Source organism: Canis lupus, chromosome 25 (genome assembly GCF_048164855.1).
Source record: "Canis lupus baileyi chromosome 25, mCanLup2.hap1, whole genome shotgun sequence".
NCBI classification, from domain to species: Eukaryota; Metazoa; Chordata; class Mammalia; order Carnivora; family Canidae; genus Canis; species Canis lupus.
The window spans coordinates 37010137-37074989 of NC_132862.1; the positions used below are offsets into that span (position 1 = coordinate 37010137).

General features: G+C 38.2%; 1 protein-coding gene across 1 annotated transcript; it reads left to right on the forward strand.

The window, feature by feature from the left end:
* Positions 1–873: 873 nt before the first annotated feature.
* On the forward strand, positions 874–42558 carry LOC140617525 (alpha-2-macroglobulin-like). The gene is made up of 36 exons (XM_072799097.1): positions 874–1075; positions 3470–3653; positions 4411–4570; positions 4733–4785; positions 7061–7081; positions 7360–7528; positions 8158–8242; positions 9846–9966; positions 10718–10832; positions 10993–11102; positions 13120–13281; positions 14707–14934; positions 15183–15246; positions 17043–17185; positions 17807–17956; positions 20293–20460; positions 20899–21007; positions 22558–22678; positions 23364–23592; positions 24540–24660; positions 25212–25333; positions 25694–25745; positions 29648–29731; positions 30002–30178; positions 30498–30585; positions 32171–32327; positions 32672–32746; positions 33166–33346; positions 35741–35964; positions 37493–37711; positions 37874–38001; positions 38914–39004; positions 40217–40285; positions 41472–41574; positions 42058–42099; positions 42440–42558. Exons 1-36 carry the CDS (start codon positions 990–992, stop codon positions 42454–42456), a joined length of 4428 nt encoding a protein of 1475 aa, XP_072655198.1. The 5' UTR covers positions 874–989; the 3' UTR covers positions 42457–42558.
* The last annotated feature ends 22295 nt before the right edge of the window (positions 42559–64853 follow it).

Genomic DNA, 64853 nt, shown 5'->3' on the forward strand with positions numbered 1-64853 from the left:
CATAGAACTTAAGACCTTTCAGTGCCTATCTGTTTCTACATATGTGACCATTCCACTCCATAATTTTGCATTATACATAGTCTTAGTAGGCTCAATAAATACTTACAAAACAACCAGATGGATAGATGGGTGGGTGTAATAGTTGATTTGATTACAGGTTGTTGAGGAGTAGCATATTTAGAAAGCAGTAACAAAATTTGTTTGTATAGTTGATGATAAATTGGGTTCTTTGTTATCACAGTAAATCAAAGCTTCTTTTTTTTTTTTTTTTTTTTTAGGTTCTGCTACTTCTCTTTTCATCTTTCCACTTTCTTAATTCAGGAAAATATTTTCTATTATCATTCTTCCAGGGTCTGGCTTTTCATCCTCAATTCGGTACTACCCCTAAGGTCAAAAACCTATTAGCTGAATCCAACACCATTCCCATAGGGAACTACTGAATTCTGAATGTGCTTCAACATTTAAGTAGGCATATCTAATGGAGGCCTCGCAGGCACACTGACTTCTGAAGTGAAATTGCTATTTTGAGCCTGGACAGTGTTGCTTAAACTGTAGCTTCCCTTGCCAACTATTCAGGCAAGAGACGTGAGGAAAGCCATAAAAGGAGCTGCGGGGAAGTGGAACGAGGGAGTGAGAGAAGGGGTTGAAAGGCCGGGGGTAAAAAAAGAAAAGAAAAGCCGATTAGCTGCTTTACAGTAAAACCCAGAGAAAGTGAGCACTGATGGAAATGTGGATTTTATCCCTCCAGGAATTCTAGTCAGCCCACCCGGAAATAACCTTGGCTGTAATTAGGCCCCTGAGAGCAATGACCCTTTCACAGAAGTTCAGAGACCTCTGCTTTGTTTAGACACCAAGTGTGGGTGGAACTTCCTGTTTGCACCAGGAGCTGCATAAAGCCTAGTTGCCCTGGGGAATGTTTGGGATCAAACCAGTTGCAGGGAGCCGGGTACAATACAGTCTGGTCTCCTCAGGGCCCTTCTTCCTGCAGCATGAGGAAAAACAAACTCCTTCATCCCAATTTTATTCTCCTCCTTCTGGTCTTCCTGCCTGCAGATGCCTCAGTCTCTGGAAAACCGTGAGTTTCACAGAGAACGTAAAGAATCCTTTCCTTTAAAGAGAATCCTTTCTGATTCTCATTTAGATGATTCATTTGTCTTTCTCACAAAACTGTCACCTTCTTAGCTTTAAGATCTCTTCCAGTTATCAGAGTTCATAAATTTGGTTTGTTCATTCTTTCCTTATTCTTAACTAGTTTTCTCCAACTCTTTCGATCTCTCACTTTCTAAATTTTCTAGGGATATACAAAGACTTTCTAAGGGGCATTTGCAATTGATACTTTTAAAGAATCAATTTTTAGATCCTCACATTCAGATTGATTTTCTCAAGACCATGCTGTTTATCCTTTCTTACTTCTCCTTTTTAATTGCCCATCTCACAATTTATGAGACAAACCTCTCCCTCAGTGCTCTATATTACCATGGAGCATTGTCCTGGAGTATAAAAATCTGTAGGGCAGAAATATTTGAAATACTGTTAAAGGAACAATTTGAAATACTGATATTGATGTTGAGAAAGCAAAGGATTCTAACAGTGAGGAAGAAAATTCATTTGCAGATTATGTGGTAATGAATTATTTGTTTAACAAAGTTGAAACACCGGCTGATAGGTGATTAGAAGCAATTCTTGATAATAGGTACTGGGTGATTTTTGGTACCTAATGCAGGAGTTGCAAGAACTGATGACAATGATATAATTGTTTTATCTGTATTTTATTTACCTTTAAACAATGTCTCATGGCACTCATGTCCATACAAACTAAAAATAGCAACAGAATTAATGTTAAGCCTCATTCAGTTCCTGCAGTTAAAAAATATCCATCTAATGGAGAAGAAATGTGTGGGAAATATCAGAAAGGGAGACAGAACATAAAGACTCCTAACTCTGGGAAACGAACTAGAGGTGGTGGAAGGGGAGGAGGGCGGGGGTGTGGGGGTTAATGGGTGATGGGCACTGAGGGGGGGCACTTGACGGGATGAGCACTGGGTGTTATTCTGTATGTTGGTAAATCCATCCATGGATACACAAAACAGCTCATTGTTCTTATTCAAGATGTGTTTCAAAAATATTTTGATTTTATATCTAAAACTAAAAATAGCTGAAACATAATTTGTAATATGTTTATTTTGTTTTGATCAGTTGCATACTAGTAAGACTTGAAAATAATTCAATCCAGAAGAAAATGTTTAACATGTACAGCTTTATGAATTAAAGTTAAATTAAGCACCCATACATAATATTATATATGTATGAGTTCATGTACATATATATACATATATATAGCCCATATATGTATAGTTAATAAAGAAGCAAGAGTTATCCATAAAAATATTTGGAAGCATAAAAATCTGAAGATAAACTTCTAAATAGTAAGTGGCATGATAATTCAAGTTTAAGGAGGGAAAAAAAGGAAAGATGTTAAATTTCTGATCATCACAAAAAGAATCTTTTGATGTATTTTTTTAAGTAGATAATAGTAACTTATCACTATATTTTAGAACCCATTGAAAACTATAGAAGACTAATGTAAGTTTTAACTTAAAATGTCATCCAAAATAATATCTTTTGGTACTATGCGTGATAAAAATATAGATGTTTACTTGGAAACATGTAAGGAATACATAGTGTCTAAAAATTATTTTAGGAATTCTGTGAGCAAAAATGTTTGAAAACTACATAGTCAATAAAATCATATATGAGGGTATTGGCAAAGTTTCTGTTCTGCTCATGAGTAACCAAGACCCCAAATTTCATCACTAGAAGGCCATTTTTGGGTGGATCCATTGTCTAGCTATGAGTTGAAAGGCAAATATTTAAAATGCAAACAGTCAGGGTTAGATAATATGAATATTTCATTAGTTACTTACCACAACTGAGACTTTAAACTAATGACTCACTTTCCTCAGATTCCCTCTGTAAAGTGGAAGCAAGTATGTGCCGTACCATTTTCACAGGGTTGTTGAATATATATACTTTTGTTACCCAACGGAAGTACTATTTATTGATTGATTTTTGTAGTGTCTCTCCTGAGGCTTTGCTTGCTTTTTACTGCATTCCTAGTGTAGAATTGATTTACCGCATGAAGAAATATAATTCACATATTTTCATTTGAATTTAGATGATCACATATTGTGTTCCTTCAAGTTCCTTCAAGGTATCCTAGCAGATTTTAATCTACTTCAAGCTCACTTCAAGCAAAATGTTCACTGCCATGGCAATGATGATGGAATGAGAAATCATTTTCATGCATGCCATTCAACAGCAGTGATCAATGTCATATTTATCAATCAATATGTCTTATCAATTGGTATAGAACTAATGAGAGTAATAATCATTGTGATGGAAAATAGTGCTGGTGATAACAATACCTCTCCTCCTTCACTCTCCTCTAATTGGATTCCCCCATTCCCAGGCAGTACATGGTCCTAGTCCCCTCCCTGCTCCACTCTGAAATCCCTGAGAAGGGCTGCCTCATTCTGAGCTACCTGAATGAGACGGTGACTGTAAGTGCTACCTTGGAGTCCGTCAGGGAGAATAGGAGCCTCTTCACTGACCTGGTGGGGGAAAAGGACTTATTCAGCTGTATCTCCTTCACTGTGAGTATGCCTGTTTGACTTCACATACTTGATTCTATTGGTTAGGGTCATAGGCATCTAGAATTCAGTCAAGATACAGCTTTGAGAGCCTGGCAAAAACTCCAAGAAGAAATCTGCAGGAGGTAAATATTTATAGGCATATTAAAGATCAACTTAATGATCAAAGAAAAATTTCTATTAGCCAGGGTGGGGGGGGAAGCAGTATGCACTAGACAAAAGGAAAATGTGACTTCTTAAAATTAAAATGGAGAAATGTTAATAAGGCAAATTAGATCAACCCACCACATAAACGCAGTGGTGGTCTGACAAGAACACAAGAATCAGCCCATATTAAAGAGGGAAAATTGTAAAATTACCATAAGCAAATATCCAATAATCTCTTCAGCATTGCCCGTATGTAAAATGTTTACAGCCTATAGCCAATAAAATATGGTAGCCTTATTTCCCATATGCTTCTACCATGCCCTGTTAGCGCATAGCATCAACTTGGTAAAGTTCATTATATAATTGAATCAAGACTCTATTAGCTGATCTACAAGGAGATGTGAATCTCACTTATGACCTCTTTTCCTCCATCTTCTGTTCTGTTTTCCCATTTGTAAAATGACAGAAGTAATTCCTGTCCATGCCAGCTTCCCCTGATGAAAATGAAGGGGGTGCAGTGAAGGGGCCAGATCTCCAGGGAGGAGAGGAACAGGGAGTGAAGGAAGAAACTTGCAAGACTGACTGGGTTCTGGGGGTCTGTCCTATATTTCAGGTGCCAAGATCTCCATCCAATGAAGAGGTCATGTTCCTCACTATCCAAGTGAAAGGACCAACACAAGAATTCAAGAGACGGACCACAGTGGTGGTTAAAAACCAAGAGAGTCTGGTCTTTGTCCAGACAGACAAACCCATCTACAAACCAGACCAGACAGGTACAAAAAGGCCCTACAGTCAGAACAACTCCAAAAAGGGAAGGCCTTCTGGCCCTGCATTTTCCCCAAAGGCTCTGTAGTCCTGGTTCTTTGGGTTTGATTTACAGGCTACTAATCCTGATTTAAAGTTTCTAGGACTCACAGAAAATGTTTCTGTTTCAGTGAAGTTTCGTGTTGTCTCATTGGATGAAAATTTTCACCCCCTAAATGAGTTGGTGAGTCTCTAAATATCTATATAGAATCACTGTTATCTGTGTAAACAATCTGAGAGTGTATTTTTGGTGCTGGGGAGGACCAGAGAGAGGAAGAATCTGGTATCACTAGCAGTGATTTCTGGCATTACAATCCTGCAAGATCCTCATTTAAACCAGAATCCCACGGGATGCCTGGGTGGCTCAGTGGTTGAGCGTCTTTGGCTCGGGGAGTGATCCTGGTCCGGAGATAGAGTACCACATCAGGCTCCTCGCATCTATCTCCCTGCTTCTCTCTGTGTGTTTCTAATAAATAAATAAATAAATAAATAAATAAATAAATAAAATCTTTTTAAAAAAATAATAAAAGATTTAAAAATAAACAAAATAGACCAGAATCCCAGGTTAAGAAAGTAGCTAATTCTTTCCATCTTAGTACTGGTAATCAGTCAGTTGTCACACAATTAAACTTACTCTTTATAAAGTTTTCAATTAAGCAAATTAGAAAAGTATGTTAAATTAGGCAAATTAAAAACACATACTACATCATCAAATAACTTAAATTCAAATAACTTCTCAAAGATTTAGAATTTTTCTAAACACACCTACCAAAACCTCTTCTATAAAGGAAGAATGTAATCAGTGTTTGTTGAGACTAACACCTGATATTTATAAGGAACAACTTTTTCAACTTTAATGCAAACATCAAATCAGAAAGTCCTCATTTTTCTCTCCAAATCTACTGCTCCACCACATCTTATTTCAGAGGCCATTCTTTTCTTCTAATTCCTAAAACAAAAGCCTATCATGGGGCACCTGGGTGGCTCAGTTGGTTAACTGACCTGCTCTTGATTTCAGCTCAGGTCATGATCTCAGGGTCCTGGGATGGAACCTGGTGTCAGGCTCTGTGCTTCAGTTCAGCAGGAGTCTGATTGAGATTCTCTCTCTCCCTCTGTCCCTTCTCCCACTCTTGCTCTCTAAAATAAATAAATCTTTTTTAAAAAAGATTATTGTATAATCCATTTCTCTCTTTCTCCCATACCTACATCCACTTTATCAGAAAATCATGTTAATTTGAAATATATCCAGACTATTTCTATTTATTACAACCTAATTGCTAATCTCATCCTGGCCAATATCACCTCTAAACAAGACTGTTGCAGTAGCCTTGAAGCTGGTCTTCTAGTTTCTACTTTCATTCTTCTATCTAAAATAAACACTTCATCCATCACTGTAGCAGCCTTACCATTTTTTCTTCTCAGCATCTAACTACCTGATGTAAATCAGGTGTGTGTGTGTGTGTGTGTGTATTTATCACATATTGTCACCTTTGAGATATATATCATTGATATATTGATATACATATGTAAAATGAATGCTGAATCAATGAATCATTGATATATATCTCAAATGAATGCTGAATATGAAAGTGAATATCAACTTATGAATATATGTCTGTATTTACATATGATTTACATATTATAAATATGTAAATGTTAAGTATATAAAATATTTATCTCCCAAATATATATATATGCGTGTGTGTTTCTTTTTTTTTAAGATTTTATTTATTTATTCATGAGAGACACAGAGAGAGAGAGAGGCGGTGGGGGTGAGGGGGAGCAGAGGCAGAGGGAGAAGCAGGCCCCACGCAGGGAACCAGATGCAGGACCGATCCTGGGACTCCAGGATCATGCTCTGGGCCGAAGGCAGGTGCTAAACCACTGAACCACATAGGGATCCCCTGCATGTGTGTTTCTTATATATCCAACCCTCCTAGAATCAGATATATTGTTCTTTTGTGCCTTTCTGTACTCCCAGCACCTAGAATGATGTATAGCACTTGGTGAGCACTTAATAAATATTACTTTTTTAAAAATGACTGAATATTGATAGTAGAGGAGCTATTCCTCCTCTTTATTCTTAGGAGTGAGAATTCTGTGACACATCTCAATATTTGGATCTGAGTGTGGTTCTTATAGTTAGTGTTCATTTTTTAATCTGTAAAGTTTCATAAGAAAGGAGTATTTCTCACTGGAATTTAAGTAATATTAGTAAATTCCATTCCTAATGAGTGGGTGTGCACATGGATATTTGTTGCTGATAGCCTAATAGATTCTTAATATTATTTATTAATTGCTTAAAATAGAATAATTAAAACTTTTATAAAATTTAACCTGGATTTCCTTTCTACTTTACTACAGAGAGCTATTCTACATAAAGCTGTTTTGCTTATAAATCAGAATTGAGAATAGTTGAGAATAATTCTACATTCCTTTATTTCTCTTTTGTCTTTCAGATTCCACTAGTATATATTCAGGTAAGCAACATGAAACATTCCATAATCAGAATTAAAGTAATAAATGTAGAGAAAGTGTTGATATTTGAGAGGTTTTTACAATATACCAGAAACTTGACATTAAGGCTGAAACCTTCGAGCTCATATAGTGCTAGATGGTTCTGACTCATCTGCCCTCCCCACCCCTCACCAGCACCCCATTGGTTCTCTTTGTGGATAACATGGGAGTTTCTGTAGATGTCTTTTATTGTCTCTAATGCTCTAGGCTCTGTTGTAAGTTCCAATTACTGTATCCATAGGACCCAAAAGGAAATCGCATCACACAATGGCAGAAACTCAGATTAGAGAATGGTCTCAAGCAATTGAGCTTTCCCCTCTCATCTGAGCCCTTTCAGGGCTCCTATAAGGTGGTGGTGCAGAAGGAATCAGGTGAAAGGACAGAGCACCCCTTCACCGTGGAAGAATTTGGTATGGATTATGAAAAGTCATGGAGCATTTTTCTTCATATCTAAACTTCTGGGCCCAGAATTTGAGCTTATTTAGAGTCCTTCCATTTCCTATGTGTGAGGTTGGGCTTTGACTAGAGTCATTTATATCTCACTCCAATGAGATTATCAATGATTTGTGAAGAGAACTTCATATACCTTGGTTATTTTTTGTAATAATTTTTAATCTCAAAGAAATGTAAAACATCTTTGTTTTAGAGAAGTCTTCCATAATTCATTAAGGCTTCAGTGATCTGTCAGAGTCCTTCAATCAGAATATCCATTTGAGGGGTGCCTGGGTGGCTCAGTGGTTAAGCATCAGCCTTTGGCTCAGGTCATGATGGGGTGTGTGGATTCCTGCTCATTGGGGAGTCTGCTTATCCTTTTCCCTCTCCCTCTGCTCCTCCCACTGCTTGTGCACTCTCTCTCTCTCTCTAATAATTAAATAAAATCTTTTAAAAAAGAATATCCATTTGATAGTAAGGTGGTTGTATTGGAGAGTATAGCTACCTTTTCAGAACCCTAAAATATTTTTAGGGAATTGTTACTGAAAATACTAATTCCCCAAAAGTTGAAAAATAATCACTAACTTCCTCTATCATCAATGAACAGTGCTTCCCAAGTTTGAAGTGAAAGTAACAATGCCAAGGATAATCACTATCTTGGAAGAAGAAGTGAATGTTTCAGTGTGTGGCCTGTAAGTTACATATTTTTTAATCTTTTGAAAAAATATTTAAAGGAGACTCACCATTTGTGATATTTTGACTCATTTCTTTAGGAACAGTGGGAGCACAAATACTTAAAGAACATGGGATCATCCCATCTCTGGAACCTTCCTCACCTGTTGCTTCTCTATTTTTCCCTCTTATTTTCTTTCTTGTCCTTATCAACATTATTATAACTATCATGGGACAAGCAACTGTTCCTAGGGAAGCTGTCTACTAGGATTGATTCTGAAAGTGACAAAGCTACACACACACACACACACACACACACACATAGGCAAATGGGACAGTGTTAAAGGGTATAATCACTTTCCCCTCCCCAGGTTGTAAAGGAAATTCTTGTCATCAACAGATCATTTACCGGACCTTGCATACATAGTGGGAAAACAGCTTAGATTCAGAATTTTTAAAGATAGGCATATTACCAAAATCTCAGCTGACCCATTGGTCTACCTAAGGCTTGTCACATACCTCTCAACACTGCCATTTTTTTAAAAGCATTTATTTATTTATTTGAGAAAAAGAGAGCACATGAATAGGGGAGGAGCAGAGGGAGATCCAGAAGCAGACTCTCCACTGAGCAGGGAGTCCAAAACGGAGCTTGATTCTAAAACCCTGAGATCACGACCTGAGCCTAAGGCAGATGCTTAACCAACTGAGCCACCCAGGCTCCTTGTCAGCACTGTCGTTTTTACTGATGAGACTGGACCTTTGGTCCAGTTTGGTCCTTTTCAACTTAAAAATTCATGTTTCCAAAATCTTATGCTCTCATCCCAGTAGTCCAGTGGTAGCACTAGCAGATAGAGCACACAGAGTGAAGAATCCAGCCCTGCCTAAGGGCCACACATGTAAGGCATCCATGATTTAGCTGAGTCCCTGCTCCAGCACTGTCTCAGAGTAATTGCCACCGAGTTCCTGATCCCATATAACTGGTGAGCCAATACCCTTGCAAATAAAGATACAAAGGATATTTTTAGGTAGAGAAGGAAACAAATACCCTTGAAAACACATCAACCATCAATGACAAATAGATAGATAGATAGATAGATAGATAGATAGATAGATAGATAGATAAGATAGATAGATATACACATATATGTGTGTGTGTAATCATAACCCCATTTTTGTAAAAAGTAGACAAGTTAAAAGTCATATAAATAGAGCTACACATCGGAAGAGGCTAATAGAAGGAAACATCATTGTATTAATAGTTTGTATTCCTAGATAGAATTGAGGGCATTTTCTCTCTCATTTTCATTTTGTTGGTGCTGGGTTTTCTTTTTCTTTTAAGAATAGATGTAGCTTTGGTAATAAATCTATCTTTTTAAAGATGAAATTAAAAATAAAAATTATAGGAAAAAAGATATCAAAGAAGACTATAGTCAATTTCAGCATGTGGCACTGGAGATTTTTTTAAAAAGGTCATAACTTAGCCCACTTGCTTCGACACTGTGAGAGCCCTTCAGAGATTAGAGAGAAATACAGAGTAAACATGCTAAAGGGGAAATAGAAATAGGTAGAAAATGGGGATGTTCGATGTCTGCTTTGATTCATTTGGCAATGTTCTTATGGCAGATACACATATGGGAAGCCCGTCCCAGGACATATAACTATGAGAGTGTGCAGAAAGTACAGTAACCCTTCTAACTGCTATAGTGGAGAGTCACAGGCTGTCTGTGAGAAATTCAGTCATCAGGTAGGTAGAAGACTGTTCCTTCTACGGTCTAACAATGGAGACATTGTTGATAAGCAGTGAACTACAACCTGGTACTAACTCAGGAAGAGAGCAAGCTAGAAGAGAGCAATCTAGAAGGTATATTGTACTAATTTTTTATATAGTGACTTAGCACAATGGGAATTATTTATTTCTCGTAATTGTCCACAGTGGGTGTCCTTGGTTCATCAAGCCCCCAGAATAATGGAAGTTGATCAATCTCTAATACTTGGCATCCAAAGCTGCCTTGGGCATCCACTTGTATGAAGGAAGAAGAAAAAGCATTACACCTGTTAATCACTTTGGCTGGGAAGGGCATAGGTTTTGCCTTCTTTCCATGAGTGAGAATTTGTCATATAGCACCCCGTCCCAAGGTGTCAAGGAGGTAGGAAACACAGTCTCCAGATGGGCAGCCCTTCCCAGCAGCAGGTGTATGCTATGGAAGGGGAGTCCGACTTTGGTGAAAAGTTAGCTCCCTGCTACAGCAGGATTACCCACAAATTGTTAAGACATTTTTATCTCATTAACTCTAGGGAATATCAGATATTAAGAAATACATCTGATAAACCAGATACAATTGTGAAATACAGTCATAATTAATTCCTAGAGAATATTTAGTGTTCTTATCATAGAAAATCCCTAGGTTATATTGTGCCCCCCAAATCCTACCAGATTAAAAGACCACTGATCTGTCCATTATTATGTTTTTGTATTTTATTTTATCCCCTCCTAGCTAAACAGCCAGGGCTGCTTCTCTCAGCAAATAAAAACCAAGATCTTCCAGATGAAAAGACAAGGATATGAAATGAAACTTGAAGTGGAGGCCAAGATCCAAGAAGAAGGAACAGGTTTGTGTACCTCGTGGGTGTGGAAGAAAAAACAATGTATATTGATTTATTTCCTTTCCTGAACTATGAACTGAAAGGGAAATAGTAGTATAAGAAGTTCAGGGATATCATCCTTCCAAAAAAAAAAAAAAAACTCATATTTTCTTTTTCTTTTTTCCAGAGGTAGAATTAACTGGAAAAGGATCCACTGAAATTACAAGAACCATAACCAAACTCTCATTCGTGAAAGTGGACCCATATTTTAGACAAGGGATCCCCTTCTTTGGGCAGGTGGAGTATTTTCTAAATCACAAATCAAATTGTGTATTATCACCTAATAAGCACATCATATTATGCTAAAACCAGACCTGGTTTATTATCTATTGATTAATATAACCAAAAGCATAAAACCACATAAAAATAAACCTGTCCCTCTGTAAATTTATAAATGAAATCTACAAAATCATTCTAAAGCACCATCAAAATTAGAAGTATTTTTTTTCACCTTTGAAACAGCATTGTTGTGATATCACTCAATCTTTCTTGGTTTACTGGTAGTCTCAGATTTTTATTTTTTCTCACACAAATCTCAAAATTCATAGTGGCCACTTGTGTTAGCCTTCTAACACTAACTTTGTATGGAAATGAGTGGGTAGGTAGCTTTAATTTTTATTTTGAACTATAAAAGAATCTACTGGACCTAATGTTCCTTTCATTGTTATTATATTTACATTATTTTCTCTATAATAACCAGAATATATTTTTTAAAAACAGTACACATAAGGGTAAAATACTGCTATTTAAGACTTCCAGATTTTAAAAATATAAATTCTCTCATGTATCTACAAAATATCTTGTATTGTTATTTTTTCTATTATAAGCAGATGTGTAAATGGATCTCTCTGACTCCAGAAGTCTGAGATGGCAATTGTATGTCTGTCAATGTATCATTACTGTGCATCATATTCTTAATGGAAATGTTATGAGGTATTAGGTGTGGAAACTGAGAAACAGGGAGGGACTAGACCCCACTAAGGAAGGGTGGAGTATGTTTTAGAATGTTTTGATTATGTTATGACAGAAAACTATTTGAGAAACTTTAGTCACTTCCTAAAATGAATAGTCCCTTTATTTTTAATTTCTCAGAGTATACTGATATTTCAATATTCAGTATTTCTCAGACTACTTTTTTTGAGATTTCATTCCTGCTAAATAATTACCCTATGAGTTGTAAGACTCTCTCATCAAAAAAGAATCAGAATTTTGTACCTGTCTTTATCATTGTATATGCAGCCAATATTTCATTGGCAAACTCAGATTTTATTAATCAATTACAAATACTGATCCAAGTCTTCCAGTTGTGTTTCTTTCTACCAAAAGTAGCCTCTACTGAAAAAGAACCATCATCTTTGCAATCTAAATCGGACTACTCACCTACTGAGTGCAATATTAGCAGTAATTTGACCTTAGGCCCTTATGTAATACTGTATGATTCTCCTCAATTTTGCATTTTTCACATAGGAAGTGCCCAATAATATCTGCCTACCTTCCAAAAGTTTGAAAATCTACATTGAGAAGCAGATATATTAAAAAAAAAAAACAACTAGAAAAGTACACAGGGCAATGCATTAGCAATTGCTAACTTGTGCACTTATTATACTTTAGAATACTAATCCATAGAAAGTTAAGGGTTGGCCACAAAATAAGTGTTTGGGGCTCAATTAAATTTGGCTCAGGGGTTAAAAATTTTCATTACATCTGATGTTTGTGCTCTGTGACTCTCCAAGAGTTCTATATAGTACATGGCATTTCCAAAATATCCACAGAATACATTTTTTAGGTCACTCTTTTCTCATTAGCTCCAAGATTCTCCATTCCTTCACACTTCTTTATCTTATATTATTTTTTTGGAGGAGAGGGGCCAAGGGAGAGGGAGAGAGAGAATCCTAAGCAGGCTCCACACTAGGTGTGGAATCAGATATGGTGCTGGATCTCACAATCCCAAGATCATGACCTAAGCCAAAATCAAGGGTCCGACACTTAACCAACTGAGCCACCACCCAGGTGCCCCCACAATGCTTTATTTTTCATCTTAGGGCTGATTACTAACAAATAAATATATATCATTTATGCATTTATTTAACATCTGTCTCTTTTCTGTGATAGCAGGAACTTTGTTCACTGCTGCCACCTCAATGCCCAGAGCTATGTCCAACATATAGGACATAATAAGTATTTGACATAAAATGAATGTTTGGTAACTACTGGGTATTAACTATATAACTGATCCACAGATTTTAATCTTCAGGTGCAACTCATGGATGGGAAAGGTGTCCCCATGCCAAATGAACTCATCTTCATCACAGCAAATGAAGCTAATTATAATTCCAATGCTACCACTGATGAGCATGGCCTGGTTCAGTTCTCTATCAATACCACCAACATTATGGGTACCTCTCTCACTGTCAGGGTAAGTTTGACAAGAAGTTACCAACAACATGAAGTAGACTTGGAAATAAGGTTGCAACCTAAAAGCGATGAAATTTCCAAGTAGTATTTAGTCCTATGGAAATGGAAATGGAAAATAAGTAAATAAGTAAATAAATATAATATCATTTAATTTTCAGGGTGGTGGAATTAAATGTGTTTAATTTCTTTTTTAACAGTTGATGTGTTATTTTGAAATAAAAGTAAATTAAAATTTATGAAAAAAGAATACATATTACAGCACTTAGTAAGCCCCCTTTAGCTTGAATATTATTATTGTAAAAGTCCAGTTTAACATCCTTAGCATTTAGTTTCAAGTATATATCCTCTATAAATTGTTGTTCTTACTTTATTTTGGTCCTGCTATTCTAATTTTCTCCAGATTTTTGTTATATCCACATAACTTGCTTGGTATAGCATAGAGTTCTCTATTCATCAGTGGAGATGAAGATACACATCTAGAGATACACAGATACACAATATACATTACATAATAACAATGATAAATGAGATAAATGATATATTTTATTGATTACACTTTAAATAGAAGGCATGAAAGCCCAAACCTCCTAGTAATTAAAAATTGAGCTTTCTTTCATTTATTCAATCAAGAAATGTCTTGAGTGTTTTCTATGTGCTAGGCAATGTCTTCATCTTGAGAATAAAAATATTATTTTCAAATAATATGTATCATTTACCAATTATCACTAGAACATATATTAAAATATAAATTAAGTGTTTTGCTGACACAAGGATTCATTCATTCCACTTGGCAGGTGAGGATGAGGCTAAGGAAGCCGGAAAGAATAAGGAAAAACTTCCACATGGAGAAAAGTTAAACTACAACTCAAATAGAGCCTATGAACCTTAAGAGTCAGGAACCACAAAAAGCATTAAAAATAATCAACCTAAGACATCCCAGGAGAGATCGATTTTACCTAATTCACCAACTCAACTTTTGAACCAAAGCTGTTGGCAGCAAGTGTTCTCTGACCTCTACGGTAGCAATATCACATTTATTCATAATACCTATTTGGAACCCATCATAAATAGGCTTCTGAAATGTAGTTCTTCAGTTTCTGGAGAGTATTTAGTCTCCTCAATTAGGTTTTATAGCTCCAGTGTCTCTGTCTGCGTAAGTAAAGTGGCTCAAAAAAATGTTGAACAAATTAAACAGAGCAAAAGATGCCTCTGTGTATGCTCTTCAGAAATTTACATACCAACCCAAGGAGCCTCTGCAGTGTTAAGGTCTGCAATACAGATAAACACTCTCTCACTTGTTACTGTGGAGCAAAAGCGTTCTAGGTACTAGTTAAGGTAGGACAGTGAACTAATGCAGCTTTGTGAGAACATTGATTCTCTATGACATGTGATCTAAAAAATAATATCATTTTTTTAAATTCTTTAGGTCAGACACAAGGATTCTCGTTCCTGTTATGGTTACCAGTGGCTGTCAATAGAACACAAAGAAGCTGATCACACTGCTAATCTTGTGTTCTCCCTAAGCAAGAGTTTTGTCCACCTAGAGCCCATGCCTCGTGAACTGCCCTGTGGCCAAACTCAGACAATCCAAGCACATTATATTCTGAATGGACAGGTCCTGCAGGAGCTGAAGGAGCTCGTGTTCTATTATCTGGTGAGAAGGAAGGCCACTCCATTGACTTATCCGTAGACAAAAGCCCTCTGTGGGGCAAGGAATTATGAAGTTCTTTAGACATCACTACTTTGAATTACCCATGTTCCTCCTGAAAGTTTGACTTCTCTTAGGGCTAATTATTGCCAGCTGGAACTCAATAAAACAAGCATAACACGTGAAGGGCAAGACATGGGGTATGAGATTTCTGTCAGGCAAGTCATATTCCTTTTCCTTTCCTTTTTCGGCAGATAATGGCAAAGGGAGGCATTGTCCGGAAAGGGACACATGTGCTGCCTGTGGAACAGGGAGAAAGTGAGTATTTCCACAATTCCACATTTCTGCCCCGACTCCAACATATTCAGCCTTATGTTGCAGAAATACCAGAAATAGTTTCAAATAAAGAGAGATGATTTCCATCTGACTCCAATAAATGAGAAGGGAAAGAATTGGTCTTTGTTTGTTTGGGTTTTTTGCCCTTTATCAAATATTTATTTTCTTTTCCTTCAGTGTCTTCTGTTTAGATTACTTAAAATGTTGATGCTGTTGTTTTAGAATCTATGCTTATTCCAAATTTTCAAAATTTTCAAGCCATAAATATTCATGGAGCTTCTTCACACAATGGCATTTTAGGATTGTTTTAGTTATCGCTTCATGGCCTTTTGGCTAAAATCAAGTGTAGAATTATTTTAGGAAACAGAGAAGGTAAAATTTTGGAATGCTTCCTATATACTAGGTCTTTTGCTGAGTCATTTATATCTTTACATAATATTTCCTTTTTGAAGATCATTCTGATTGATGAAAAGTTAAATTGGGTACTTCCACCATTGAATTGGATGCTCACTATGAACAAACATGGAACAATATAAACCTCTGAAGTTTTCTGCTCTTCTAAGAAAGTTTTTTTTAAAGATTTTATTTATTCATGAGAGACACAGAGAGAGAGGCAGAGACACAAGCAGAGGGAGAAGCAGGCTCCATGCAGGGAGCCTGATGTGGGACTCGATCCCGAGTCTCCAGGATCATGCCCTGAGCCAAAGGCAGATGCTCAACCACTGAGCCACCCAGGTACCCCCCTCTAAGGAAGTTTCAAAGATTGCTTACAAGAAAACTATCAGTGAGCTAGTCTTTTAATAGTCTTCATAGCAATGAAAAGGCACCATCGTAGATTTACTTACAGAAGCTTAATGCAACTTATAAAACACCTATGTGGGCATCAAAAAACAACTATCAAAGGAGCACAGTACTCCTCTTTAAAAAAATACAAAATTTGGTTCATAGAAAGTTAAATAAAATATAAGGATAAATACAATGTGTTAGTGGGGGATCCCTGGGTGGCTCAGTGGTTTAGCGCTTGCCTTCAGCCCAAGGCATGATCCTGGAGTCCTGGGACCAAGTCCCACATCAGGCTCCTGCATGGAGCCTGCTTCTCCCTCTGCCTGTGTCTCTGCCTCTCTCTCTCTCTCTGTCCCTCATGAATAAATAAATAAATAAATAATCTTTAAAAAAATACAATGTGTTAAACTCTTACTATTACATCACATACCTTCAGGTTCTATTTCCCTTCTCTAGTGTGAAATCTAGATCAAATAGTAGCCAACTGGATGTCTCCATACCCTCAGATAGCATCAGAACTTTATATAGATGAGCTAAAGTTGAAAATTGGTGTGAAACCGTTATATGATTTGTAAGAGAAGAAAGCCCTTCAATAAAGTTTTTTCTAAAGCTAGAATTCTGGGGGCACTTGGGTGGCTCAATGGTTGAGCATCTGCTTTTGGTTCAGGTTGTGATCCTGGGGTCCTGGAATCAAGTCCCACATCAGGCTCCCTGCAGGGAGCCTGCTTTGCCCTCCACCTCTCTCTCTGTGCCCCTCATGAATAAATAAAATCCTTTTTAAAAATAAAGCCAGAATTCTTAGAGGTGTAGAATTCTTAGAGGTAAACATTTACTTATTGCATCTACATTTTCTTATACCTGTTATACCAATTAGTAGAAACAGTCATTAAGCAGACCAGGCTCCTAAAAGTGGCTCTGTGCAACAGGGAAATTTCATGTCAGTCCTGGGGAGTTGTCTAACCCATAATCACTTCGTCATTCTCTCTGTGCTCCAGTGAAAGGCCATTTTTCCATGTCAGTCCCCGTGGAGTCAGACATTGCTCCCGTTGCTCGATTACTCATCTATGCCATTTTACCTGATGGGGAAGTAGTTGGGGATTCTGCAAAATATAAGGTTGAAAACTGTCTAGCCAACAAGGTAGGTTTTTTTATCATAAAATTTTCAACATTTAAAACTAAAAGTTGCTATTATTATCAATTATTTTCTGTATGTGAACATTGGGGCCAGAGGGGTTAAATGAATTTTCCAGAAATTTTCAGCAAGGTAAGGGCAGAGTCCCACTAAGAAGCCATATCATTTGACTCCTAGTTCAAAATTCCCATACATTGTCTCTTACTATATGATACAGTTCAGAGTACCTTGCTCCCCCACTATGAAATGTTGGAAAACCTGTAAGCAAGTTTTTAAGACTACTAAAGAGCCCAAAGAAAAATGCAAGAGCATCTAGAACCATTTACATTCCACCTGTACTTGATAAACACCTTCCCATGTGCCAAAGGTAAAAAAAAAAAAAAGGCATCTCAAATTTAATAACTTATAAGAATAATTAGATATCATTATAATGGTTCAACTACTACTTGAGAATCAGAGTGAAGTGTAGGGGACAAAAAGCCTCAAGGCTCACATAGCGCCAACCACCACCAAGTTAAACAAAGTGAATGTGCATTGAACGTGAGGAACACTCAGGAAATGCTTGCTTGTGAATGCACAGTTAAATCAGGACTTTTGTTTTTTCCACCACCCTCCCCAATTCCACAGGTGGACTTGAGCTTCCGGCCAACACAAAGTCTCCCGGCCTCACAAGCCCACCTGCAAATTTCAGCATCTCCTCAGTCCCTGTGCGCGCTCCGAGCTGTGGACCAAAGTGTGCTGCTTGCTAAGCCAGAAGCTGAGCTGTCCGCTGCCTCGGTGAGTTCCCCGCAGCTCCCCTGAGTTAGGAGAGGCTGCACAAAGAGCTCAGAACGAGGAGAAATGCTTACCTGAGTAAGATAGGATCTATTAAAATTATCTTTCTCTAGTTTAGAGTTTTGATCTCCTTCATGGGCACTTTTTTTATGAGAAATATATTACATATGAATACAAGATTTATATGTATTTACATAATTTATATGCCTATACACATATATATGTATATGTGTGTTTATATATGAATATCAATCAGTCATGCACCATTCAAAGCCCCTGAAATCCTTGAGCTCTAGGAAACTAGTAATAGGTATTTTCAAACTAGTTGCAATATTTGAAAAAGCCTAACAAAAGTGGTGCACTTACCTGCACTAAAACGGATATGAAATATCAAATTTCTGTTTTTATAAGAATTATATCAAACGCCGTATGTCCCAAGATGAACACAATTTCTGAAGGAAGATATACATTGTCTGATGAATAAAAATTTGGAAAAATAAATTACGATATGATAAATTATATTGATGAGTGAAATCTTTTAAAAGGTTGGGTGAGTAGAAGAAATAGCACAAGCATATGCTCAAGTGGAATGAGGAGAAACAACAACACATACTAATAACAGTTTGAATGTATCTTCAAATTTTCAATATGCAGCCAACTGAAATAACCTCTTACTTACAGGATTTATTTTTTTCAGTCTCAAAATTTTACAAAGGGAAATTTATATTTTACTCCCTAAAAAAGGAAGTTATAAGAAAATACTTTTAACTTTTTGGTCCTTCCAAATGGAATTTAATTGAAAATATTAGAATTCTTCTCAAGAGGGACTCCTGGGTGGCTCAGTGGTTGAGCGTCTGCCTTTGGTTCAGGATATGATCCCAGGATCCTGGGATCTAGTCCCACATCAGACTCCCCACAGAGGGCCTACTTCCCCCTCTGCCTATGTCTCTGCCTCTCTCTCTGTATCTCTCATGAATAAATAAATAAAATCTTTTTTTAAAAAAGAAGTCTTCTAAAAGAAATATTAAATACAATTCAATAGTGGGAACAAAAGGGATACATGGAAAAATAACATTTTATGTTTATACAACATAATTTGATAGTTCTCAGGGAGGTTCTAAATTATAAGGATAGATGAGATAGACTTATTCATTTGTCAATAAAAAAGCAGAAGTTTTCGGGTAATTAGTAGTAGGCCTGGGGTAGGAGACTAGCCCAATCCACCCAAGTCTTGAGAGTATTTTACTAATGAAACACTTTGCTCTCAATAACATAAGTCATCCATTCAACACATTTTTAGTGCCTGCTGTGCTCTAGGTGTGCCCACTGTTTGTTGAACTGCTGGGGATCTAGCAGTGAACTACTCAAAAGACAAAAAGCCATGATCTCATGGAACTTATATTTCCATAGATGATATAAACAATAATACATAATATGCTTTGGAGAAAAAAACATACAGGGGAGATAGAGAATAGTAAGAAGGAACTACTTTTGAGAAAAAGCATTTAATTTCATTATACTACTTACTTGGCCAAGCAGTTTTGAATTTCTCTGAATATAATTTCTCTGTGCTCTATCAGCATTTTTACATCTGTCTTACTCTTCCCCTTCAAATTAATTTGAAAGCATCATTTTGCTCTATTTTATGTACTGGGTGAAGCTCTGGAGCATTTTGTTCGCATGAATAATACCTAAGAAAATACTGTCCTGTCCTATATAGAGGATATATACTTATTGATGTGCCAATTTAGAACAAGTATTCAATAACTCTGGTACACATTGGGTCAGCTGCTAACCACAAGGAGAGACAAAACTATCATTGTATTCTATCATCCTAAAGTTTTATACCATGTCTTAACTATAGCAGGCATCAACATATCTCAAGAGAGTTTTAGTTTTAGTCTAGTGTTTGCCTTGAACTGTGTAACAAACTGTCGTGATGTTTGGGTACAAAGATGGGAATGTTTTAATTGTCTTTTCCCTCTAAAACTGTTCAAAAGAAACAGGTTCAAAGTCATCTCTGTAGGAGCGCCTGGGTGACTCAGTGGTTGAGCATCTACCTTGGCTCAGGTCATGATCCCAGGGTCCTGGGATCAAGTCCCATATGAGGCTCCCTGCAGGGAGCCTTCTTCTCCTTCTGCCTATGTCTCCACCTCTCTCTGTGTGTCTCTCATGAATGAATAAGAGAAATCTTAAAAAAAAAATCATCTCTATAAATTACTGAAGCAATAATGGTGCTCAGACAAAGACTGGTTGTGATTATTTTTTTCTTTTCTCTTTGCCCTTAAGAAGAATAAGCCACAAATAGATTTGTCTTTTTGTCATTTGCATTTGTACAGGTTTATAACCTGCTACCAGTGAAGGACCTCAGCGGTTTCCCTGGGAGCTTAAATCAACAGGAGGAAGATGATAGAGACTGTGTCCATCACCATAATATCTATATCAATGGAGTCAAGTATTCCCCTGTATCAAATACAAATGAAAAAGATATGTATAGCTTCCTAAAGGTAAATTCCTTATATTAGAGATGTCTGTTCTAAAGATTTACAAATATTATATATAAAAAAGTATTTTAATGCCTTCATGCCATAATTGAGAGTAATGGGACATAGAGAGGTCAAGTGACTTCAAGGTCACTAATAGTAGCAGATCTACTAATAGCAACACAGCCAGGGGTAGAACTTTTTGGACTATTAAGGTTTTTTTTTTTCCTGAAATTCATTGCCTTGTGTCATTTATAAATATCACATATATAAAATATTACTGTTAAAAGAGTTTTAACATCAGAATAAAATTACCTCCGCAAGTATACCAATATCACTTCTACAGATATGAACACTAAAAGTTCCACATTAAGCTAATTGGATTGTGAAATTCAATGAAGTCTGTGCTTATATAGATTTTATAATAATTATGTACTGATTAGGTAATAATTTCCTTTGCAGGATATGGGCTTAAAGGTATTCACCAACACAAAGATTCATAAACCCAAAGTATGTGAACAGCCTGAACACATGGTAGCGCACTCATCTCGAAGACTATTTGCTTCTCCAGGTAAAAAACTAATAAAAGTTAATATACTGAATCAAATAAAAGAACTTTTTGAAAGATAAAATGTGATAAAATTAACAAAAACGGCCCTGTGATTCAGATATAGTAAGGTTCTTTCTCAAGATCATAAAGCAATACAAACCCCAAAACTCTGATTGTGTCAAGCCCCCATATAAGCAACACTGAAAAGAATAAAAGGCCAGCTATGGAAAATTTTCTGAGAAGTATAGTAATGTTGTGTGTCAACTGTATTTCCCGTTTAAAAAAGGAGGGCGGTGCCTGGGTTTAATCTGTCAGGCATTTGCCTTTGGCACAGGTCATGACCCTGGGGTCCTGGGATTGAACCCCGAGTCAGGCCCCCTAATTAGCGGGGAGTCTGCTTCTCCCTCTCCCTCTCCCTTTGATCCTCTCCCTGCTCATGCTCTCTCTCTCTCTCTCAAATAAATAAAAATCTTTTTTTAAAAAGAGAGAGATGCAGTATAAAAGAAAGGATTAATTCTGATTGAGCAACCAGGAAAGTCATTCATAAAGAATCTGCCTCTGGTAAATGGAGATGTGTGACTATGTAAGATTGAGAAGGAAAGATCATGTCCAGGCAGAGGATCAATATAAACCAAAACAGAAATGTTCACAAGTTGGCACTACATTCTCACCAGTTAGGTAAGGAAACTCTTTAACATCCGCAAATTATCAGCCAATATTCATGTCAAAGTCACATCCATTTGTCAGTGAAATGGCTGCTTTACTGGTGAATCAGATTGTAACCAAACATTATTTCTAGTCTGATATTGTCAAATCATGGTGGAATATAGATTGAGTACAAACTAAAATTTGTCAAATATCAGGAAAACATTCAATGAAAATTAACTGATGATGTGGAATTTAAATATTATTATATATTTTTTATTATGTATAAATTAAAGTCTATCACCTTTACAGTAGAATTTATAGAAAACTTGTGTATATACAAGTATATATATATATGCACAAATTTTTTTCAGAGAGCCGGCTATTGAATATTTACTGGCATGCCATTAACAGAAGGTAAATAGGCGAGAGAACCTGACTGAACTTTTGGCACATTGTGGAAATAAAGAATTTTTTTATCCTTGATCCTTCACTCCTATTAACTTTCTGAGACCCATTGTCATCATGTCCGAATACGGTGTTTCTTTGATCTCACAGAGGAACACACCAAAAGGACACTGACTCCTGCCCTCCTCCCAACCCACGTCCTATCTCTCTTCTCTTGAGATAATGCACAGTAACCACAGAGGATACCTTTTCTACTCCCCAGGCAATCCCAACTCTTCCTGCCTCTAGGTGTCTGCTCTCTGCTTGTGATTCTCTTCCCACAGCTCACTTAGAACTTAATCGAAGAATACAGAATTCACCTAAAATATCACCTCCTCAAAGAAGCTTTGCCTGAACACCGAAGCATCCTCTCCGGGTTCCTGTCTATTCCATTACCCTGTCTATATATTTTGTAAAATCTATTACAATCTCTTTATCTTTATATTCATTATTTCTGTCTCCTCTCTTACCCACCACAGTAGTGTCTGAATTGCAAAGATCCCATGAGCTTACAGACATGGTCCATTTTTCCGAGCCTCTCACCGAAACTGTGCGAAAGTACTTCCCTGAGACGTGGATCTGGGATTTGGTGGTGGTAGAGTAAGCAACTTTCTTTATATGTAAAAGGCAACAATATAGACTTCTCACCATTTTCCATTTTTAGCTAATTTTTCAATATCCAAGTATTTCTTTTAGATATATTGCTGTTTTCAGGAAGGGTTTAACATAAACACTTCTGCTATGAGAGTCTCACTATTCTATTTATATCAGAGCTAAGAAATTGTGTATACATTTAATCAAAGACTTCCAGAAAATGGGAATAAAGACTACATATGACCAGTCACTACACAGACTAACACCTATAAGAGATCCTTCCCTGGCCAACAATTTTGAGTTAAATACAGAATCAGTCAGGCCAACTACACACCGTAGTAGTAGAATTAAAGCTTAAAAGTCTGCTCTCATTGGAAAAGTATTTCAAAGAGCAAAATTTAAGAGTAATCTCAGATTACATATTTAGTTCATAATGATATTGTCTACAATAGATAATGCTATAATTATATGTCAAAACAGAATTTCGATACTAACTAGAATTGAAAACAGAATTGGAAGGAAAGGACTCCTTATATTTTCCAACTTTAAGCCTTGATTATACTCTCCTTCATTGCTATTTCTACTAAGTGCATTTAAGTCATGACCATAGAATTATTTATAGGGATTCTCTTCCTGGAAAGGATTTATTTAACTGTTTATGTTCTATTCTTCGCATCTCTATCCTCCCCAGCTCATCAGGGGTGGCTGAAGTGGAAGTGACAGTCCCTGATACCATCACGGAGTGGAAGGCAGGGGCGCTCTGTCTGTCCAACGACACTGGACTTGGTCTCTCTCTTCCCACCTCCCTCCAAGCCTTCCAGCCCTTCTTTGTGGAGCTCACAATGCCCTACTCTGTGATCCGTGGAGAAGCCTTCAACCTCAAGGCCACGGTCCTCAACTACCTTTCCAAATGCATCCGGGTAAATAGCTCTCTGTCGTACATTGAACACAAAGTGTAACAGCCAAGTAAATTTAAAATTGCATTTTTTGAAATACAAGTGTAAGATGTGCTCACCCGAGGAGTAATGCTCTCAAAGATATTCATATGTTATAGAAGCTATGGTTGATAATATTTCCATATACTTGCAACTTAAAACAAACTTCTGACCCTTACCCCAACCCCATAAGGTTAGGAAGCTTATGCGATGAAGATTTCTGACACAGTGATAAAAAATCAGCGCGCTTCATTCTCATGTCTTAGATCCCCCAAGCTTTTAAAAAACTTCTACATTTGGGATCCCTGGGTGGCGCAGCGGTTTGGCGCCTGCCTTTGGCCCAGGGCGCGATCCTGGAGACCCGGGATCGAATCCCACATCAGGCTCCCAGTGCATGGAGCCTGCTTCTCCCTCTGCCTGTGTCTCTGCCTCTCTCTCTCTCTGTGACTATCATAAATAAATAAATAAAAATTAAAAAAAAAACTTCTACATTTCACATATTTAACTTTCATATATCATATAGCATTAATTATAGTAAGCCTTACTTTAAAAGTTATGTGTAAGAAAAAAAAAAAGTTATGTGTAAGTATTTGATCTCCACCGAAACTATAACCATTTGTAAATCTTATATACTCTCCTGGGAGACCTGAGGGAATAGTCAAGATCCCAGGCCAGAGAAGTACAGCCCTCACAGGCAACATGCCATCATGACTTTTCCTCATCTCTTGTCTCACCCCATGAAAGAGTAGTTATCCAAAAATACAAAGATTTTGATGTCAGATCCACTGTAAGGTAGTTGCTCTCCATTTGAATCATCTGAAGTATTAGGCAACCTAAAATCTAATCAATCCCCCAATATACATTATTTCAAACCATTCTCCCTTTGGTCACCTTCTCCCTGTGATCTGTCTCTGTCTCACATGTGGTTTCAGGTTAGTGTGCAGCTAGACCCAAATCCTGCATTCCTAGTACAGGAGAAGGAACAAGAGTCTCATTGCATCTGTGGGAATGGCCGGCAAACCGTGTCCTGGGCAGTAACGCCAAAGGCATTAGGTAAGGGACAGTCTCCTAGGGACAATTCTTTACTCAAGGATTATATATATCAGGGCAGGTCGGTGGCTCAGTGGTTTAACGCCGCCTTCAGCCCAGGGTGTGATCCTGGAGACCCGGGATCGAGTCCCACGTCGGGCTCCCTGCATGGAGCCTGCTTCTCCCTCTGCCTGTGTCTCTGCCTCTATGTCTCTCATGCATAAGTAAATAAAATCTTTAAAAAAAAAAAAAAAGGATTGTATATAGCAGTAGAATCCTTATATCTAGTGCTAATTCCCTCAAAGACACACACACACACACACACACACCATGGTAGAGTGTTTTGTCCTTTGTCTTTTATTCTAGGATGTCTAGACTACCCTCACTTCCTTTACCTCCATCTATCGCCACCTTGGATTTCTAGGGTCACTAGCCTCTAGTTGATGCTCCTCCCATTCCTGTTCCTCTGGTTTTATAAAAAAAAAGAAGTTACAAAGCATTGAACACTTACAAATCTTGAGGTTTGGAGACATGGAGAAAGGAGATAGTGCTCATCTATACTGACCATTTTTTAGGAAATGTGAATTTCACCGTGAGTGCAGAGGCACTGGAGTCGCAAGAGCTATGTGGGACTGAGGTGACAGTGGTCCCTGAATATGGAAAGAAAGACACCATCATTAAATCCCTGCTGGTTGAAGTAAGTAAGCCTACCCATTTGATAGATCATGGTGAGCCAATAAAAACAACGGTGAGTCAAGGTTCCAAGTTTTAGGTAAGAAGGGCTAAATAATCACAGAATTTTTCACAATATTTTCTCCTCTCTCTTTCTCTATCTGTTATCTCTTTCTCCATTTTTCTCTCTTGATATTTACGTAATTTTTCCTCACTTTCTCATCTATCAACCTGTCTCCTTCATATTGCTTATACTTATAGATTTGTTTATGTAATGCATTTGGAAGTCAGCTCCAATTCTTCTCTTCACTATTAAGAAATTTTGGTTCTGCTATCAATATACCATGTCTGTTCTCATCTCTGCCTTTTCTTTCTTTCCCTAAAGCCTGAAGGACTAGAGACGGAAACAACATTCAACTCCCTGCTCTGTGCATCAGGTAAGAGTCATTCATCTCAATTAAAATAGTATTGTCTAAACTTTCTGTAACATTTTAAGTTCAAAGAATTTTGTATCTTATTCCCACACTTCCCTATGACTTAAGACCCAAAGAACCATCAAACCATTTGATAAACAAGGCACCTGGTTCTTAGAGAAGCCACATAATTTGATCAGGAGACTATCCCTAGACTATCCCTATTTGTTTGATTCTACCCTAGCCCATGCTTCTGAGTCTTTATCAATTATAGCACCTGTGTAAACACCCAAATATCTTTCTGACCAGTATATGATGTGGTTATGTAGAAAGTAAGTAGAATCAATGAATATTGCCAAAGGGAATGTTTCCTTGAATATTTAGTATTACAATATATGAGTAGCTGAATTCAAGCCACCCCAACATTCAGTTTTGCATAGCTAACAGCATTTGATAACAGGACCATGCTATGTCCTGAAGAAAGAATTGACTTAGTCTGTACTATTATTGTAGTATCAATACTTGTTTGATTCTACCATGCTCTATCAGTCATTTGAGAAGAAACTAAAGAAATTCACAGCAGAAGATATAACTTTATCCTGATGGAGAATTTTCTAGTCTAAACAAAAACACAGAAACTTACTACACTAAGAAAGTTAACAACACACACACACACAAATAAAATTAAATAATAAATACTTAACAACACAATGTATCCTCAACTCAAACAATGTCAAATCAACATCATACATGTGTTTCTTGCCTTTCTGTCTACCTCCTAATTTATGTTTATTATGCTTATTGTACTGTCAAGATTTCAAATATATAAAATGTGTTCTAAAACCTTAATTGCCTGGTTGTTTAGCCTTATTTCAACATTCGAGTGAATTTGCCACCAAATCCTTTTATCATGGCTTCTCTTCTATTCCTAACTTCTTCATTTTGATTTATTTCTTATGTATCTAGAGCATTATAATCATTAAGTAGTTCTATTAAAATTAATTTAATTGCCCATGTACTACAAAAATACATTCTCCTTTGCAAAACAAAACAAAACTTCACACTAATGGCAATCTTTTTCTTTTCTTTTTTTTTTTTTGGCAATCTTTTTCAATACTTTAATGATCATCTATATATGTTTAGAAATAATATGCACAGGTGAATTTGTTTATATACATGTGATTTATGTAAATGTTATAAGTTTCATTCTATAACTTCTATAACTAAGTAACATTTTAGAACTTGCTACTTGGCAACCTGACTTAGAAATCTAACCATGTTAAATTATAGAACTAGGTAATCCCTTTAAGTCCCTTTTTATGCCATACTACCAATATATCACAGTTCTGATTGTTTTTTTTGGCTATTCCTCTATTTTTTTAAGTATTTGCCAGACTGAATGATTGAATACCTCCTTATCTACAGATGCAAGTATATTTAAGGTAGATACCAAATGTGAAATTCATAATTAAGAGGGGACATGTAGGGATCCCTGGGTGGCGCAGCGGTTTAGCGCCTGCCTTTGGCCCAGGGGGCGATCCTGGAGACCCAGGATCGAATCCCACATCGGGCTCCCGGTGCATGGAGCCTGCTTCTCCCTCTGCCTGTGTCTCTGCCTCTCTCTCTGTGTGACTATCATAAATAAATAAAAATTAAAAAAAAAAGAGGGGACATGTATATTAAGTTTTAATAAATCTTTAAAGACCTTTTTTATTACCTAATACATTAATATTCCCACCAGTTTATATTTCCCTGCATCATCCTCACCATCTTTAACCATCAAAGTTTTAAATTTTCCTTGAAAAATTTGGATGAAATATATATTGTTGTTTTTTCAATCTAATCACAAGTGAGGATGAGCTTATTTTTACTATTTATGAATATCGTCATATTCTTTGACCATTCAGGTTTTAGTGGTTTGTCTTTTTTCTGATTCATCTGTATGACACTGATTCTTTATCTATTGAATAAGTTGTAATTTTTTTTCACTTGGTAATTTGTCTTTTACCTCTGTGGCATCTGTTTTCTTACAAAAGTTTTTTTGAGGTAATGTAAGAGAGTTTTTTAACATACAAATAATATATGCGTAATTATATTATGTATTTAATTGTGTGGTTAAATTTAAATACACATTGCATATATTAACATAATAACATAATGCATACAATTTGATGAGTTTGGAAATAAGTGTACATCTAAGACTCTTTCCATAATCCATACTATAAACCTATCCATCACCTCCAAAAGTTTCCTCTTACTCTCTTATTATCATATTTTTTTGTGTGATGAGACGACTTAATACGAAATCTATCCTATTGGCAAGTGCTTAGGTGTACAATATGGTTAATAGTAGACACTGTTCTGGAATGCAAGGTGGTGCAGTGACTCTGGAAAACAGTATAGAGGTTCATTATGACCCAGCAATTGCACTACTGGGTATTTACTCAAAAGATACAAATGTAGCAATCCAAAGGGACACCTGCACCCCACTGTTTATAGTAACAATGTCCACAATAGCCAAACAGTAGAAAGAGCCCAGATGTCCTCGACAGATAAATGGATAAAGAAAATGTGGTGTATACATATATGAATATTACTCAGCCATCAGAAATATGAAATCTTAACCATTTTGCAACAGCGTGGGTGGACTAGAGGATATTATGCTAAGAAATAATCAGAGAAAGACAATTATCATATCATTTCACTTGTGTGGAATTTAAGAAACAAAACAGAGGGGACACCTGACTGGCTCAGTCAATTAAGCATCTGCCTTTGGTTCAGGTCATGATTCCAGGGTCCTGGGATGAAGCCCCATGTGGGGCTCCCTGCTCAGTGGGGAGCCTGATTCTCCCTCTCCCTTTGCTGCTCCTTCTGCTTGGGCCTGCTCTTTCTCTCTTAAAAAAAAAATGTTTTTAATCTTAAAAAAAAACAACACAGGATCATAGGGGAAGGGAGGGAAAAATAAAATGAGATGAAATCAGAGAGGGAGACAAACCATAAGAGACTCTTAACTATGGGAAACAAACTGAGGGTTGCTGGAAGGGAGAGGGTTGGGGGATGGAATAGCTGAGTGACAGGCATTAAAGAGGGCACGTGATGTAATGAGCACTGGGTGTTATATACAACTGATGAATCACTAAACTCTGCCTCTGAAACTAATAATATACTATATGTTAATTAATTGAATTATAATTAAGTCAATAGTAGGCATTGTTCTATAAAAGAGATCTCTACAACATAATCCTCCGACATAATTGAAATTTTGTACCCTCTGGCAAAAATATCAATATTAATTTCATGAGCAAGGGGATGCAGCATGAAAATACTACATTTTTCTTTCATTGTCCTGAAATTTACCAATACTAAAATAACAGTAAATGTTTGCCTATTAGCAGCAATTTTTTTTATTTTCAGTAAGTCAAACACTGTTCATCTTCACCCCCACTCCATGTCTAGGGCTTCCATAGAAATACTACCTTCATAGCTGGTGAAATTTGATGGCAGTAAGGCAGAGCATTATTATAAAATTCAGGAAATTTCAGAGATTTTTCCTTTGCCTATGTATACATTAGGAGTTTTTTCATAAAACTTTTGAGTAAGGAGGTTAGGGATAGACACTAAACAGATCACCTTACATCTCCTGCCAGTCACAGGATGACTACAGCAGAGGCAACCTCGTGGGCACTTTGTAGCCTTATGGAATGCACTCTACATGCAGGGGAAAAGAGGGATGAGGAAGGAGAATTTCTGGAAATCTCAGAATCCTGTCGGTACACATTTAAGATACATATATTTTTGAAAGCAGGAATATTGTAAGGAGGACAACTTTTCAGAAGTCTAAGTGTAAGTAAGATACAGTTCTGGATTCTTGGTTTGGAGCTCTTCAGGAAGATATATGGTGGAAATAATTTTCATTATTCCTCTAGATGCTGAGGTGTCTGAACAATTATCTTTAAAGTTGCCAAAGAATGTAGTAGAAGAATCTGCTCGAGCCTCCATCTCAGTATTGGGTAAGCTCTGGCCCTAGTGAATTATTCTACTACATTGATAGTTTTTACTATATTTCTTTTCCATAAATACTTGAAATCCCAACTATAATGTCAACTTGATTCTCCCCTCCTGCTTTGGATTGCTCCCAATCATACTTCTGTCCCTGGACAACTCACACTTCCTAAAAATCTTCATTTTTCAATCTTCCTAAAGTGATTCATTTCTTCTTAATGATTCTGATAGATTATAATATATAAGCCTTATGACCTCCCATCTCTCCAATTCCCTAGGAGACATACTGGGATCTGCCATGCAAAACATACAGAATCTCCTCCGAATGCCTTATGGCTGTGGAGAACAGAACATGGTCCTCTTTGCTCCCAACATCTATGTCTTGAATTATCTAAATAAAACACACCAGCTGACTCCAGAAGTCATGTCCAAGGCCATTGGTTACCTCAATACTGGTGAGTGATTAAATGAGTGAGTGAAGACTTCTCGGTGTTATTTTAACAATAGATTGGATTTCCCAAAAGACTTGAATTACTTAATAATTCTATGATATGTTAGCTTATCAGAGGACCATAGTTACTATGATAAGAATGCTATAATAATTAATTTTGTGGTTATTATCCAGTGTCCAGTCTCTAATAAAGGTTTAAGAACCTTGTAACATAGGACAGCAAAATTTAAGAACTATCATAAGAGAGACCAAGGCATTTTAGTAATTTCTCTGGCCACAATGCATACAACCTATCATATTGTTTCATTAACCTTCCATTTTAGGTTACCAGAGACAGCTGAAGTACAAACACCGTGATGGCTCCTATAGCACCTTTGGAGAGCAATATGGCAAGAATAAGGGCAATACTTGGTAAGGAACAGACAGTTTTTTTGAGGTCCTATTTTTGTACTAGCTCTTTCACAATTATATTCCTAGTAACCTTGTCAGATATGTATTATTAAACCTATAGCTGGTTATAATAAATAATATACCAAGAGTAGCAAGGTAACAAACAGAGAAGCTGACATTTAAATACACGTATGTTAGATTGGTCCCCAAAATTCATCTTGTTAATAAAAGGTATTCTTTCTAAATAGTTTTTTTTTTTTTGAGAGAGAGAAAGGGTGCACACGAGCAGGAAGAGGGGCAGAGGGAGAGAGAGAATCTTAAACAGGCTCCATGTTTAGTGCAGAGCTTGACTTGGGGTTCAATCTCATGACCCTGAGATCATGACCTAAGCCAAAATCAAGGGCCGTACACTTAATTTCAGGTGATTAACTGACTGAGCCACCCACATACCCAGAAATAGCTATCTTTTTAATCGTCATTTTTTTCTAAAATAGCTCCCAGTTTTTTAATATATGGCCAGTGACTGTATCATATAACTTCTAGGTAAACCATGTTAGCTTAGCTTTTAATATGTTTTTAGATCATACTCACCTTGACTACAAATAACTTCAGTAATTTATTCCTTTTTTCTGAAAGAAATGAAGAGGACCCAGTGACATGAAACATTGCTTTAAAATCCCTAAGGCAGGGCAGCCTGGGTGGCTCAGCGGTTTAGTGCTGCCTTCGGCTCAGGGCATGATCCTGGAGACCCGGGATCGAGTCCCACATCAGGCTCCCTGCATGGAGCCTGCTTCTCCCTCTGCCTGTGTCTCTGCCTCTCTCTATATATATATCTGTGTCTCTCATGAATAAATAAATTAAATCTTTAAAAATAAATAAATAAATAAAAAATAAAATCCCTAAGGCAGGGACGCCTGGGTGGCCCAGTGGTTGAGTATCTGCCTTCAGCTCAGGTCGAGATCCCAGGGTCTTGGGATTGAGTCCTTAAACACGCTCCTCTTAGGGAGCCTGCCTCTCCCTCTGCCTATGTCTCTGCCTCTCTCCCTGTCTCTCATGAATAAATAAATTAAATATTTTTAAAAAATAAAATAAAATCCCTAAGGCATGGGGCACCTGGGTGGCTCACTCAATTAAGCACCTGACTCTTGATCTCAGCTCAGGTCCTGATCTCAGGGTCATGAGTTCAAGCCCCTTGTTGGGCTCCACGATGGGTGTGGAGCCTACTTAAAAATACATGAATAAATTAAATCGCTAAGGCAAAGCAAAGCGGTTCACAGTTACTCAGTTTTCAATATAAGAAGATTCTGTCGTCTACAGATGGAAATCTCTAGAGAAGAAAAATGGCAAACCTTACTCAGATAAGTAAAACTAAGTAACATCAGAAGTACTTAGACTCTCTGTAGCAATGGGAAAATGAGTTAGCAAGGAAATACTAGATCTAGCAGATTAACCAAGCAGTCTAAAGGAGATAGGAGTTCCAAACACACAGGAATGCCTGTCAGGTGACTCACATCAATATAAACATGTCACACGAAGCCTTTACTGTGCCATAGTTATAAAACTATTGTAACAACATAGATATCATCATCTCCTTCCCCCTGCTCAGGCTCACTGCCTTTGTACTGAAGACTTTTGCCCAAGCTCGAACCCATATCTTCATTGATGAAGCACACATCACCCAAGCCCTCATGTGGCTCTCCCAAAAGCAGAAGGACAATGGCTGTTTCAGGAGTTCCGGGTCTCTGCTCAACAATGCCATTAAGGTGGGGTGTTCTCAGAGTTAGTTTCGATTTGTCCATTTACGATGTCTACAGGGATGAGAAGAAGTAATAATGTAGGAATTCCTTAGGAAAGGTAACTAACTAACATAATTAATTAGTTAACTAATTAACTAATTAATTGCTTAACTAATTAATTGATTAATTTTAAAAGCCTGGATAGTACCAAGAAAGAGGGGATAGAACTTAGGTTGATTGGGATCATTTGTCCCCTGGGGATGAATATGAGTAAGGATAAATTCCAGGACACAGTAGAATGCAAAGAGCCAATCAAGAGCATTCTCAGAAGTTAAATTACTCAAATCCCTCTCTCTTGTTCACCGTTACAGGGTGGAGTGGAAGACGAAGTGACCCTCTCTGCCTACGTCACCATTGCCCTTCTGGAGATCCCTCTCTCAACCACTGTATGTACCACCTCATTCCCTCGCTGAGCCATCATTCTGGATGCAATGAAACTGCTGCCCTGCTCAGAACAATCACCCTACTGAAAATCATGTCCCTTTATGCCACGCTGGTGTTTCCCAGGTCAACTGAAAATTTGGCCAATCCATTAAGAAAGATTTACACTATCCCAGTGAAGCCTCTAAGCTATTTTTCCCCTAAGACCTCCCACTACTGCCATATACACATGCAAAATGAATTCTAAAAATATGGCCTGTGTGTCCACCCTATGAATGTAATAATAGCATAAAAATATTTTTCTCTCTATCCAAAAGAATGAGAACAGATGGACACATGCATTTGAAAAATGATCTGTGTTTACCTAGGAATGTTAGCATCCCTATTCACATAGCTTGGTTGCCTCCTTGTTCTCTTTCCTCAGCACCCTGTTGTCCGCAGTGCTCTGTTCTGCCTGGAGTCAGCCTGGAAGTCAGCAAAGGAAGGACCCCATGGAAAGCATGTCTACACCAAGGCACTGTTGGCCTACGCTTTTGCCCTGGCAGGTAACCAGGAAAAGAGGAGAGAGATACTCACCTTACTTAATGAGGAAGCTGTGAAGGAAGGTGAGTACACATCTGAGATCCTCTCCCATCCCCCATTCTCTATATCCTCCCACACCTACCTCCTGTGATTCCTTGCACCCCCTCTTCTTTTGTCTATATCATTAGAAAATCGGGGATTTCTCTTTTTTTTAAGATTTTATTTATTCATGAGAGACACAGAGAGAGGCAGAGACATAGGCAGAGGGAGAAGAAGGCTCCCTGCGAGGAGCCTGATGTGGGACTTGATCCCAGGACCCCGGGATCACAACCTGAGCTGAAGGCAGATGCTCAACCACTGAGCAACCCAGGTGTCCTGAAAATCGGTGATTTCTTAAGCAAGTCACACATCAGAAGATAAGAGGCAGTATACTCTAATAGTGAGAAGCTCAGCCTCTGGAGACTAGCTCCAAAACGTTTTACCTATGGGACTTTGGGCAAGTCACTTAACTTATTTGTGTCTCAATTCCCTCATCAGTAAAGTGAGGATAATAATAGTATTTACCTCACAGGGTTGTGTCAATATTAAGTAAATTAATACACGCGAAGCACTTAGTAGACTATATAATGGTACATAGTAAGTGCTATAGAAGTATTACCCATTATGATTACAATAGCTGTTCTTTTTTTTCTTTAAAGATTTATTTATTTATTTATGATAGACAGACAGAGAGAGAGAGAGAGAGAGAGAGGCAGAGACAAAGGCAGAGGGAGAAGCAGGCTCCATGCAGGGAGCCCAATGTGGGACTCAATTCCGGGACTCCAGGATCACACCCTAGGCCGAAGGCAGGCGCTAAACCCCTGAGCCACCCAGGGATCCCCCACAATAGCTGTTCTTAATATTCGCCCAATCCTTACCTGGTGCATCATATCATCTTAAACATAAGAAAGGGCTGAAGGAAGTCACTCACAAATAAATTCTGGTATTTTATGTTCATATCACAAGTCTGATCATGTTGACGAATCTATTTGTATTCACACAATAGTTCTATGTATACACTGATCACAGATGGATCAAAGAAATAGAAAATAAAATGCAAATGATAATATTTTATCCAAATAAATCATATTCTACCTTTCTCCCCTGGCAGTGCCATTAATTGCTCATTTTTAGGGATCCCTGGGTGGCTCAGCGGTTTAGCACCTGCCTTCGGCCCAGGGGGCGTGATCCTGGAGTCCTGGGATCGAGTCCCACGTCGGGCTCCCTGCATGGAGCCTGCTTCTCCCTCTGCCTGTGTCTCTGCCTCTCTCTCTCTCTCTCTGTCTCTCATGAATAAATACATAAAATCTTTTTTAAAAATTGCTCATTTTTAAAATGTACTGAGAATATTTCAGATATACAAAAAGGCTCAAAGAATCATTAGCAAACCACTTTATACTTTCCCCCCAGCTGACGAAATACAAAATTACCAGTACAGGAAAAATTCCGTGTGTACCACGCCCACCCCCAGAGGTAACCATTACCTGGAATCTAGCGTTACAATTTCCATGGATTTCTTTATTTTTACTGCATATGCATTTCTAGACAACATTCAGAATTTTTACGTGTTCTTCATCTTTAGATAACCAGTATTACACCTTTCAGTATTTCTGCATCTTGTTTCCTTGTTCGCCTTTTCTTTTTTAAATTCAACATTGTACTAATAGGAGTCCCCTCTATGAGTGCCTGTAGTTCATTACGTTCACTGCCACATGATATATTGCAATATACACATAGGCCATAATTTATATTAAGGAGTCTCCCCGCCTGGATCTTTTCTTCTTTCTTATTTGTCCCTCCTGCAAACCATGCAGCAGTGAACACCCATAGACATGTCTCCTTGAGCCTATGTGTGAGTTTCTCTAAACTATCCTTCGAGAAGTGAATTGCTGATTAGTAGGCTAAGCACATCTTGCCCTTTGCTGGATATTCCCCGCTAGCTCTCCCACAGCAGTGTGAATCAGTTCCCATTATTTCACACCTTTGTCAGCCTTTGGTATCTTAAGGATTAGTTATTTTTTCTGGCCTAAGGAGGATGAACTCTACTACCTCGGGTCATCTGTGATCATCACAAGAAACCGCTATAGAAAAAATTATAGAAAATTTAGCAAAGCCCAGATAAGGTCTGGCTAACATCAGACAGAGGAAATCACCACAATCGGTGAGGGCACTTGCTCTGCTCTTTCTCTGCAACAACCCAACCATAGCAACCATTTGAAAACTTGGACGACTGTGGGCTTCGGACTCTGGCAAATCATCTGCCTTAGGCTGGCTGAGACCAACCAAGTCCAGATTTACACAGAAGAAAAAGCATCTAGATCGGGTTCAAGAGAATATGATTGCAACGTATCCCTCACTTCAGCTCTGGTTTAGGTACTTTCACCTTAAATTAAATAAGAATATGTAGTCACTCATACATCTCTTTTTCTCATCTCCAGAGAGTTCCGTCCACTGGGAGCGACCTCAGAAACCCAGGGCACCAGTGGAGCGTTTTTACCAACCCCGGGCTCCCTCAGCTGAGGTGGAGATGACGTCCTATGTGCTCCTGGCTTACCTCGTGGCCCAGCCTGCCCCGACCTCAGAGGAGCTGACTTCTGCCTCTCGCATCGTGAAGTGGATCACAAAGCAACAGAATTCCCAGGGGGGCTTCTCCTCCACCCAGGTCTGTGTTTACCGGAACCTTTTACTTCACCTTTAGGTAACAAAGTTTTGAACAAGATGTAAAGACATGCAAGAAGAAAACCTGAAGTTGAGAATTACATGAAATGAAAATATTATTAGTATTCAGGGATGGTGAGAAATAAGGAAGAATGCCTGCAGTTCTGGCACCCTATCCCTGTTATCATCATGGCCCCCTCTTCCCAACAAGAACTTTATCTTTCTAAAGAAACAGGACCCTGTATGCAATGGTCAGAGCAGAATGAACTAAAAAAAAAAAAAAAAAAAGAATCTACCTTCTGGAATCTTCTGGAAGTTCTAAGAGTGCCTTCCAAACTGTTCCCAGGAACGCTACTCGAAACCCACTAATCTCTCCTTGCAAATGTCTCTATTTGTAGGTCCCCTTTAACTGGCTTGTTGTAAAGCTGACACATTTTATGCTTCCACTAGTTACCTCTTACTATACAAACATCTGTTCACCAGGAGCATGAAGAACTTTCTTTATTTGTACCAACATCCTAAGCCTAACTATATAATCTTATATATAAAAAAATTTGTTAGTATGTACACAGCAGGAAGTTTCTTCTTCAGAGAATTTAGAGGTTAGCCTATAGGGTAAACCTCAAAGCGAAAGAGAATATGACAAAATGGCATCTCATCTTTTGTCCATAGTACTTAATCTCTTATTTTTCTATATGAATGGAAAAAACTGAATACTTTTATTAAAAGCTATTCTTTCTTAGAAATCTATTATTTAAAGACTGTCATTCAGATTTGAATGCTGACGAGAATTGAGAATATGGCATGCAGGGATGGGGGGAATCCAGACTTCCAATAAAAAAGAGAGCCAAGGACACCTGGCTGGCTCAGTGGCTGAGCATCTGCCTCTGGCTCAGATTGTGATCCCGGGGTCCTGGGATCGAGTCCTACATCAGGCTCCCCACAGGGAGCCTGCTTCTCCCTCTGCCTATGTCTCTGCCTCTCTATCTCTCTCATGAATAAATAAATAAAATCTTTTTTTAAAAAAGAAAGAGAGCCAAAAAATTCCATAAATCAAGAAAATACTTATAATTAAGCATGACCCCGATGATGACTGCAAAGGGCCTTAGATTTTCTCAGGCGCTGACCTCAGCAGCAGAGTAGAGTTTAATCTGGAATGAGAGCCAGACTGAACTGTGGTTGGGTGGTGGCAGATATGACCATGATTATCAAGTGACACTTCTTAGGCAAATAGCTAATGCCAGTAAATGATTCCCATTCACATATATTTTCCACATTCCATATCCCACAATATTTATAAATAAAGATCAATTTTCTGAGAAATAAAGTAAGCTTCCAAAGCATACAGTCCAAGGCACACATGTGAATGTTGTGGGTCTGCTATCTATCTAAGGAATATAACCAATCTTGAAATTAGAACTCCAATATTTAAGTAGTGAGGGAAGCAGGGAAGAGGAAATCAGCTAACATGGGCCTTTGGGCCCTCAGTAGGTTACCATGACGATGCAGGTTCTCTCACTCGTCTCTTCCAGGACACAGTGGTGGCTCTCCAGTCCTTGTCCAGATACGGAGCAGCCACTTTCACCAGGACTGGGAAGCCAACCCAGGTGACCATCCAATATTCAGGGACATTTTTCACAAAATTCCAAGTGGACGATGACAACCGCCTGTTACTACAGCAGACCTCATTGCCAAAGGTGCCTGAGGAATACACCATGACGGTGACAGGAGGAGGGTGTGTCTACCTCCAGGTGAGACTCTTGGGGACATGGGGCAGTGTCCACATAACTGTTCTCACCGAAAACTCCTCTAACTCAGCAAATGATAGGGCAAATCAGAGAAAAGAGTTGAGGAAGTTGGGAGGGGTGCCGGTGAAGAGAGAAACACAGATTTTTGTCTCTGATGTTCCACAGACATCCTTGAAGTACAATATTCTTCCAGAAAGGGAAGAGTCCCCATTCGCTTTGGAGGTACAGACTCTGCCCCAAACTTGTGACAGACCCAAAGCCCACACCAGCTTCCATATCTTGCTGAATGTCAGGTGAGACTTCTGAATTAATCATCTCATAGATATAACAACGAGTCCTCTTACTGGAACTCCTCCCAAAGCTGAGCAGTGTGGCAATAAATGGTTGCACTACATTTATTGAGAAAGCAATGCGTCCTCATGCTCATACAGAACTTCTCCATGGTGGGGTTTATATACATCGCACATCACCTGCCTCCAGGATCTATGATTGTCAAACCTCATTATTTAAGGATTAATTCCCCTCAACAATAACTAAAAACAAAAGAATATTAGCCCTTGCCTCTGACCTGAATTCCTGATTTAATTCTGATGTAATCGATTCATCCTCTGATTTCATTCTATTGTAATGAAATTCTATATTATCTTTGCTCTATCCAGGGCAGAGATGGAGAATTCCTGAAAAGTATGAATAGAAGGAAGTAGTGACTCTCTAGTTAGAATTACTACTGGCAATAAATAACTCTCAGGTTATATACAAAATAATCAATTTGGGGGGAACATACATATATATGCAGCAGTATTCAAGTAGCTCCAGGGCTTACCAAAAAAATGTGTCTGTCCACAAGAGTATTCTAGCCTTGATGGGGATATGATTCAGGAAAAAAAGTTAAAGTATACGTACCAAATAAGTGGCAAAGGTTAGAGGTCTCACACCCAGCTATGCATCACTTACTGTCTTAAATTACAGAGGTTGGAGTCCACACCCTTGAAGTCCTGATTCATCAGGTCTAGGGGACAGCCTGGTCTTTGTGGCTTTAACAAGTTCCCTGGAGACTGTAATGCACAACCGTCTTCCACATAGGGTGGATATTTAGGAAGACTTCCATATACCTTTGAAGGCTGTAAGGGCTTGCTATGGGCATAGAAAAAGAGAATATTTAACAACACAGAAGACCCTAACTCCTTTCTTCCCTAATTCTTCAGTTACACCGGGAGTCGTCCTGAATCCAATATGGTGATTACTGACGTGAAGATGGTATCTGGCTTCATTCCCCTGAAACCAACAGTGAAAATGGTAGGTCTAGTATAAGTTCAGGAGGCTCTCTTTTATTTGATGTTTTAGGTATCTTCACACTAAGAAAATACTAAAATACTTTAAATCACTTCTGATTTAAATAATACTTTCTCCAATCTGAGAAATATAATTTAACATGCTTGTATACTAGGGTTTTTGGTGTGGGTTTTTTTTCCTCATTAAACTTTGTTTTAATGGATCTCAAGATTCTGTGACAGATTTTTGGTCAAGTTGTTCCCATTAAAAAGTACTTATTTTAAAAACTAATAAATTAAAACACACACACACAAATGGTCCACAAAACATTCACCCTTCCCTCTGAAGGTTTTCTGAGACATTTTCATCATTAACCAGTCTTCCTTTTAAACTTAACTGTCCAATTGAGACAGAGTTCTGTGGTCATTCTTCCACAACTGGTTAAGACTGGGATAATATAATATTAGGTATAATATTCATTTAGCCTCCTGAGCTTCTGGGCAGATGTGGTGATCTTGCCAGCTCCAGCAGCCCTTTCATCCATTGCTTTGATACACCTAAAGGGACTGTTTCATGTTACAAACAGCTCTTTTCTATGAGCCACATCTACTAGAAGGTCAGCAGGTTCCCACTTTTCATGGAGCTTAGACTCTTAAGAAGATAAAGCTTAGGGGCGCCTGGCTGGTTCAGTAGGAAGAGCATGATCTCCTCATGGTCCCAAGCCGCATGCTGGGTGTAGAGATCACTTAAATAAACAAAACATTTTTTTAAAAATGAGATAAAGTTTATGCACCAGTAGAAAGAAAAAAACATGAAAATGACCAATAGATATTAACTGTAATTATTACAGAAGTTCGGAGAAAAATGAAATTGCTGTAAGTTAGAGAAAACAAAATAAAGTTAAAAAAAGAAAAAAAGCCCTTCACAAAAGAATAAAATGTAAACTGAACATCAAAATATGGGGAATTCCCAAGTTTAGGATATTTATTTCACTCTTCTTCAGATATATCAACTTTATGCATAGTCATGTACCATACTAATATCAAACCCTGCATCCCATGCATCCCAATTATCTTTCAGTTTTTAATTTGAAAACATTACCCTCTTCACTTACAAAAATCACTTGAAGAAACTTTCCTCTTAGGCTTAATTTGGTAATAACAATTCTTCTTTTCTCTGGTTTTCCCAGAGGTTTCATCTGTTTATTAACATTTGTGATGTCTTACTTTTCTTCAGCTTGAGAGATCTAGCCATGTGAGCCGAACAGAAGTCAGCAACAACCATGTGTTGATTTATCTGGATAAGGTAAGAGCCCTGCCACTCTAGTAGCAAAAAAATACAGATAATAATCTCTCTAAGAGGACTATAATAATCCTATTCTAAAGGATGTGAATCAGGGCATTTTGGAGACATCACCTCCATGGCAAAAATTTGAGCATTCTAATATTAATTCCAGTAAATATTCTCCTCTCCTTTATTCACATTTCATGTGAAACTATGGGAAGAAATAGCTTATTATAATTTTGGGATGTAAATCCTTCCAGAATGTTATAAGCAAAAAATTCTCTATACAATGTGTTTGTTATGTCCATAAGCTATTTTGAAGCTTTGAGTAATATAAGGAAGAAATCCAATGGTAAATCTAATGATTTCTTCCTTCTATTATTATATCAACATCAATTATTATGTGGATGTTGATATGTCAATTATGTATTATATTTCAAATACATCAATTATATAAATGACATCTCAATTTCAACAGCACATCAACAGTATAAAAGGGGAAAATACTCATTTCAGCAAGGATGCACCATAAAATGATAAGATGAGTTGACCAATAAACCAATCTCATTTTATAGTTATGTGTTCTAACATTATTTATTCATATATTAATGGACATTTTATTTTACAAGTGTTTTGAAAATGTAATAAGGCTGTAACAATCGACCTTTTATATTACTTTTTAAGTCAACACAGTATTTCTACAAGATAGAGGAGTAAAACTATACAAAATCACTGGATTTGTAAAAATGAACATTGCCATTCAACCAACAAAAATCATATTGTCATTCACCCATTATAAATAGAATGCACATACCAGCATTGATAGGAGTATATGAATTGTTTGAGTTATTTAAGAAAAATTTAGGGATATTTTCAAGCACCCTGGAAGCTTTCTATAAAACTTAAGGACACCATTAGTTGATAAAAAGGTTTTTTTTCTTGTGATGCCTGCAGTTAAGCATCTGCCTTCGGCTCAGGGCATGATCCTGGAGTCCTGGGATCGAGTCCCACATCGGGCTCCCTGCATGGAGCCTGCTTCTCCCTCTACCTATGTCTCTGCCTCTCTCTCTGTGAGAGAGAGGTCTCTCATGAATAAATAAATAAAATATTTTTTTAAAAAAAGGTTTTTTCTCCCCAGAAGTAGATGAATAATTAAACTCATTCAAAGAAGAGAGAAGAAAGCTTGTCATTTCCTTTTGCTTTCTAGGTGACAAATCAGACACTCAGCTTGTCCTTCATGGTTTTGCAAGATGTCCCAGTAAGAGATCTGAAGCCAGCCATAGTGAAAGTCTATGATTACTATGAGACAGGTGAGTATGAACAACCTTCACTTAGAAATTAAATTTCTGATCACAAAAATTTAGATTTGAGAAATGTGTAGGGGCAAATTATTACACTAATTATTCTTACTACTTCGTTTTGTCTCCATCAAGTCTGATTCTTCTCTGTCTTCTATACATACATTGTAGAAACTATCTTATCGTGTAAATACATCAACTACTAATAGAGACCACCTGTGGGATGTTTCGTTCCCTTTTCTTCAGATTAGTTAACTATAAGACAACATGAGACTTAAATAAGTATAACATTTGAACTTTCAGAAGTTAGGGGAAAGAGAAATACAACATATTGTATTTGAAGAGTTAGCAATATAAGACAGCAAGCAACACATCAAATGGATACTTATGTTTCTGATACAATTCTTCCCATAATAAAAGATTTTTTAACTGACTTGCATCCCATAGATGTTTTCTTTCCCTCTCACTTCACCTAATGGTTTTGTTTTGATTCAGATGAGTTTGCAATTGCTGAGTACAATGCTCCTTGCAGCAAGGGTAAGTAAGTAATGCACACTCTTTCCAAATGCAGTCAGACCCGCTTGGCTTGTCTCTCACATTTCCATAAAATTCTGGCTAAATATTTTTCATAGACACCATCTTGCTCACAGTGCAACCTATTATAGAAAAATGCATTTATCGGGAAAGGGCCGCTGCTGGGCAAATTTCAGATAGTTCATAGGTTTATTTGTTGGATACTTATAAGTAATAAATCTCATTTCCCACTGTGCTAATCAGGCTTCCTTAGGCAATATGCTACCCAGACCTAAGGGATGGAACATTCACTGTTCAGGAAGCCCAACTCCATCTTGATTCTCTCTTTTTTCCACTATCACAGATCATGGAAATGCTTGAAGACCATGTCAGTGAAAACCTCTTTGCTGGTGTCCTCATTCCACAGACTGAGGAACTTTTGTGTCTATGAAGATTTGAGGAATAAACTTTTTTTTCTGGTCAGTTGTTATCACTGCTTCCTCATTCACACAATAGACATTTATTACATTTCCATATAATCCCCAATAGAATTCTGAGATTAAAAATTCATAGCAATCAAGGGTTGAGGGACTTCAGAAAATGAAAAACATTACAGTGATGGTGGTCTAAGTAGGCTTCATTAGAGGTTGCAGGCAAAGTACTGGATTATTTACTGTAAGAATGTGAAGTATGTTTGGTTACAGGAATCCCCTAAGAAAAAGCCAAAGTGCATGGAAAAGACTTTCCATAATAAAGAGAAATAATGAAATACAGTGTTGGATAAGTTATATTGGGAGGCAGCATAATTAGTTGGAACTTCACCTGAACTGGGGTTATGTGTCCTCAGAACCAAATCTGCCATTGCCTGATACAAGTGATTAGTCAGAGTTAACCGTGGGTCTCAGATGATAAAGGATGACAGAAGGAAAATGCTGAGGGTAAAGAAAAAAAATAAATGCTGAGGGTGATACATTAGAAGCAAGCTCCCGTAGGGGTGCCTGGGTGGCATAGTCGTTTGAGTGTTGGACTTTTGATTTCAGCTCAGGTCATGATCTTGAGGTAGTGGGATCGAGCCCCACATTGGGCTCTGTGCTGAGCATGGAGCCTACTTGGGATTCTCTCTCCCTCTCTTTGCTCCTCCCCCAACGCTCTCTCTCTTTCTCTCAAAAACAACAACAAAAACAACAACAAAATGAACTCTTTTAGAAGAAAGTATATGACTCAAAAGTCTGAATAGGAGTGTTATATTGGAATACTTTTTCCCCAGAACTTTGAGTCAGGATCAAAAGATAGGTATAAACTCAAGGAGGCATTCAGACACAGAAATAAGTGTCCGCACAATATCCAGTCTTTACACATTCTTCATGGTAAGTATTGAAATCATTTATTGTATGGATAGAGGGGCAGAAGACTCAGGAGTTCATAGAGATCTCTGGAGTAGTCCTAGGAGTCTATAGGAGTCCATGTCTTCATTTGGGTTAGTTTGATGGATGCCTGAATGGTATCAACTAAGAACTCTAAAGGACTTTGAAGTTAAGCGTTCTTAGCTCTATCTCTGGAACTGGGTACAAGTAAAAAAATAAAAACTATCACTGAATTCCACACATCCAAGCCTCCCCATCTCAACCCTACTGAATCCCAGATCTCTTGCAAAGCTGCAATAGCACTACAGAAGCCCCACAGACAAAAACTCACAAGGCTGACAGAGCACCAGATTTATTCAGCACAAACTTGATAACCAGGGCCAGGCTAAAACCCTGTCAAAACACCGGGAAGAAATGATTATCCTAATGGTGAAGTGGGCAAGGACAGGGTTTCCTTCTTCAGAGAATCATCTACCTTCTGTATTTTTTTAAAAGATTCTATTTATTTATTCATGAGAAAGACAGAGACCTAGGCAGAGGGGGAAGCAGGCTCTCCATGAGGAGCCTGATGCGGGACTCGATCCCAGAACCCTGGATCACGACCTGAGCCGAAGCCAGACGCTCAACCACTGAGCCACCCAGGTGCCCTTTACTTCCACATTTTACACAATTTTCAGTTTGATGTGGTGCAAAAACCATGTGCTTTCCAAGATGTGGAAAATAGAATGGACTCAAAATTCGACTCTGCAACTTAATACCTATGCAATCTTACTCAGCACTTAACTCCTCTTGAAACTCAATTTTCTGATCTGTAAAGAAGGAGAATATTATCAACCTCCACAAGTGTGTGTGAGGATGAAAAGACAAAGGCCCTGCACATAGCGGACCTCGCCAGACACAGCAATGCTGACTGGAGTCACTGGCCACCTTGGTTCTATCTGTGAAATGGGAATAGAAGCAGCAACTATCTCAGGAGACAGCTATGAGGAGTGTGCTCGCTGAATTGAGTCCTTGACACACATAAACACTCAGTAACTAAATGGTAGCTATTTCTCAAATATCTTTTAAAGCCTGCCAGTAATAACATGACTTCTTCAAGGGAAATTAGTTCAGAAATAGGGGAGCTCAAGATTGTTTCTGAACAATAACAACAATGCACTGGAGAGCAATTAACCACAAAAAAGCAAATCTGAAATAACTTACCATTTTAAAAATTACATTTAGAAGTCCAATTATTTTCTCCAATTTCCTGAACACAAAGTTAATAAAAATCTGAGGCTTTAAAAATATACTGGAAAATGCAAGTAATTGGGATAAGGCTGTTATATTCATTCTGCTAGCAGGGAAGGAAGTGGGGAGATGACTAGGCAGGTGGTGGGGGACACTGGGCTTGAGCCTCGGGGGGCTCTGGGTCGACTCTTCCCAGGGGCCTCTCGACCCTGTGCAAGTCAACAACAAAAACAGAAACAACCCAGTTTCAAAATGTCAAAGCACTTGAATAGAGATTTCTCCAAAGAAGAGAAGAAATGGAAAATATGTACATGAAAGATGCTCAACACCATTAGTCATCAGGGAAATGCAAATCAAAACCACAATGAGATACCTCTTCATGCCTACTAGGATGACTATAATTAAAAAAAAAAAAAGAAAAGGAAAATAACAATTGTTGCCAAGGATGTAGAGAAATTGTAACCCTTGTATATTGCTTGGGTCATTTGGGGAATGGCATGAAAGAAACAAGATTTTAATGTTCAGAGGTTGACATGATTACCAAAGTATTTTGTTTTTTCATCACTTTTAGAAATGAATGAAAAAAAAAAAGAAATGAATTAAATTCATTTTAAATTACCAAATTCAAAAATAAATAAATAAATAAATTACCAAATTCAATTTAAAAATAAATTAATTATAACTTGACAGATAATAAGGGTCTGAAAAATGTTTATTAAGTTTTTTACTTCATATTCTGATTAGCTTCCAATTAAAAACAAGTACAAAGAGTTAACAGAGAAGAAAGTGTTCATGTCCAGTAATTGGGCGTTATGTGTCTGAAAATGGTTATTGTTTAACCCGACAAAATGTCCCTCAGCCCCTGTAGGACTCAGGCAAAGTACGGCTAATATACTCTTGTATGACTTATATTGGGTAGAGTTCAAATACAACACTGGGACTGATAGAATGCAAGAAGATAGGAGAGTTAATTCAGTCACATAGTAATTGTTACAGGAAACAAATATTTCATGCAATTGACTTGAGGCATCTAACTTCATAGTCCCCATTTGTGTCCAATCTCAAATATTCCTGCTATTTCATGTTATCAATCATGCATTCATCCAACAATTACACTGTGGCCCAATAGGAAACAAAACACTCTCCACCTTCAGAGAGTTGTATTCTAGAAAGTGGAGAAAAGATTTTTTAAAAACAAAAATATAAACAAGAAATTTAAATTGCAGACAAGAAATGTTTCCTGATATGGGAGGGAAAGACAGGGAGGAAGATGGAAGTAGGAATGGGGTAGGACTACAGTTCTATGTAGTAACTCAGGAAAGACTTCCGTAAGAAGCCGTGGGTGCCTGGGTCGCTCAGTGGCTGAGCATCTGCCTTCAGCTCAGGGCATGATCCTGGAGTCCTGGGATCAGGTCCCACATCAGGCTTCCCATGGGAAGTCTACCTCTTCCTCTGCCTGTGTCTCTGTGTCTCTCATAAATTTTTAAAAATTAAAATTAAAAATAATGTTATAGGAAGAGACCTATAAAAGGTGAGAAAATGTTGCTCATTTTCCTGTCTCTGTTTCCTCCTCTTTCTTGTTCTTGATCTCTCTTCCTTCTTTCCTTCCACCTTTTCTCTCTGTTCCTCTTAATTAGAGAAACTCATGGGATGAAGTAAGTATTCCGAAGCTATGGAGTCAGTATCAAAGTTACAATGGCTCTCTTCTCCCAGAAAATTCTTTTTTTTTTAAAGATATTATTTATTTATTCATGAGAGACACAGAGAGAGGCAGAGACACAGGCAGATGGAAAAGCAGGCTCCGTGCAGGGAGCCCAACATGGGACTCGATCCCAGGACTCCAGGATCACGCCCTGGGCTGAAGGCAGGCGCTAAGCCACTGAGCCACCCAGGGATCCCCCTCCCAGAAAATTCTTACAAAGATTATCTAATATCTGTACTGTCTAGAGGTTGGCACATTCCCTCCCTGTGCTGATATCAATAGTAGACTTGAAATTATTCCCCTTATCAGCCCTTGGGAACAGTGATAATAAGTAACTATTATTATAATGAGGAGTAGGGGAAAGAGAGGAGCTCCAACACGATGTTGCTTACCTTGTGCCCTGCATGGTGATAAGGACATTACATGGCTTTCTTTCTCACCCTCACAGTGCCCCCACGAGTGGATGGGATTATTATTTGCATTTCAAGGTTGAGAAAATGAGGCTTAGAGATGCTAAGTCAACTAGAGAAGCCAGGATCTGATGAAGATGACATTCTCAATCATGACGCTAGTCTTGCACTTTTGATGTGCTTCTCTTCTCATGAAATACCACCTTCAGGGCAAGGCAGAGAAAATCTTATCATTCCAGTGTTACTGCTCAGAAAGCTGTGGCTTGGATCAGAACCAAAAATGATTTCATTGGAAGACATGACTTAGGCATGCAGTGTAGTGATGATGAAGAACTAGACCCCTGCATCTAGACCATGTGAGTTTGGATCTTAGATCCTCCACTTAGTACCTGTGAAATTTCCAGTTGGTTACTTAACCACGGGGTATGCCATCTGTGAAAAGGGAGCGATAAGAGTACCCACTCCATGATATTGTTGGGAGGATTAAATGAAGTAACATAAAGCCCAGCATATGGTAAGAGCTCAATAAATATACCTGTTAAGTGTGAAGCCGGGACTAGAGCTCCATTTGGACTCACAGTTCAGTGCATTACTGAACTCCAGTACCCAGAGGACTGTATTTTCCAATCTTGAGGAGGAGAGGGATCTAACTTGACAGAGTGAAATTTCAGGCAAGCAACTATCTTGTTACAAGAAAGTTTTGGATATTTTATCAAAATAAAAAGTATAAATAGCAATAAATAAAACAGTGGAGGAAGAAAAAAAATAATAGAACCGAACACCAAATGATGAATTTTCTATATGGAAATTAGACTTCATTATGCTTGAGTCAAAAAAGCCAAATATAACCAATTTTACAATTGCCTAATTTTTTAATAATCCTTCTATATTTTTATACCTCTTAAATATGTATGCGTTTTTTCCTTAACTTCCATGATACACCATATTGCCCTGCTTTTTCTACTATTCCTCTGTCTATTTCTTCTGGGTCTCCTTAAATGCACTTGTTTCTCGGAGCCCTTTTTTAGACTTCTTCGTAATCTGCATACTCTACATGGGGGATGTCATCCATTCCCCTGCCTAAAGTCCTCCAGATATGATGATCCAAACTTGTATCTCCAGCCATGAGCCCTTTCCTGAGCTTTAACCTCTCCTATTCAACTCAATGATAGACATCCACATGCACGTCACGTCTAAACCACATTCATCACATTCATCACACACACACACACACACACACACACACACACACACTGCTGTGCTTTCTGTTAATGAAAGCATCATAATCCACCCAACTAGAACAGAGACTAGAAATCATCCCCAACTTTCTTTCCACCCTAAATATCCAATCATTCAAAATATTTCATTGATTTTTATTTTCCTTCTAAATACCGTGTAAATTCATCTTCTCTCCATTCCCACCACCTCCATCTTGGCTGAGAATCCCATCACAACATTTCTAGATAGCTAAATTCACCTTCAAATGAGTCTCTCTGCTTTCAGTCATCCTCCAAACCACCATATCAAGGATTCTAAACCAGATTCAAAGATGTCATTGCTTAAACACTTATCTGACCCCAAATGTCAATAGTGCTGAGGCTGGGAAACTCAGTTCTAAGATGAGGAGGTGGGTTCTGATGAGAGGGTGATTTGCATTCCCTGGCCACTTTACTAACAGCATCTGCTCTGACACCACTTCTGGCCACTGCTGAGAGCAATGAGCCCTTTCAGGGTGTTCCTGCCAAATTCCACACGCTCTGCTTGGAAGCCTTGGGGTGGGGCATTCTGTTTGCACAGAGCTCCCTCATAAATAAAAGCCTGTGAGCTGGGGGAGTTTCGGAGACTACGCAGAGTGCAAGGAGGAAGATACCATATTCTCGGATCTCCTACACCATGAGGACAGACAGATATGCTCTGTCATGTCTTGTTCTAATTCTTCTTGACCTCAGTACATGGAAGACCATGAATACCACCCATGGTCTTATTTTTATATTGTCCCCTTTTCTTTCCATCTCTCTTCTCTTCTGTCATTCCATTGCCATTTTTCCCTCCAAGCCACTAGCTGTTTTCTTGAATGCCCCTTCCTACTTTAATATTATATAAATTTGTATAATTTTTTTTCAGAAGTGATTCATATGACTAAACTTATATGTGATTTTATTTCAGAAAACTCCCTTCCTGTGAGTCTGTCACTGTTGGTTCATAACCTCCTCGGAGCTTCCCAGGCAAAATCTGAAACCAGCTCTTGTATACAGAGGGCAGGGAGAGGTCAAATAAGTGAAGGGAATGTACATAGGAGGCTTGTGTTCAGCGACTGCAAAACAAGTAGATCCTCACACCCAGCTGGCAAATCTTTTTTTTTTTTTAAGATTTTATTTATTTATTCATGAGAGACACACAGAGAGAGGCTGAGACACAGGCAGAGGAAGAAGCAGGCTCCATGCAGGGAGCCCAACATGGGACTCGATCCTGGGACTCCAGGATCACACCTTGGGCTGAAGGCAGGCGCTAAACTGCTGAGCCACCCAGGCATCCCAACTGGCAAATCTTAAAAATGTATACAAAGGCCTTACCTGGGTTCAGCCACATATACCGTGCAGGTGTTCTCATCACCACATCCCTATCTCCAGTCCCTGTCCCAGGGGCAGTCGCTGGGAATAGGAAAGGCAAGAAGAATGTATTCCAAGGACGGTAGAATGGGTAAGGAGCCTCTGAGTGCCAAGGTCAAGCTCACGGGTCACCTGTGGTCACATCCTCTTAACCTCTTCCAACATTCCACTAGCTGTCTTCCCCAGTGTGCTCTGAGAGGTCAGCAGGGAGTTTCATTATCATGGAGGTGGCCCGTTTTCTGCCTACACTGGAGGCAGATGCCACAGTAACAATGCAGGTACATGGAAGAGAAAACACAGATTTAGACAGTGATTCCTGAAATCAGTGACAGCTTTTTCCAGCAAGAGCCCATGATCCACACCATTGATTTCTTAAAGCCCCTAGGCTGGGGATCAGGTCACTCGGGGTGTTCACTTGTGTCTGCAAGGATTTAATGAAGATCATACATTAGCAGACTGACTCATCAGGTATGAACACAACATTTTGTTTGGATAACGGCACGAGTGCCTCCTTGTGAGACGCAATGATGGCCAGCCTATTTTGAAGAACAGCTTTTCCCTTAAGAGACATTTCAGTATTCAGTAAGGACAGACTTTGTTGCTATCATTCAAGGCTTGCTGGGTGAATTTAGTAAGGGCTTCTATCTGTGCTATAATGTTCTCCAGGCCAGTGGAGGGGACAAATGATGGTACTGGTGGAAAACAGAATGTGTCCATCTGGCATTGAGGAGAAGGAGGTTGACAGTTTTAGGAACTTGACCTGGTTGTACATACCACATACATTGGCCAAGGAGAGAGCACTGTCAGACATGAGGAAATGACTGAAGGAGAGAGATGCCAGACCAGGACTCCCATCTTCTTTTCAACAACAGGAGTATAGATGGCCCGTCTCTGACTTCCTAGGAATTTGTTGTATCTTCTCTATAGATGCCCAGGGTCTATGTGCCCAGCGAGATCCCCCTCATCAGGCTGACCCTACCTGCAGGCTAGAATAATCCAATCTATTTTATGAATGCCCGGATCCCCCGAGTCCCATGTAGTTGCCAGGTACCAGGCAGGACTAGGTGTGTGTGATGTTGCTCATTTTCTCTCCCTCTTGCCAGGTCGGAGAAATGCCATGGCTCCTGTATCCCATAGCAGCTCTAACCACACCTGGAGACTTTCCCAGGGCCTTTTGTGGGAAGTTGGCAGTTATTCAGTAAGCTCAGTGAGAGCATATTCTCTCACCATGAGCATTGAATGTCTCCTTCTGAGACACTCAAATAGAACAGTGATTGTAGGTGCTTCCTTAGAATTTATCAAGGGAAGAGGGAGCCTCTTTAATGACTTTGTAGGTGACAAGGACTTACTCCACTGTATCTCCTTCACTGTGAGTACTAACTGCTATCTCCCTGTTTTATTTGTTTTCTTCCTTTTTAATATAATTCTAACGGCCTGGAGATTGGTTTTCCAGAACAGGGAATTAATTTAAAAGGACATCAATGACTTCAGGGACGCCTGGGTAGCTCAGTGGTTGAGCGTATGCCGTTGGCTCAGGGTGTGATCCTAGAGTCCTGGAATCAAGTCCCACTTCGGGCTCCCTGCATGGAGCCTGCTTCTCCCTCTGCCAATGTCTCTGCCTCTCTCTCTCTCTCTCTCTCTCTCTCTCTGTGTGTGTATGTGTGTGTGTGTCTTTCATGAATAAATAAATAAAATGTTTAAAAAATAAAAATAAATAAAAGGACATCAATGACTTCAAAGGAAAACCTAAAAAGAAAATTTATCCGAACAAAGGAAGAAAGTATATATTTCCCATCCCAAAAAAGGGAGAGGCATTACTTATAGACAGGCAAATTTGCTATTGAATCCCCAAAATGGTCCTATTAGCCAGAGAAAGAATAAGTTAGACACTTTGGGATATTTCTTTTTTTTTTTAAGATTTTATTTATTTATTCATAGAGACACAGAGAGAGAGAGAGAGAGAGAGGGAGAGAGAAAGGCAGAGACACAGGCAGAGGGAGAAGCAGGCTCCATGCAGGGAGCCCGACGTGGGACTAAATCCCGGGTCTCCAGGATCACACCCCAGGCTGTAGGCGGCGCTAAACCACTGAACCACCGGGGCTGCCCCCTTTGGGATATTTCTAATAGTAGGGCACAAACTTTGAAAGAATACTAGAACTAACAAGTGTCCCCATACTCTACATATAATTTATATCCTGAGGAAATTTCCAGTTTCCTTTTGGGGCAATCCACTCTCAAGACATACCTCCTACCATCATCACAATATGAATTTTTCCCTTTCCCATAGTTTTCAGAGTTAGATTTACTTTTTAATTTACATTATAATATTTACTCCATACAGCTGACTATATTTTAATTGCTATTGTGGAGTCGCCTGGAAATTTGGGTTTCATTTGTTACGTTCATTCTGAATTATTCGCCTCCACCTTAAGTTTCAGTAATAAGTAATACCTCTTACCTACCCTCCTGTGATGTTGAAGAAGAACAGGTAAGAAATACAGAGGCCTCCAGAGAGAGATTATGAAGGCTCTCATGTTCGTTCTTGTTCTCAGCTCCCAAGATCCTCAACTTTTGAGAATGCTGTATTCCTCTGTGTCCAGATAAAAAGATCAACACCATGAATTCAGGGAAAATATCACAGCCCTGGCAGAGAACACAGAAAGGCTTATCTCTGTCAAAACATACAAATAAGCCTATGTGCCAGGACAATATGATATGACACTCCACAGTGGGGTAACTTTAGAAATTAGATATCCTTCGCATGTTACCCAAAAGATCTCACTAAGAAAAATTGTCTTCTCCCATTACGTTTCAAGTTGTCTCCGTGGACAAAAATTTTCACCCACTTCAAGAGTCTATGAGCCTTTTGTGTGTATATCAATGGTTTGGGAAACAGTAGTGGCCATGGGGGCTGGGGAGAGAAATGCAAGAAAGGACATTTGCCTCTAACAAACCTGAAATCAACAGCAACAACCCTTAACCCAAGCAGAAAACTAGATTGTCATATGAAGCGTTACCAAATGGGAAGAATGAATTTCTTTTCCTTCACACTTTTTAATCAACCAGATATCAGTCAAGTATCTTTACTGTTCAGAAGTATCTATATCCTCATAGCTGGGGACCTACACAGACAATAACAGACAGAGGTTGGCCTTTGACATCATTTCATCACATAAATCCTCAAAAGCTGTATACTCTCACTGCTTTACCCTTCCACTTAGACTTGTAGAAAACTGGGGCTCCCGGGAGGCTCAGTGGTTGAGTGTCTGCCTTCAGCTTAGGTCTGATCCCGGGGTCCTGGAATCGAGTTCCTCATCAGGCTCCCCACAGGGAGCCTTCTTCTCCTTCTGCCTATGTCCCTGCCTCTCTATGTATATCTCTCATGAATAAATAAATAAAATCTTAAAAGAAAAAAAAGAAAGAAAACAGTAAATCCCAACTCTACTAAGTGTTCCACATCTTTACCTGTATTCTTTTTTCTCTACTTCTGTTGCAATGAAAGAAGTATCCACATTTCAACTCAAAGCCTACCACCCCTCCAGCTATGCCCAGCCTCTTTCCTTCTCCAGGGCTCCCACTTGTCCTCTTCTCCTCCATCATTGTATTTCTCCTTTATAATTCCTTATAGGAAAGAAGGATGATTCCTAATAAGCTGCACACCTTACTAGCACCTTATTTATTTTTAAGTTAAGCATAAAGTTTCCTGAGGCCTCACACCTCTCACTAAATACCATTCCATTTCTCTATTCCCCTTCATGACCAATCTGGATGAAAGAATTTACTACACACAGTATCTCTACTCTTTGAGCTTTTAAAATGCTACCTCCCATCTCTTTGAGCTTTTTTTTTTTTTTTTTTTTTTTTTATTTATGATAGGCAAACAGTGAGAGAGAGAGGCAGAGACACAGGCAGAGGGAGAAGCAGGCTCCATGCACCGGGAGCCCGACGTGGGACTCGATCCCGGGTCTCCAGGATCGCGCCCTGGGCCAAAGGCAGGCGCCAAACCACTGCGCCACCCAGGGATCCCTCTTTGAGCTTTTAAAATGCTATGATACATTAAAAGCAGACAGACAGGTATTGAGAATAACTTCACAAACACCTATACCCAAAACTGTGATTCATTTAATGTTAATGTATTTGCATCATTTGTACAGAAAGGAGACATTAAAGAAAAATGTGAAAATCCTCCATCTATCCTTCCTTTATCTTATTATTCCTCCCTCCCTCACTACAGCTGTCCATTATCCTGAATTTGGCACTTATAATTGCTGAGCATGTTTATTATTTCTTCTTGTCCTGAGTGCTACATACATACAGTATGTATATACCTAGTATATGTGCATATTTATATATGTGTGTATAAATATATACATTATAGAGAGAGAGATAGAGAGAGAGAGACTGGCATCCTTAAACTATTATGGTATTATTTTACATGTTTATGCAAATTTTTGTAAATAATATTAAAATATACAATATTGGGCAGTCTCGGTGGCTCAGTGGTTTAGCGCCACCTTCAGTACAGGGCATGATCCTGGAGACTGGGGATCAAGTCCCACGTCAGGCTCCCTGCATGGAGCCTGCTTCTCCTTCTGCCTGTGTCTCTGCGTGAATAATGAATAAATAAATAAATAAAATCTTTAAAAATGTTTATATATGTACATATACATATATATATATAGTTCTGTAGCTTGTTTTTTTCATTTATATTATACTTTTCAAGTTTACCCATGCTGTTATATATTCCTGTAGCATAGTGTGTTCCTTTTAACTACCAAATAAATAGTTTTTTGCAATTTATCTATTTTCCTGTTGATGAACAGGAAATTTATAACAAATTAAAAATTGGACATATTTAAAGTATACAACAGGAAGGGTTTTTTTTTTTAAAGATTTTATTTATTTATTTATTCATGAGAGACACAGTGAGAGAGGCAGAGACACTGGCAGGAGAAGCAGGCTCCCTGCAGAGAGCCCGATGTGGAACTCCATCCCAGGACCCCAGGATCACAACCTGAGCAGAAGGCAAACACTCAATCACTGAGCCCCCCAGGTGCCCCACATTAGGAAATTATAATATATGTATATGTATTTGATATATACATTTGATGTGTCAAAGCTTGTGAAACAATGGCCACAATCCAGCTAATTAACATATCCATCACCTCCCACAGTTAGCATTCTGTGTAGTGTGGGTGCGTATGCACATTGAGAATGCTGAGACTTCTCAGCAAATTTCAAGTATACAGTACATTATTATTAACTATAGCCACCATCCTGTACATTTGGTCTCCAGAACTTACTCATCTTATAACTGTAAATTTGTACCCTTTGATAAATATCTTCTCTTTCTGCCCCACCCCCTCCAACCCCTGGTAACTACAGTTATACTCTGTTACCATGAGTTCAAATTTTATTTATTTACCTATTTATTTACTCATTTATATTAGATTCCACATCTGAGTGAGATCATGCAATATTTGTCTGTATCTAGTGTCTAGTTTATTTCACTTAGCATAATATCCTTCAGGTTCATCCATGTTGTCACAAATAATAGGATTTCTTTCTTTTTTAAGTTTGAATAATAATTCATTATGTCTGTGTATTTCTTATCTATTCATCTATTGATAGACACTTAGGTGATTTCCATATATTGGCTTCTGTAAATAATGTTGCAGTGGACAAGAGAATACAGATATCTCTTCAAGATAGAGATTTCATTTCCTTCAGATACATACCCAGACATGGGATGCTAGATCACATGGTAGTTCTTTTTTTTTTTTTTTTTAAGGAAACTGTAGTGTTTTCTATAATGGCTGTACCAATTTACCTTTCCACCAACAGTGCATAAGAGTTACGTTTTCTTCATCTCCTTACTGGCACTTGTTATCTTTGACTTTTTGATGATAGGCATTCTAATAGGTATGAAGTGATATCTCATTGTGGTTATGATTTGCATTTTCCTGGTGATTAGTGCTGTTGAATACCTTTTCACATACCTATTGAGGGGATCATATGATTTTTGTCTTTTACTCCATTAATGTAGTATATCACATTAATTGACTTGCATATGTTAAACCATACTTATATCCCAGGAATTATTCACACTTGATAATGGTGCATGATTCTTTTAAATTAAAAATAGTTTAGAGGCGCCTGCGTGGTTCAGTCAGTTAAATGTCCAACTCTTGATTTCAGCTCAGGTCATGATCTCATGGTTGTGAGATCACCTCCCCGTTGGGTTCTGCTCTGGGACATGGAGCCTGCTTGGAATGCCCTCTCCCTCTCTCTCTGGGCCTCCCCACTCCACTATGTAACTGACTGAGCCACCCAGGCACCCTTTCATATCATTATTTTTAATTAATCTTCTGTTTCTGTTTGATATCCTCCCAGATTGCTACAAGAGAACTTTCAGTGAGTTGTTTTGATTTCTTTTTTAATTTTGTTAGTGTTAGGATTCCACGCAGAATTAGCTAGTAAGATTTGTGGTTAAAAGTGTGGGCTCTGGGGACGCCTGAGTAGCTCAGTGGTTGAGTGTCTGCCTTTGGCTCAGTTGTGATCCTGGGGTCCTGGGATCGAGTCCCACATTGGGCTCCCTGCAGGGAGTCAGCTTCTCCCTCTACCTAAGGTCTCTGCCTCTCTGTGTGTCTCTCATGAATAAATAAATCTTTTTAAAAAGTATATTAAAAAAAAAAAAAGCATGGGCTCTGGGGGCGCCTGGTCGGCTCAGTCAGTTCAACTATTGGACTCTTGATTTCAGCTCAAGTCATAACATGGGTTGTAAGGTCAAGCAAGCCCCACACCAATCTCCATGCCCAGCATAAGATTCTCTCTCCTTCTCCCCCTGCTCCACCCAGCCCACTCATGCTCTCTCTCTCTCTTTCTCTAAAAAAAATTTTTTTTAAAAATGTGAGCACTAGAGTCAGACAGCTTAGGTTTGAATCTTAGCTCTACCATCTTCCATTTGTGGTGTTACCTTGGCCAAGTTTTTTAGTCTCTTAATGCCTCAGTTTTCTTATCTATAAAATGGGGATAATATGAATACTCATCTGATTGCAATGAACCTTAAACAAGATAAAGAATGTGACAGTCATTGAGGCACCTGGGTGGTTCAGTGGTTGAGCAAGTGCCTTTGGCTCAGGTCGTGATCCCAGAGTCCTGGAATAGAGTCCCTCATTGGGCTCTCTGCAGGGAGCCTGCTTCCCCTTCTGCCTATGTCTCTCCCTCTCTCTGTGTGTCTCTAATGAATAAACAATTTTTTTTAAACAAGGAATGTGACACTCCTCAAATATCTCCCAGAGAGCAAAACCACAATTGACATTAACTGTTGGGACAGCCCAGGTGGCTCAGTGGTTTAGCTCCTGCCTTTGGCCTAGGGCCTGATCCTGGAGCCTGGGATCAAGTCCCATGTCGGGCTCCCTGTGTAGAGCCTGCTTTTCCCTCTGCCTGTGTCTCTGCCTCTCTTCTCTGTCTCTCATGAATAAATAAATAAAATATTTTTTAAAAATTTAAAAATAAAAAAATTTTTAAAAAAGAAGTTAGCTGTTATTTCTCTTCTCAACCTCTAGTTCAGAGTTTTATATATATATAATTTATAATTATAATTATATAATTTTATATATGTGTGTGTGTGTATATATGTATATTTTTTTTTCCTGCCTGAATCTAGAAATTCTGATCATTAGTTTTGTCCTAGTGTCCTCTGACCACACTTTGAAAAACAAAGAGCTGCCCAAGAATTCTGGAAGCCATATGTTATTTGAAATTAAACCATGAGGGAAAAAAAAAAGAACCTGTGTTAATCTCCATTTCCTGATTTGTGAAAGTATAGAATCAGAATGTTGTTCACTAGGTGGTTTTAAACAATCAATGCTAGCAAATTCTGTTTTAGGAAATAGCAAAACACACTTGTTGGAATCTTTATTTTTTGTACTATTCTTAACATTTATTGGCTCCCTAAAGTAATTTAAATTCAATATTCCATAAACTTTTATTTATAATTTTATTGTCTTCTATAACAAATAATTGTTGTATATAAACTTCCTTGATCATAAATTAGCTGGTCCTTTGTTTTCTTTTTTTTTTAAGATTTATTTATTTATTTATTCATGAGAAACACAGAGGGAGAGAGAGAGAGAGAGAGAAGCAGAGACACAGGCAGAGGGAAAAGCAGGCTCCATGCAAGGAGCCTGATGTGGGACTCGATCCCGGGTCTCCAGGATCACACCCTGGGCTGCAGGCGGCACTAAACCGCTGCACCACCGGGGCTACCCTAGTTGGTCCTTTGAAAAATCATAATTCCAGGGATGTAATCAGAACACAATTTTACTTTGTCTTTCACAGTTCTTTGAAATGTACTCATCTCTGCCTGTAGAAGGAAAGTCTGGCAATCTTCTGACTTTTCTTGTCATTGTCAGATAGTAATTTTAAAATCACATTAACTGGAATGTCAAGTCCAGTGTGTCCATCTAAACTCCAAATTTAATTTAAAGCTAAATCCTCTTCTTTTTCACAGCTGAACTGTTGTGCAGGTGGAAAGTCAGGCAAGAGGGATTGATTGATCCTCCTCTTCCTCAGCCTTAAGCAAATATCCTACCCACTCCCTATCTTGGGATTCTGGCCTAGCTGGATTGAAGAAGTAAGGAAAGCAGAGACTAACTGCCTTGACTTGTACTGTCCTAAGATGGTTCTGCATCCTTTGGGCCAGGGAGATGTTTAAAGCTAACTCTTATCCTTATCATGTATTTTCATGAACTCTTCAGACGTTCATCATTAATATAACTAAAAAAATTTTTATACCAGCAAATGTATTCCAATCCAATGATTGCTTTCTCTCTCTGCTACTCCCAGATATCAAGGTGTTCACTGCCACCCTATCCTCACCAGGAACTAGAGGGTATTATGCTAAGCAAAATAAGTCAGCCAGAGAAAGACAAATGCCATAGGATTTCACTCATATGTGGAATTTAAGAAAGGAAACAGATGAACATTGGGGAAGGGAAAGAAAAATAAAATAAGATGAAAATAGAGAGGGAAGCAAACCATAAGAGATGCTGAACTCTAGGAAACAAACTGAGGGTTGCTGGAGGGGAGGGGTGGATGGGGTAACTGAGTGTTGGGCATTAAGGAGGGCATTTGATACAATAAGCAGTCAGTGTTATATGCAACTGATGAATCACTAAATTCTACTCTTAAAACTAATAAGTTATGTTAAATGGAATTTAATAAAAAACTAAATTGAATTTAAGGGACGCCTGGGTGGCTCACCAGTTAAGCGTCTGCCTTTGGCTCAGGGTGTGATCCTGGAGTCCCGGGATCGAGTCCTATATCGGGTTCCCTCCATGGAGCCTGCTTCTCCATCTGCCTATGTCTCTGCCTCTCTCTCTGTCTCTGTCTCTCATGAATAAATAAATAAAATCTAAAAAAAAAATAAAATAAAGAACTAGGATCCAGCTCTCCCAAATCTTGGTTCAGTGTACTTTCTTTCTTTTTTTTTTTTTTTTAGTCCTACACTCTTCATTTATTATATTGTTTGTGATAACACAAAATAAAATCTATCCTCCTACCAAAATTTTAAGTGTAAAATACCATATTGTCAACCCCAGTTTATATGCTGCACATATACATCTAGGATGTATTCATCTTATGTAACTGAAACCTTGTACCGTTTTATTAGTATCTCCTGTTTCTCTCTCTCTCCAGCTTTTGGCATCTACCATTCTACCCTCTTTGGCTTCCGCACATTTTGAGTGCCCTTAAAATACAACCCAGTCCAGAGCCATTCACTTCATTCCCCTGAAAGGAGATAAGAAGCAGAGGTAGAGAGAAAGACAGATGATTAAATGGGTATTCAGGTAGATAAATCTGCTTATAATTAGAATGACTGACATTGCACCTGGAGCAATAGCTTAAGTACCTAATGGTCCTTATGAACAAGTGATAAGAATATAAATCACTCCAAGCACTCCTTCATTGTTTCCAAATACAGCTGGCCTGTAAACTAATCACTCAGAAAACATTGGTGAGGGAAAGACAGGCAGAAAGCCCCAGAAGTAACTGTCTGACAATTATAATTTAGCAAAATGGAGTGGTGAGTGTTGAATATGCAGATGACTCAAAAAATGTGAGGAGCTTTAGGACTGTCACCCCACCAGGTAGCTTACTAACCTGATGACTTTCCCTTTCACAGGGGACTTTAGCTTCCAACAGCACAAAGTCTCCTGGCTTCACGCACCTACCGCCCACCAGTGAGTCAGCTTCTCCTCAGTCCCTGTGCCCCACTGGGTCATGGACCAAAGTGCCTTGCTCAGGAGGCCCAAGGCAGAGCTGTCCCCAACCTCAGTGAGCTCCCTGCAGCCCCAGGGGTGAGGAAGGGGTCAGAAGCTCAGAGCAAGTAAAAAGAAATAACAATTTAAAATAAACAATTTAAAATTTACATTTGTTTGGACGTTAATAATTGTCAAAGCTCTTTAACATGCCTTATTGAATGCTGGTGGCATCCCAAAGATATATCTTAATTTTAAAATGTAAAAATAAGGGTGCCTGGGTGGCTCAGTGGTTGAGCATCTGCCTTTGGCTCAGGCCATGATCCTGGGGGGTCCTGGGATGGAGTCCCACATCAGGCTCCCTGCATGGAGCCTTCTCTCTCTGACTGTATCTCTGCCTCTCTCTGTGTCTCTCATGAGTAAGTAAATTTTTAAAAACTTTTTAACTAAAAAATAAATAAAATAAAATGTAAAAATATAGCTCAGGAAAATATAGCTGTTTATCCATGATGAAAGTAAGAACAGCCAGTAAATTCCTGAACTTGAATGTGATTTCAGATATTCAGTCTATATATCTGCGGTTTATTTTACTACTGCTATCTCAATGAGTCAAACATATATTTTAAGTGCTTTTACCCTTAAGATCCTCAGTAATGTTGGTCTTTAGGCATCAAGTAAACTTTTTATAAAAATGATTCTTACAAATTTCAATAGTTCCCAAATAGGAATAAAATATTTTTTTAAATTAAAAATAAAAATGAAGAGGGAGGCTCTTAATCTCTTTTCAAAATTCTCAAAAGCATAACTAAAATCATACACTATTTTAGGGGTACCTGGGTGGTTCAGTTCCTTAAGCATCTAACTCTTAATTTCAGCTGAGGTCATGATCTCAGGGTTGTGAGATGGAGCCAGCCTTGGCTCTGTGCTCAGCAGGTCTGCTTGAGATTCTCCCCCTCAGTCCTTCCCTTTCCCCCCTCCTACATACTCTCTTTCTCTCTCTCTAAAATAAATAAATTTATAAATAAATAAATTAACTAAAATAAAATCCTACACTATTTTCAATAATCTTGTCTCGGCTAGTTAAAATGTGAAAATCTCTCGGTTTTTATATTTGGTTATTGTACTGGGTTATGATCAGCATTTATGAAGGTTACCATATGATAGCTCTAGTTTTGAAAAGGAACTTTTAAGAATCATTATTGGCATTGGCTGAAAACGTAATTTAAAACATAGGGTATGTATGCAAATTTCTTAAATGTTTAATTAAATTTTATTATGAATAGAATTATTTAGCTAGGATGTTTGAGAATTTATTGTTTATTAATTAAACTAGTGCTTAACTTGAACTAGTGTTTAAATAATGAGAGTTTATATTTCATATGTAGGAAGTTCTTTGGGAAACATATTACTAAAGTTTTGCTATTTATAGTTTGAGTTCCCCCAAACTTGCTTGTAATAAAAGATCTCATGAGTAATTATTTCTATTCAAGAAATATATGCACTAGGTTTAAAAATGCCAATAGTATTAGAAGTGTTAGAAGTGTTATAACCAAAAAACAACAAGTTTTCTGGCTTCCTACTACACTTCCTCATTCTATTCTTTGGAGGCATACACTTTCAACCATTTTAATTATTCCTCCTGATATTTACTTCCATTTTTCTAAATAAGCATACAGCCATTGCCCATTCTTCATCATTTTTAACATTATCTATTGATTCCTATTATAGTAAGTAGTATTTTAACTTTTTTAATATTTTATTTATTTATTTCAGAGAAAGAGAGAGAGAGAGAGAGAGCACAGACAGGGGAGTGGCAGGCAGAGGGAGAGGGAGAAGCAGGCTCCCCACTGAGCAGGGAGCTACCATAAGAGGCTCCATCTCAGGACCCCAAGATCATGACCTGAGTCGAAGGCAGAAGGCTTAACAGACTGAGCCCCAAAGTTTTAACTTTCTTAACACTCATCCTCTCTCTTTTCCTCTTGCCAATATAGTCATAATTTAGATAAAAGTCTTTGTTAATTTTCTTATTGTGACTATATAAATATTGATCATTACAAAGCTAACTAGTGTGTTATGATTATATTTCCCTTCTTGCTTTTGATTTCTCCTGGAGATTAGTCATTGCCTTATTTGCATATTTGTAGGGTTGTTTTTATTTTTTCCCTCTCATTTCTGTCTGTCTCCACATTCTCTAATAAATCTGTAAATAGTATTCAATTCTATTAACTCCACTTTCTCTCTATTGGATCCCTCCATCCTCTTGCTCTATTCTGGACTGATTGCTCTCCAGGCCAGGTGCTCAGTCTCATTCTTGCAAATACCTTTTAAATCTCTCCCCTGGTTTGGTTCACTGTGTGTCCTGGATCCTTTAACCTCTTAACTAGTCTGCTTCCTCCTTTTGGTAGGGCCCATCCTTTAGTAAGTTTCTGAGAAAGAACACGGGAGGTAAACATTTTTTAGAACTGTGAGTATCTCTATTTACTCAGATAATTAATATTTTATACTTAGTACAGAACATTAGTTAGAAAATCATTTTTACTGAGAGCTTTAAAGGCACTTGCTCCAGTGCTCTCTAGCTTCCAAAATCATGACTGAGATGCTCAATGCCATTCTAAATTTCAGTCTTTGTATTTGTTCTGTATTTTCTTTCTGGAACATTTTAAGATCTCTTCTTTATGTCTGGTGCCCTGAAAATTCATGATCATGTGAAGGGTCTTGATTCATTTATTATACTTGACTAAACATTCTGGTGAAGACTATAAATATTATTTAAATTCATAAAATAAAACATATAAGAAGACAAAAAGTATAATTTTCAAAATATTTTTATTTGATTAGCATATGTGCTTATTTATTATCACATTAAATAACCCAATTCATCTCAAATGTGAACAACTTAAAGTTAGCGAGAATATGAGTAAGTATGAACACTGGTGTGTCTTAGCTTGAACACCAGGACTACAGCATGGGTTTATCTTTAACTCACATTCTTCTGCATATTGCTTAAAAACCAATGGCAGGGGATCCCTGGGTGGCGCAGCGGTTTGGCACCTGCCTTTGGCCCAGGGTTCGATCCTGGAGACCCGGAATCGAATCCCACGTCGGGCTCCCGGTGCATGGAGCCTGCTTCTCCCTCTGCCTGTGTCTCTGCCTCTCTCTCTCTCTCTTTCTGTGACTATCATAAATAAATAAAAATAAAAAAATAAAAAACACTGGCAGGGGCACCTGGATGACTCTGTGGTTGAGTATCTGCCTTTGGCTCAGATTGTGATCCCAGGGTTCTGGGATTGAGTCCTGCAGCAGGCTCCCCATAAGGAGCCTGCTTCTCCCTCTTCCTATGTCTCTGCTTCTCTCTCTGTGTCTCTCATGAATAAATAAATAAAATATTTAAAAAGAAAGAAAGACAAAGACGAAGACGAAGACGAAGAAGAAGAAGAAGAAGAAGATCGATTGATCTTAGGAGAGGAGCACTAACTCTCTAACTCTCTGGGAAAATTCTCTAATTCCTTTATCAGTAGAGCATATATTTATTATAGAGTGCATATCTGATGGATTCCATTCTTAGCCATAGCCAGTCTGGTTTCCTTCAGCAAGCCTTATTTTTCATATCTAATTAGAATTATATTCAAGAATAGGTACTAACTCTTCTTTAAATATTTAGTAGAGGGATGCCTGGGTGGCTCAGCAGTTTAGTGCCTGCCTTCCGCTCAGGGCGTGATCCTTGAGTCTTGGGATCGAGTCCCACTTTGGGCTCCCTGCATGGGGCCTGCTTCTCCCTCTGCCTGTGTCTCTGCCCCTCTCTCTCTCTCCCTGTGTCTCTCATGAATAAATAAAAAAGTAAAATCTTTAAAAAAATATTTGGTAGAATTCACCTATGAAGCCATCTGGTCCTGGATTTTTGGGGGGAGACTTTTTAAGTTACTGATTCAATATCATTACCTATAATTGTTCTCTTCAGATTTTCTTTTTCTTCATGATTCAGTCTTAGAAGGTTGTATATTTCTAGGAATTTATCCATATATTCTAGGCTTTCCAATTTATTGTCATATAATTGTTTGTAATAGTTCCTATGATCTTTTGTATTTCTGTGGTGTCGACTGTAACTTCTCTTTAATTTCTGATTTCATTTATTTGGGCTCTCTTTTTTTTTTCTTGATGAGTCTGGCTAGTGGTTTATCAATTTTATCTTTTCAAAGAACAAGCTTTTAGTATCATTGATCTTTTTTTAATCTCTATTTAATTTACTTCTGTCTGATCTTTATTATTTCCTTCCTTCTACTAACTTTGGACTTTGTTTTCTTCTCTTCCTAATTCCTTCAGGTAGATTATTGATTTGGAATTTTTCTTATTTCTTGAGCTAGCCTGTATAGCTATGAACTTCCCTCTTAGAACTCTTTTTGCTGTGTCACATTGATTTTGGAAAGTCGTGTTTCCATTTTAATTTGTCTCAAGGTATACCCTTATATCAAAACCAGACAAAAACACCACAAAAAAGAGAAAATTAAATGCAAAACTCTTCAACAAAATATTAGCAGACCAGGTTTAATAATACGTTAAAAGGATCACACACCATGATCAAGTGGGATTTACTTCAGGGACACAAGGACAGTTCAATATGCACAGATCAATTAATGTGATATACAACATTAATAAAGAATAAAATCATGTGATCATCTCAGTAGATGTAGAAAAAGCATTTGACAAAATTGAGCATCCATTTATGATAAAAACTCTCAACAAAGCCAAGTATAGACAGAACATACCCCTACCTAACGAAGGCTGCATGCAAAGAAGGAAACAGGATTACTGTCTGACACCATACACAAGAATAAACTGAAATGGATTAAAGACTTGAATGTAATCCATGAAATCATGAAAATGCTAGAAGAAAACATAGGCAGTATGCTCTTTGACATCAGTCTTACTAATATTTTTTGAACAAATCTCCTCAGGTAGAGGCAACAAAAGCTAAAATAAATTAATAGGATTATATCAAACTAAAAAGCTTTGGCACAGCAAAGGAAACCATGAACAAGATGAGAAGGCAACCACCTGAATAGGACTTACTGATATTTCCTCTATTGTGATATTTGCAAATCATCCATCTGATAACAGGTTAATATCCAAAATACCTTTTAAAAACTTACACAATTTGGGATGCCTGGGTGGCTCAGTGGTTGAGTGTCTGCTTTTGGCTC

Bases quoted from the DNA above. Each gene is read 5' to 3' on its own strand.
- LOC140617525 (XM_072799097.1), top strand. From the start codon at position 990: ATGAGGAAAAACAAACTCCTTCATCCCAATTTTATTCTCCTCCTTCTG. The intron at 10,833-10,992 runs GTTTGTGTACCT...TCTTTTTTCCAG, and splicing joins GATCCAAGAAGAAGGAACAG to AGGTAGAATTAACTGGAAAA. The intron at 14,935-15,182 runs GTGAGAAGGAAG...CTTTTTCGGCAG, and splicing joins AGCTCGTGTTCTATTATCTG to ATAATGGCAAAGGGAGGCAT.